Consider the following 72089-nt stretch of genomic DNA (forward strand, 5'->3'; position numbering starts at 1 on the left):
AATTTGTAAATCTAGTATTCAGATCTGAAATTCTAGAGTCTGAAACCGTCCTTACCGGCGTCGTAATTTTGTCGTGGTGTGTGTTTGGTCTGCGGTGGTGGTTCGGTGATGATCGTGATGTTCAATGTGTGGGATTGATACACGGATACAGTAGGTATACAAACTAGATACCGTGGTGGGCTGTGTATCTAGTATTGGTGTTTGTGTATCTAGATTGTTGTGTTTGTGTATCTGAGTAGTGGTGGCTGACACCGTGGTGGTGGTGGTGACAGTGATGGTGGTGGTGGTGGTAGGCTGGCAGTGGTGGTGGTGGTGGTGGCAGCGGTGTCGTTATCAGTGGCAGTGGCGGTGGTGGGGGCAACGGTGATGGTGGTGGCATTGGATACACAAAATACCACCCCAAATACACACCGTATTAATACGGGATACATGTGTATCCGGCAGTATAATCATGTGTATCTGGTATTAATACGATGTGTATCCGGAAGTATGAATGTGTGTATCCAGAAGTATTATAATGTGTATCTAGCATTAATGTCATGTGTATCCGCAAAAATTATAAAATGTATCCGCAAAAAATATAAAACGTATCCGAGAGTTAGTGTTAAAACTTGTAACAATTTACACAAAGTGTATCCGCTAATAACGCAGACATCAACTAGGGCTTCAATTTTCTGCTTAATTTCACCATTATGGCACGTAATTCATCAAACAAAACGAAATCCAAGCATGCTAGTAGGATTACTAAGGTGAAATCTGGTGGAAAAAGTAGTATTACTATTCAGGAATTGAGGAAGAAGGGGCCGTCTGAGACTGATGTTACTAGAACAGTTAGCACACAAGAAGTGCATGGAATCCCTGGACTGTCCTTTGAAGATGATGAAGAGGAACCAGTTGTTGAAAACAACATATGGATTACCAAACGGGGAAAGAAAACAGTAGTAGAGGAAGAGGATGATGAGAATGATATTAATCTAGTCCAGTTCACAAAGGAGGACACACATGATGAGATTGAGTATTGGAATAAAGCAGTCTACTGCTTTGTGCTGGGTGCTAATCCTCCTTGGGAGGTACTATATATTCGTCGAATTTGGCAAAAGCACAACATTGATAAAGTCTCTTTTATGCCAAATGGAATTTTCCTTGTCAGGTTTAAGGAAACAAAGGACAAGGATGACGTTCTCAAGGCTGGGCACTTTATGTTTGATAATAAACCACTGATAGTGAGGCCATGGAATGTGAATGTGGAACTTACAAAGGAAGATATTAAAAATGTCCCTGCATGGATAAGAATTCATGAACTGCCTCTGCGTTTCTGGGGTAAATGCCTGCCTATTATAGCTGGACTGGTAGGAAAGTATCGGAAGCGGTCGGGCTATCACGATAAGACCAGGGATCGATTTGCCAGGGTTATGGTAGAGTTAATCTGTTGGAAAAAGTTCCCTAACAAAGTGAAGTTCCTTGATGAAGAGGGAAGATGATAGCTCAAACATTGAATATGAATGGAAGCCTTCTTTATGCGATAAATGTAATGGCATTGGTCATGAGAGTCGAATCGCAGAAAGAATGCTCCCCCCACTGGAAAGAAACCACTGCATATTCAGAAAATTTGGAAACCTGTGAAACTTAAGACTGATCAGCAGCCTCAAAGACAAGAAAAGACTGGTAGCCCTACTCCTGTCACCCCGGTTATGGAGAAGGGAAGCACTAGTGCCACTGTGGTGATTAGCACTCCTGTTCCTATCGATGGACAATTTCTTATAAATGAAAATACCCCAGAAACTGGGAGTGCACAAATTGGTAACTTAACTCCTGAACCCCCTGATAATAATGCATAATCTAGGATTTTGGAATGTGCGAGGTTTGAATAATGTAAATAAGCAAAAGTTTATTAAATGGTTTATTCACAATAATAATGTAGGATTGTTTGGTTTCCTGGAAACCAAAATAAATAGTAAGAATGTTCATAATATTTCCTCATCTATGCTGGACGGATGGAGTGTTACTACCAATAGTAACTATCATAAGGGAGGAAGAGTTTGGCTTTTATGGAGACCTAGTTTATTTGATGTGCAAGTGCAAGCTTATGATGCACAATTCATCCATGCTAAGGTTACTTCCAGAATTACCCTGCAGTCCTTTCATTTGACTATGATTTATGCTTTTAATGATGTACAAGATAGGAAAGTCTTATGGCAGCATCTGAAGCAGATTCAGACTCAGTGTTTAGGCCCTTGGGCTTGGGCAGGGGATTTTAATACAGTGATTAATCCTGCTGAAAGATTGGGTGGACAGACCAAGCAAAGTGATATGGATGATTTTATTGATTGTATAGCAACCTGTGGCATGACTGATATACCTACAACTGGTGCTTACTATACCTGGACTAATAAGCAAGAGCCTCAGACAAGAGTGTATAGTAGACTTGATAGGTTCATGATAAATCAAGAGTGGGGGGACCAATTCCCTGATATGACTGCTCACTTTCATCCTGCTGGACTGTTTGACCACAGTCCATGTATTGTCAGTCATACTCAGATAGGAAGTATGAAGAGAGCCAGCTTCAATTCCCTGACATAGTGAAGCTATACAACAGGAAGGCAGTATCACCTAGGTGCCTCTTCAAAATTGACTTGCAGAAGGCTTATGACACTGTTGAGTGGGGGTTTGTGGAGCAATTATTTCAGAAAATGGGATTCCCTGAAAATTTTACTCATAGGGTCATGGCTTGTGTGCAATCTACATCTTTCTCCCTATGTCTAAATGGTAGTTCTTTTGGATACTTCAAAGGTAAGGGAGGACTCAGAAAAGGAGACCCTATATCTCCACTTATATTCACAATGTGCATGGAGTATCTCACTAGAATGATAAACTATGCTACTGCCATATGGCCTTTTCAATACCACCCACTTTGCAAAGGCATCAAGTTGAATCACTTAATGTTTGCAGATGATTTACTAATGTTTTGTAAGGGCAATACTCACTCTATTATGCTGATGATTAGAGCTTTCTCCTCATTCTCTAAGGCTTCTGGATTGGTCATGAATAATACTAAATCAGAAGTGTACTTCAATGGAGTTACACAAGAGCTTAAAAATGACATCCAGCAAGTCACTGGGTTTGTTGAGGGTAGCATGCCTTTCAGATATCTTGGAGTACCAATACAAGCTGGGAAACTCACCAAAAAAGAATGCAACATCCTGACTGAGAAGATGGTCAATAGAATTCGAAGCTTGGGTGCAAAAAAGTTATCCTATGCAGGGAGAATTGTGCTTATCAACTCAGTCTTGAATACTCTTTATTCATATTGGGCTGGTATATTCCTTATCCCTAAAGCTGTGATCAAACGAATTGAAGCTATATGTAGAAATTTCCTTTGGGATGGGAGCTCTGACTACCATAGGGTCCCCCTGATTGCTTGGGACACAGTTACTCTACCAAAGGAGAAGGGAGGCCTAGGGATCAAAAAGGCAGAAACTTGGAATATAGCTATTATAGCTAAATTAGTGGACTGGATTTATGGGAAGGCTGACAGGCTCTGGATTAGATGGATCAACCAAATTTATCTGAAAAATGGGGACTGGCATAACTATAAACCACCTGCCGATCTTTGCTTGGCTTGGAAACAAATTTGCAAAGTGAAAGAATTGATGAAGACGCATATATAGACAATCGATGGACGCCCGACATAATCGGATACACGATTAGGCGGGGATATGAATGGCTAAGACATACACGACCTAAGAAAGACTGGTCTCTGCTCGAGTTTGGAACAAATGGAATATAGCAAAACATGCTATTATTACCTGGCTCTATATGAATAAAGGTCTCAATGTCGAGAAAAGTTGCATAGAATTGGATCTTGTCGGGAGAAGACTTGCTTTGCATTTGTGAAGATCTTGATGAAACTGTGGAGCATCTGTTCTTTAATCAGTAACTACGATGAGCAATTTCTGCTGCGAGTGTATAGAAACCTGGCGCGGGTTCAAAATAGATGTCAACATGAATGCTACAGGGAGAATGGGAGTGAAATCTCAGGCTCATGCTATGATATGGGGCCGCTTCATTCTTACTACATCCATCGTGAGAGAGAGAACAATGCACGAATGAATGGAGTGTTGGTAAGGCCAGCTAGCCTTGCGGAGCGTATGATAAAGGAAGCTAAGCATAGAATCAAGAGCATGGTTGGAAGGAATATGCAGAGAGGAGAACGAGAATGGCTTACTAAATGGGGTTGTGTACACTCTATTGTTGGGCAGCAGTCTGGATAGGCTAAGTTTTCTTTGCATACTTGTTGTTTTGATTTGAGCTATTTGAGTATTAACGGCTTCTGTTAATACTTTTTATAGTTTTGTCGGTTGTAAATTTGACATTTTTTGTCCTTTGATATATATATTCTCACATTTCACCAAAAAAAAAAAAAATATAAAATGTATCCGGAAATAGTACAAAATGTATCTAAGAGTTAGTCTTAAACCTTCAAAAAAAAAATAGTGTTAAAAAAAGTGTAAAAGTGAATCTAGAATTGTAGTGTAGAAAAAATGTATCTAGATATGTTATAAGATGTATCTGAATGAGAGGTGTATATGGTAAGTAGATAAAGTGTATCTGAAAAAAAAAAAAAAAAAAAAAAAAAAAAAAAAAAAAAAAAAACTGCTTTATTAAGCTAGTTAAATGCACGTTAAATACGTTAGTTAAATCTGCACTGAACCCGCCTCAATATATATATATATATATATATATATATATATATATATATATATAGGATCAAGAGAGTCCACCCATCTTAAATGAGTCCTGCGTCCAAGTCTGGACCGTCAGATCTAAGTCATCAACGGCCAAGATTGAGTGCGTGCTTGTAAGGCTTTAAGCGTAATTTATCTACCAAAAATAGAATTTATTTATTTATTTATTCCATTCGTCACGTTCTCTCTGCTCCCCTCTTCTCTCAATCGTCTCTCAACCCTTCTCACAAATTGACTTCGAAATCCTACAACGATAGTCGGCAGCAGCAATAGATCGATCAAAACTACAACCTACATGAAGTTAAGTGTGAATTACTGAATTTAGGTACGAATTACTTAATTTGTTGTTGATTCCAGTTAAATGACGATAAAAATTAGGTCAAATTTGAAAGTGAACCGAGATCGAAATTAGGTCAAATAATATGCTTTGGTTTGCTTATTGCTGGATGTGATTGAGGCTTTTGAGCTTGATTGTTGTTGATTTGATGATTTTGTAATTTTTGTGAGAAAATAAGTGCTATTTTGCTGGAATTAAGCTAGAAATTTGGTTTAAATTGCATTCTAATCAGCGACACATATTTTCAATGTATAATTATCTAGAATATTTGATTTCAAGAGGATGACATGTGTGAAACCTTGTGAATTCATGTTTCGAGTACTCAATTATTGCTTTTTAGCTATGACTTAATAGTAAATGATGCAATTATTTACATTTGCATCAATTTTATTTGTGTTACAATAATTTTTTAATCGTTTCACAATTACAGTTTAATTGTGTTACATTATTAATGGTTTACCTGTGTTACTAAAATGGTTTAATCGTGTTACAATAACGGTTTAATTGTGTTATGATAATGGTTTCGCCATGTTGCGATTATGGTTTTCATTATGTTATAATAAGAGATTAGTTGTGTTACGATGTTGGTTTCTATGTCAATGTCATATGAAGATCAGGTTAGTTGCAGTCTGTTTTTGGTCAAGTAGATTAGGTTACATTTGTGTAATGATGAGGAGAATAACGGCCAGCTATACTGTTATCAATTAGAATGTTCATGCCTATATCATTGTTTTGGTGACTATTTTAGAGTAATCCGTGAATGTTGTTTTCTGGCATTGTTGCTTGTCTTTCTCGTGTTTCCACAACACGTCTTATTGAGAAAATATGCTTTTGTTTGTTATAAATGCAATTCTAGTTGAGTGATGAAAGTTGCTCATGACAGTCATATCATTAATGACTAGGACTCCAGCAGGCAACAGCAATGGCACATGCAGATTGTTAATTATGTGGAGTAATATTACTCATTTAATACTTTATCCCCTTCTTTTGACATGACTTTTCACTCCCCTTCCTTTGAGAGGTACTAAGGTATAATTAACGTTGCTTGTAAAAGTGCAGTAACGGTAAACCAACCTGGTTCTTGGTTTTATGTTGTTTGGTTTTGTGTTTAAGAGCATTACAATTACGTTTACGGTCATCTAGTAGCTCAAAAGGAAGAGCTTTGTGCCATTGCACAAGCACAAAATCTCATTGAAGACGGCACGTATCCGTCACTTTGGAGTGACGGATACCATTTCCTCTCACAAATGACCCAAATAGAGGAGATAGGGAAGCACATGGGGGTGCCCCCACCTTGTCCCCCCTATCCGTTTTGTGAGTGGCATTACCCGTCACTTGCTCTGACCCGTCTTCAGCAAGACTAACTGTTGCACAAGATGCGGGTTCGAGCCCCACATAGATGAATAATGCAGCATGTATTTTAAACTATAATGCTCCACGACTCAACTAATTAATCATACGACTCAAATCATGAGATAAGTGTCACACTCCTTGTTTTATGGAATAACACTAGTTATTATATATCGTCACACTAATTATTGTATAAAGTAACATTATTTACAATATACAGCAAGAGCTAAGGGTAAGGATCTTTCGTTCATCAAAACATAACCTTCTGAAGGAATCAAGCACTCTCAAAGGATCTGTCCTAATGACTGTCACGCTAAAAAAAACCACTAGAAGCAACACGGAGCTTAAACAACATTCTGCCAGACCACTTGTAGAAAAGCTGTGTTCAAAGCTTTATATCTCGAGTTCTACTCATCTAAATCCTATGATCCTTATATGCATGGAAAGCTCGAACACCTGGCTATGAGGGAGAGTTAGAATCAGATCGATGTAAGATTTATAGCTCGAGTTATAGCCACTGCTAACAAACCTTGCAAGAGAATGCTCTACAGCACAAATTTGACCTGAACTTACTCAAATCCTTATATCTCTCAATTCATGCCTTGTTCTTACTTGATTCCAATTATAGATGATAGCCAAATCATTTAGCTCTTCAATTTGGCTACTCGTGGGTCTCCTAATTCCACCCGATCCGAAATGTATGACATCTGCAATATGCCCTTAGTTGCTGAACTATTACAGAAAAGGTCATCAGTGACCTGCTATCACTAAAATGCTCATATCTCCCAAACCAGGCAAGATTTTGGGGTGATTCTTATTGTAGGTGAAAGCTAACTCATCTAGCTTTCATTTGGTAGCAGTGGGGCACCCCAACTCATTCGTAGTTAGGAGCTATCACGCCTGTAAGCCAGGTCAGATTTTGAATGCTGCTGTAAAATGGTCTGTTTCTCACTCATGTAAGGGCGACAAGGACATTTTCTGTATTACCACATGTTTTAAATGGCATGTTTATGGATGAATAGCATATTTAAATTCGAAAAATTGCTCTCAAAATTAAATCACAACTTTTTTACCTCTTCTGGTTGAGATGATAATGCGATAATGATACTTTGTTTAGAAGGGTTATTGAGTTATACAACAATTCAGTAATGTAAATTTCTTCGCAGTGGGCTCTATTAATAATACAGTGATTATTTTACCATTAGTTATTCTATATACGGATTACCACTTGTTATATAATTTTGTTGCAGTAAGATTAATTAATACACTATATGGAGTAACATTGGTACCTAATATAGTAACACTGGTTACACGTTACACTAGTTAGTCAATCACAAATTATAGTATATCTTATGCAATTAACTACTGTTACTCGGCATAGTAACATTAATTTTTCAACAGAATAACCCAAGCTATTCAATAAAGTAACACTAGTTATTCTATAGAGTAACACAAATTAAGCAGAAAAGTAACATTAGTTATTCAATCAAGTAATATTAGTTATTTATTTAACACAAGTTACACTATGAAGTAACACTAACTATTAAATATAGTAGCATTAGTTATTAAATCGCTACACACAAACATTGGTTATTCAATTGAGACGCAAGGTATGACAAAAAGTAGGCTATCTGACACTCGAACCCACGTCTTTGTACAAAATTGTACTTTGCTCTACCCCTGAGCTAATAGCCTTTGAGAAAAATCTTACACAGATCCTCAATATGAACATGTTCATTCCAAAAGAGCTGAGACAATCAATACACTTGAGACAATTATGCACAAAAAGCAAAAATAAACTCAGCAACCAATTATGAATAACTCGATTATCTGCACTCAACATTGCACAATCTAACCTATCAACGGCAAAAATTATGCCAGGTGAGACAAAAAATAAGTCTTTTGTAGCAGTAGATTTTCAATGCCAATAAAATTCAAGTAACGTATTACAATAAGAGTAAATCGTATTACAATGACACAGACGTAGATAAGATGAACCTGCTTGTGACTTCATTTGAAACTAAAAATTCGAAATTGAAGTTTCACACAGATTACATGTTACAACAACAACAATTAAATGTTAGAATAAAAACTCATGTGTTACCATAAAAACTCATATAGGAATTTTAATCAAACGTAAACAAATGAAACGGGACGGCAGGAGTATGTGTTACATTAAAATAATTTATATAAAACTTAACTAACCATAGAGAAACAGAGAATTACAATCGAAATAACACAAGTGTACCATTATTGTAACACGGTTATCCCAGTAATGTAACATAGTAACACTAACAAATTGTGTTAGGGCAAGGACACAAATAATGAAATTAGAAGAAACAAGCAACCTACAAAATTAGAATTGTATCAATAAAAGGACGGGCATGTGATATAGACACCGAAACAAATGGCCATACTTACGGAATAGATAATCACCAATTTCTTATATCAACGTAAGCTCAAGGCTTGTAAAGATAATCACCAATTTTTTATATTAACAAGAAAAAATATGACCACCATGCATTTATAGCATAGTCCCAGCCTTCAAATAAGTACTAATCACACACACTCTCTTCTTGTGAAGGTATCTAAGGAAGTAGAAATTTGAACAGTTTACTAATACAACAACAACAACATCAGAGCCTTAATCCCAAAATGATTTGGGGTCGGCTGACATGAATTATCCTTTTGAACCGTCCATGGGTGAACGCACACCTCAAAATGCGAATAAAAAAAGGGAAGATGAAAAACAAAAAGGAAGAACGAAAATGTAATGGAAAGTCAAGGTAAACTTAGGGGTTTTAAAATCGAATTCCGTCTTTCTTTTATAAAAACTTAAAATTTAAATCGAGAGAAAAGATTAAAACGATTTTTAAAAACCGAAATAGAGTTAAGGCTCCGGAATGAACCAGGTAAAATCTATAAGAAAGTGGTTGGTGAAAAAGTGTAATAAAGGAGAGAAAAATAAATAATTTAATTTTTAAATTAAATAAAAAACATTAAATCTGTCAAAAAAAACATCAAATACTAAAAATCCACATGTATCCTTTCCTCCATTGTGCCCTCTCTCGTCACCATACTCTCCTCAAGCCCCGAACTCTCATATCGTGCTTTCTATCACTCTCAACCATGTCTGCATCTCGGTCTTCCTCTCGCCTCTAGGGACCTTTTCATTTCTCCAAGTCTCCAAATTTTTCTAACCTCAAAAGTGCGTCCATAGTCTCCTTCTCACATGGCCAAACCATCTTAGTCTGTTTTCCATCATCTTGTCCTCTATTGGCGCCACTTTTACCTTTTCCCTAATCACCTCATTCCTTAACCGATCTTGCCTTGTATGTCCGCACATCCACCTCAACATGCGCATCTCCGCCGCACTCATCTTTTGAATGTGACAATGCTTCACAGCCCAACACTCGGAGCCGTAAAGTAGGGCAGACCTAATTGCCGTGCGATAAAATTTTCCCTTAAATCTTTGGGGCATATCTTTATCGCATAGAAACCCTGAAGCACTCTTCCATTTCAACCATCCCGCTTTAATTCTGTGAGCCACATCTCCGTCTAACTCCCCATCTTTTTGGCCCGAGTTTCCAACTAAGAGTAGTATATGTGCTTTTCCAACGAGCATGGAATAAAATTCTCTTTTGTTCAGCGAGTACCTCGTCCTTATAAAGAAGATATTTCGATAAGCGTATCAACTTACTCTTGTGTTCAATAAATCCAATCAAGCAAACAATGAAAGTTGTTCTATGTGTTACGATGGTAACAAGTAAGAGTTATGATAACAAGAATTTGTGTTAAATAATAAAAATGTATGTGTTACAATAACAGCTAGGATGTGTTATAAAAAGCTCGTCTTACTTGTGACGGTCATAAGCTTGTGACCTCTCACAACCTCTCCCAGTAGCCTTTTTGTCTCACATCACAAGCTTGTGACGGATTTTGTTCGTCACAAATGAGAATTTTTTGTGTTATATATTGGTAGATTTTTGTTACAATAACTTTTATGTGATACAACCTTGGTAAATAAGGGTTAGAATAATACTAGCTAGTATGTGTTACAATATTGGTACATATGTGTTATAATAACCGCAATTTTGTGTTATAATGGCACAATTTCAACACACACACACACACACACACACACACACACACATATATATATATACCTGTGCGAACCAAATTAAGTTACGAACTGTACGAACTCAATAATAGCCCTAGATTAATGTTGATCGATGGTCCCCATTTAAAGCCGCGTACTGCTTTGCTTCCTTCCACATTTACACAGTCACACTACCCCAAACCTCAAACCTCTCTTACTCTCTCTCACATATACCTCTATCACCACCACTGCCGGAGACCGGTGGCCACCACTGTCAGACGCCGTTTACCACCGCCGCAATACTCCGGTGACATCACCGGCGCATATCACACCACGATATTGCGTCTCATTTCGCACGCATAGCACGTCTCCTCTTTCAACCTTCGATCTCCGACCACCTACAACGCCGCCGTTACCTTTTCACACGGCGACATCCCACCATGATTGCTCTCTATCAAGCGAAGCCGTTTATTTCGTCGTTTTTGTACGACACACCACTTAAAATTTTTGAATTCATTTTTAAAATATCTGATTTACATATATCAACCAGTTGACGAGGTCGTGGTTTCGGTTGTCGGGGTTTAATGATGGTTATGGCCGTGGAGATAAGTGGTTATTGTTGGGGTTTAGCTCTTTTCGACCAGATCTGGTTTAATTTCGAATTAGAGTTAGGGGTGGACGAGATGAGATGCACATCAGAGCCATTAAAGTCAGAAATGGAGGATGATACGAGGTGGATCGCCTGAGTTTGGCCGAGAATGGTGGCGCGTGGAGGTCGTGTATTGGGGTGGAGAAGAAGAGTGAATGGAACTGAAACGGGATGGAGGAGGGTTGCCGGAGAAGTTGGGATTGGTGGTGACGGTGACGGAGGTGGCGGCGGTGGTGGTGGTGGGGGCAGTGGGGATGGTGGTAGGCGCCAGTGGTGGTGGTTGTGGTAATAGTGGATACACAATATACCATTTCGGATACGCACGATATTACAACCGAATACGCAAGGTAATGGTGGTGACGGTGGTGGCGGCGGTGGTGGGATGGTGGGGGTGGTAGGGCAATGCTGATGGAGGTGGGGCAGTGCTAATGGCGGTGGGCGTGGTGGCGGTGGCGGCGGTAGGTGGTGGGATGTGGTAGTATGGTAGAAGGGTGGATACACAAAATACCACCCTAGATACACACGGTATTAATACGAGATACATGTGTATCCGCCAGTATAAGCATGTGTATCTGGTATTAATATGATGCGTATCTGGAAGTATAAACTTGTGTATCCAGAAATATTAAAATGTGTATCTGACTTTAATGTAATGTGTATCCGCAAAAAATATAAAATGTATCCGTAAAAAAATTAGTTTAAAAAAGTGTAAAAGTGCATCTATAATTTTAGTGTTGAAAAATTTGTATTTACATATGTAATAAAATGTATCTAATAAGAAGTGTATGTAGTAAAGAAATGAAGTGTATCTGAAAAAAAAAAAAAAAAAAAAAAGAGAAGAAAAAAAAAAAGGTCAAAATAAGCTAGTTCGTACGTTAAGGCAGTTCGTACCTGAACCCGCCCATATATATATATATATAGTCAAGATCCGGTGAGAACGAACACTCGGTGAGAACGGTGAGAACGAACTAACTAACTTTTATTAAACTAAAAACACAGTACAGTTTTAGGAAAATAAAAAACACGCGCTCGTTTGAACTAACCAACATCCCCTTTCACAACTTCACCTTGTTTCACATACTGTCATCAGAATCGGAGCTCCGGCAAGCTATCACCAGCAGCACGCTCGTTTGACGGCCGCACACCACCAACATATATCCGACAGCCACACGACCATACAATCATACATGCACCTTCAACATACTGCCACCAGCATCACAAATAAAAACAAACGCATCACCCATCCTATGTCACTCATCCCTACCGAACACAATCGAACTTTCCGACCAACCATATATCTCCGGCAAAGGCTTGCTGCTGCATTTTATTACATCATTTGCGACCTCTTTCGCGTCTCCATCTTCACTCTGACCATAATCCTCATCGACGCATCACCATGTTCACCTGTAATTTGTTCCCATCTATTCAATGTATCTACATCAAGATTTGATGTACCTAACCACTATTTTAATGTATCTTAACATGGATACACAAAATTAGTTGTTAGGTACAACAAAATTGATCTGAGATACATCGATATATAAGCCAGATACACACTTATTTCGTTTAGCTCTAACAGTGATAAACTGATGATGGAGAAATTAGATGTTGATGGTTGGTCGGAGAAATCAAAGATGGTGATGGAAAAAGAAAAGAGAGGACTGATAGTGCGTTTGTTATTAATAATGGGAGAAGACTCATAACCATTTTCCAATTACACATTCCAGAATCCGTCAATCCCCAATTTCACTCATCCCCAATCTTCATCTGCTTCCGTCGTCGACAATGACTCTCCCATTTCCAATCAGCACCGCTGTCAACGGCGGTGATTTTGGATGCGGAATAAGGGCGAAAGGGATGCGAATTGAAGGAGGGGCGATAACGGTGGTCATATCGGTGCCAGCGTAGTGTCAACGGCGGTTAGTGACGGGGCTCGGTGTCGGCGATGGGTGTGGCGGTTGCGGATTTTGGTGGTAAACTGGTAATCGTAGATTAGGATGAATGGGATTTGGATTTGGGATTTGGGCTTTGGGTAGTGTGTTGTTAATAATGGGGTGGGCTGATAGTGCGCTTGTTATTAATAATGGGCTAGATAGTTCGTTCTCACCGAGTGTTCGTTCTCACCAGATCCTAAATATATATATATATATATATATATATATATATATATATATATATATATATATATATATATATATATATAAAAAGCATGCTTATAGATTGGGAAAATGAAAGGATTATACTTATTCCACTCGAGAGTATTCCAGATTTCTTTAATTTTGTATATGATTAGACATTCAACCATAATGTCACACAAAATTTGGAAATAATTTTGCATCTGAATAGACATTCAATAATAACACAACATTACTTGTTCCATTTAATAACACTACTAACACCAAACACGTACAGGCTATAGAGGACTTGAACCCGCATCTTTGTACAAGATTGCATATTACTCAACCATTGAAGTCGTCGATGTATTTCGTAACCAGGTTTATAACAATGTATCATGAATTTGTAACAATGTATGCCGAAGTTTGTAACAACAATGCAATTAATTAATCAAAATTGACAGAATCAACATTAAAATAGATGCAAACAGTATAAAAAAGCGGTGAATCATGTTTATAACAACTAAAAGTAATATTAAATCGAAGAAAAATCATCAATAAAATCACAAACCCTAGAATTTCAAGTTATAACTAATTATTACGCTAAAATGTTCTACAGACATATAAATGAGTGAAAATAGCACATTAATCATGTAGCAACACTATCAATTGAACATTTCAGCTCAAAATATTTAATCTCTCAAATAATAAACATTAAGCATCAAATTTTACCTCCTTTTGTAGCTTTCATTAGGTTCATAGTGATACTTGGCTAATTCTCTTGATATTATCGCCAATTTAACGGATCCTCGAAAAAACAAGGAGCAATTGCATAATTTTCTTGTGGAAGTTTGTAAATCTGGAGAAAATTTACGGAGGAGATAAGGAGAAGTGACTGATGTCAACTTCATCCGCACCCGATCAAAAACCGATCCATCCGATTTTAAAAGACGGATGAAAACCCGACTTAAATGGATGATGGATGGATGACGGATGGAACGGATGACGGATGACGGATGGATTGGATGAAGAAATTTCACCCGCCATCCATCCATCACCCGATTTAATTACTTTTTATTTAATTTTTTTAACATATAATACATTATTAAGATATAAAATATTCAAATTTTTCTACTCTCAAAATATATATTTTGTGAAACTACCCATTAGAAAGTTAAACTAAAATAATTATCTAACATTTTTTTTGTATAGAATAAAAAATCATCACTTTTTGTAACTTGAAATCTATAAATACACAACATCCATTTATCACCCGATCCACCCGTTTCATCCATGGATGATGGATGGATAGATGACGGATGATAGGTTTAACGGATGACGGACGGGTTAGATGAGATTTTAAAAAGACGGATGGATGACGGATGAGGCTCCACCCGACCCGAACCCGATCCATTGACATCCCTAGAAGTGAGAGAGAAGGGTTTCTTATTTTGAAGCGTTAGAGATTCTTTTTTTTTTGCCTTGTTTGTTGCAGCCACAAGTTTGTCGACGTGGCATAATTTGGGACGTTGATGAGCTTTAATCAGACGGTTCTTATTAGGACACAAGACTCATCTAAGAGGGTGGACTCACCGGATCCTTACCGTATATATATATATATATATATATATATATATATATATGTATATATATATATATATATATATATATATATATATATATATATATATATATATATATATATATATATATATATATAGGCCGGATCCGGTGAGGCCGTTAATTATGGCGAGGCGGACGGCCTCACCAAATTCCTTAAACTTGGGCGGACTGATTAATATGGACTGATTATCAATGTTCATTGGGCTGGATATTTGGGGTCATTCTTAACTTTTCATTTGGCCCAAATATTTTCTCTATCTAAAATAAACAATTAAGAGCACAAATACTTTACTCTCTCTCTAAAAAATATAACACACAACGATTTTCAAAATCTCGTTTCCAAAAATCCAATCAGCAACATCAATTGCAGCGATTTCCGGCAGAATTGTTCGTAGATTTCATCAGAACGACATACAGCAACACGATTTCAGCAATTTTCGAACAAGATTTTGATTAATTTGCAGGTAATTTCATAATTTTGATCAAAATTGAGCATATTGGGTGTTGGTCTTGAAAATGATGATTTAGGTCGAGTTTTCCGTTTTCTTGATCACTGGGGGATTATTAACTTCTCTGCTCCATTATCTACCCGTGATTTGTGGAGTGTTGATTCGTATTTGAGAGAGGAGACCACTGGTGAAGTTCATGTGCCATCAGCGTCGTTGAAGTCTATCGATGCTCTGATTGAATTTAACAAGCCGAAATGCAGGTTAAAGACTAGTGGAGTGCATGAAATTGGAGGAATACGCGAGATTGAATTTGACAAGCCGAAATAAGGTTTGAGATTCATCCGTGTCATTCAGTTATGATGAACTTGCGGACTTGGAAAGTAAAATACGCGAGAGATTATCATAAAACCGCTGTATTTATTGTTCTCATCCCATGTTAGTCGTGTATTATCAGTCTACGAAGGAGGTCAGTTGCACTTCTGCCTATTGTCAAATCAACATCTCCTTTTATGTTTGAGATTCTAGTTTATTTGAAAGTTTGATGGAGTGCATGAAATTGGAGGAATCAATTATTTTGATGCAAACCAGTGATTCAATTGTAAATGTTGTACGAGTTCGATTCCCATTTGTCTAGCATTTTCCTTTAGTTGATAAAACTACTCATCCTTCTATGTGTATATGGGCGTCTTTTCGTACAAGGTTGTCACCCCATTAGCGTCCCATTGGTGGATACGCTTTCTTAGTTAAAAAAAATCTGTGTTACTTTAACACTTCACATTCCAGTTCAAGCTGCTTGCAGTAGTGTTAGCCTAACATAGTAAAAAAACAGTTCCAGTTCATAGTAAGTAATTAAATGTATTGGTTGCCATTGACGTAATTGACTCTTTTGAAAATTTTAAGGACTATGGAGTGTAGTTTTGTCATGCCACCATCTTTGCGTGACGCGATCTCTTTTTAGTTGTGTTTATGTGTCCTTTTTTATCTTTTGCCTAATCTGCTATTTCGTGAATCACAGGCCTTTTTTTGTGAAACTTAGAGCTTGATTTGTGAAACATAAAGTTAATATTCTTAAACTTGGTCATAAGTTGTTAAAATCGCCTGTTTTGCTATTTCTCTTATCTTGTGAATCTTCGACCTTGTTTAGTGAATCTTAAAGCTTGATTTGTGAACACAGAAGATAATACTCTGAAACTTTATCATAATTGGTTGAGATCACGTACTTTGCTCTTTTCCTTATTTTGTGAATCATAGACCTTGTTTTGTGAAATTTAGAGCTTGTTATGTAACACAAAGCTAATATTCTTAAACTTGGTCATAAGTTGTTGAAATAACCTATTTTGCTATTTCTCTTATTTTGTGAATCTTAGACCTTATATTGTGAAACTTGGTCATAAGTGGTTGTTGAAATCACCCATATTCCTCTTTTCTTATTTTGTGAATCTTAGACCTTGTTTTGTAAATCTTAGAGCTTATATTGTGAAACTAAAAGGTAATATTGTGAAACGTGGTCATAAATGGTTGAAATCACCTATTTTGCTCTTGTTCTTATTTTGTGAATCCTAGACCTTGTTTTGTGAATCCTACACCTTGTTTTGTGAATCTCATAACTTATTCAGTGAATCTGAGAGCTTATTTTGTGAAACTTGGTCATCATAAGTGGTTAAAATCACCTTTTTTGCTCTTTTCCTTATTTGGTGAATCTCTGACCTTATTTTGTGAATCTCATACCTCATTTAGTGAATCTTAAAGCTTGTTTTGTGAAACTTGATCATCATAAGTGGTTAAAATCACCTATTTTGCTCTTTTCTTTATTAGGTGAATCTCAGACTTTGTTTTGTGAATCTCAGACCTTGTTCAGTGAATCTTAGAGCTTGTTTTGTGAAACTTGGTCATCATAAGTGTTTAAAATCGCGTGTTTTGCTCTTTTCCTTATTTGGTGAATCTCAAGCCTTATTTTGTGAATCTCATACCTTATTCAGTGAATCTTAAGGCTTGTTTTGTGAAACTTGATCATCATAAGTGGTTAAAATCACCTATTTTGCTCTTTTCTTTATTAGGTGAATCTCAGACTTTGTTTTGTGAATCTCAAACCTTGTTTAGTGAATCTTAGAGCTTGTTTTGTGAAACTTGGTCATCATAAGTGTTTAAAATCACGTTTTTTGCTTTTTCCTTAATTGGTGAATCTCAGACCTTATTTTGTGAATCTCATACCTTATTCAGTGAATCTTAAGACTTGTTTTGTGAAACTTGATCATCATAAGTGGTTAAAATCACCTATTTTGCTCTTTTCTTTATTAGGTGAATCTAAGACTTTGTTTTGTGAATCTCAGACCTTATTCAGTGAATCTTAGAGCTTGTTTTGTGAAACTTGGTCATCATAAGTGGTTAAAATCACGTTTTTTGCTCTTTTCCTTATTTGGTGAATCTCAAACCTTATTTTGTGAATTTCATACCTTATTCAGTGAGCATTAATTTAATTCACTTATCTCTACAATATAGTTTAAAGGCTAGATTAAAGCATTTAATTTAATTTCACATGGCATTAGCATTTAATTTATTTCCACATGATATTTTATACCCCATTAATTTCTATTCATTTTTATTGATTATTTAATTATTAATTATTAATTATTATTAGATTATTGGTTGTTTAATATAATTATTAAAAAAAATGAATGATTACTAAGTCATTACATATTGTGTGACATACAAATAAATAAAATCAAAAGACGTCATTAATATTCTTAAATTAAATGTATATATTAAAGATTTCATGAGCTAAAAAAAACAAAAAAAGATGTAACTTACCAATTCACACAAAAGTTTCATAATTTACAATTATATTTCACTTTTTATGTGAAACGCAAAGCTAATATTTTTAAACTTGGTCATAAGTTGTTGAAATAACCTATTTTGCTATTTCTCTTATTTTGTGAATCTTAGGTCTTGTTTTGTGAATTTCACAGCTTGTTTTGTGAATCTGAGAGCTTGTTTTGTGAAACTTGGTCATCATAAGTGGTTAAAAATCACCTTTTTTTGCTTTTTTTCTTATTTGGTGAATCTCAGACCTTATTTTGTGAATCTCATACCTCATTCAGTGAATCTTAAGGCTTGTTTTGTGAAACTTGATCATCATAAGTGGTTAAAATCACCTATTTTGCTCTTTTCTTTATTAGGTGAATCTCAGACTTTGTTTTGTGAGTCTCAGACCTTGTTCAGTGAATCTTAGAGCTTGTTTTGTGAAACTTGGTCATCATAAGTGGTTAAAATCACGTTTTTTGCTCTTTTCCTTATTTGGTGAATCTCAGCCCTTATTTTGTGAATCTCATACCTTATTCAGTGAATCTTAAGGCTTGTTTTGTGAAACTTGATCATCATAAGTGGTTAAAATCACCTATTTTGCTCTTTTCTCTATTAGGTGAATCTCAGACTTTGTTTTGTGAATCTCTGACCTTGTTATGTGAATCTTAGAGCTTGTTTTGTGAACATGGTCATCATAAGTGGTTAAAATCACGTTTTTTGCTCTTTTCCTTATTTGGTGAATCTCAAACCTTATATTGTGAATCTCATACTTTATTCAGTGAATCTTAAGGCTTGTTTTGTGAAACTTGATCATCATAAGTGGTTAAAATCACCTATTTTGCTCTTTTCTTAATTTGGTGAATCTCAGACTTTGTTTTGTGAATCTCAAACCTTGTTCAGTGAATCTTAGAGCTTGTTTTGTGAAACTTGGTCATCATAAGTGGTTAAAATCACGTTTTTTGCTCTTTTCCTTATTTGGTGAATCTCAAACCTTATTTTGTGAAACTTGATCATCATAAGTGGTTAAAATAAATGGGGGTATGATTTTCTTTCACATTCTTTCAAGATGGAATGAACTAAAGCAGCACATATTCAAAAAAACCGCAATTAATTTTGTCCTCAACATTAACGTGGAAAAAGATCAGAAGCTATATACACAACTATACTAGTACAGAGCAAAATACCAAAGTGACAACTATTTCTTTTTAGCGTAGCAGTTAACCAAAAAATGGAAAGTTCCATGGTAAGGACTAGAGCACACCTCGAGAATCAATTTCTTCAGTCGGTCCTCTAATGGCAGGGGGAGCAGAGATAAGAGAAAAACTCACATGATGAAAACTAGTGGAATGATTTAATTATTTTAAAACCAATTAGCTCAAATGGCAGAGCGTTGTGCAATGCACAAGGTGTGGGTTCGACTCCCATGTTGGTTATTGATCACTCTTTGTTACTTCAAAGCCTAATTGGTATTTCTCTAGTGGACTTTTGGGTTTTGGCCTTTTCTGTCATGTCCAATTGCACCCAATTTAGATAATTTCTTACATTGACTTTACAAAGGACTCAAAATCGTAATCCTTTGCTCCTTTAGTGGCTCTGCACGACGTTTTGGCTTATGCACGCCGTTTGTGCACATTTAAGTTTGAGCTTCTTCTACTCATCCTCAATTTTGCACATCTGAGTACAGATTTGGCTAACTCATCCTCAATGTTATTGTATTTAAGCTTAATACACTAAATTCTTAAATTAACTAGGCTATATGAGATTCGAACTCATACCTTTGTGCAAGATTTGCACATTGGTCTCCCATTTGAGCTAATAGCCGTTAAGATATACGAGTACATAACAAAGATTAAATAAGGGGAACCTTAAGCTAATAGCCTTTAGATATGCAACAATGAAAAGCCTAACCTGCGATTGATTGTCAATGTGATGAACAACCCTAGATAAATTACCATATGACTCCGTGATTGTAGAACGGGCATCAGGAACGAACTTCTGAAAGTCTCTCTCACAACCTGAAGTGAGATTCTTGTTACTTTCATAATAACAGGCATACATGAACTAAATTCGACGTGCAGAAATCCTGCATGCTTCACAAATTAAACCACATAGTTTAGTTTAGGCATCACTTCATCAACCATATAACAAGGATACAATTGATGAATACTTGGCCGAAATAACCCATTTGCAGTAAACACTTCACAAACACATTTTCAGAGGTGAAATTGTCAAATGAACATAGGATGTACCAGAAACATGGGTGTCAAAAGTCTCCACCATTCTCCGAGCATGATCAAATCATTAACCTTGGCGCCATACATCAAAGGCAGTGACCAAAGGTTATTGTCAGAATTCTTTATAGGGCTTGCTATCTCGAATAGAAACAACGCGATGTTCATTGAAATCAGTATACTTCTGCAGGTAAAAAAAAAACACAGGAAATTACTGGATTAATTTACAAGCATGCATTTGGAAATATATATCTGACGCACCCAAGATATGAACTTGTCATGACTCCAACCAACAACATGATTGAATTTAGTAAATAATTTGGCTAGAAACATCTCCCCCAAACCTGCAATAGATGAAACCAACAGCAAATTGATTGCGGAATAAACCCGAAGTAAACACTAATCAACGAAAGCGTTAAAACATTAGACGAAAATTTTGGTTTTCAGAAATCAAGCACCCAGAAGATAAACTGAAGACGAAAATCAGTGAAGAAAGAAAGGAATTTTAAAAATGATCGGACATACTTTGAATGTACCTACCAAAAAGACAGCAAAAACACCCGACTGCCCCAACTTGCTTGTAAATGACGCACTCGAGATAGTTGAACAAAACAGATTTGATTGGCATAGACCGTAAAACGATGATAGTTTAGGTCCTTCTCTTGCCCATTACTCCTAAAATAATGAAATAAGTTGTAAAACTGAGCAAACATTACAAAACCCTATCCTACAAAATTTAATCACCCAAAATCGATTTCTCTACATGATTGATCCTTCAACGATATTAAAACGCATTTATCCATGGTACTACTCTTTCTCAATGGTTGTTTCAACTTTCAACTTCTATTTCAAATTTCATTCTCTAACCTATAAAACATTCACTGCTACATCCCCCTCTTGCCATTTCAATAGCTAACTTAACAACAAGAATGTCAAAGTAATACGATTAAGCAGACTTAATCTTGGAACCAATCCTTCCAATAGAGCATAATTAATATGGGTTTGACATTATTAATTAATTTCTGCACAGTAAGCACTTGCTAGAAACTAACTTGATGTCCACCTTAACTTTGTGTGCTTTATACCAACAAACCTAGTTGAATTGAATTGTGTCAAATTATCAAATTAACGACTGCTCACAATATCAAGAATTCATCTAGCTTAATGACTTTTTTTTTTGCTATACTCCATTATAATCCAGAGATAGATAACATGGAAGCATTAAAAAGTACAATATCTTCCGTAGATATACATCTAAATTAGATTGTAAACGAAAGCATTGCGCATAAAAAACAGACTCAAAAGTATTTGACAGCAAGTCAACAAGGCCTTTTGTATGCAGCGGTAACAGCAGTAGCAAGGATAGCAACATAATGAAAACACATCATCATCCGTCACATCCGAAAACACATCCACATTAAAAGAATCACCGTGACGGAAATTCAAAATCGACCAAATCAAATACATAGTACCAACCGTAAGCGATAAAGGAAGGCCTTTTGTATGCCAGTGAAAAATAAAAACAGGAATGAGGCATTTCTAGTGCGCAATCAGATAGGTTCATGTGGGACATTTAGATTCATTTAGTTACGAGTCTTTCGAATATGCCAAATTAGGTTCAGACTTTGGGTCCAATCCAAGTTAGCCACATCTACTGTGCAGTCAAATATCAAATTCACATATTTCAGATCAATTCTTCAGGTTTAAGTTTGTTTTATCATGTCTATTTGTAATCTTTCCCTTGCATAATCTCTAATTAAGAAAGAAAAGTTTCTTTGTGTACATTCAACTGATCCTTGCTCAGCCAATCGGCAATAGTCTTTGAGACTTTAAGGTAAAATTGTACTGCGTATTATTTTGCACTATAGACAAACTATCATAAAGAGATTGGTCTAAAGTAGGAACAAAAGGTGTCTACTGTCTACTGCTTTCTAAGGTTTGAGCAAGAAAAAGGCTGAAATTGAAGCCCGGTGGTAAAAAATACTAAGTCGGGGTTTTCACCAACTCCCTTGAAGTTCGGGGAATTTTATTGCCACAGACACGCTAAGTACACATTCCAGAGCAAAGATAGCACAAGATTTTAATTGACTGCACAACAAAGCAACAACATCAGTTTGGCTGCTTTGGTGACTTACTACTTCAAAAGGCAATCTTATATATGTTTGTTTAAACTCCACTCCTATTAAGGTATGTGGAAATGACGGTAAAGACTTACTACGCCGTCGTTTAATGGTAAGAAGTTTTGTGATCGTAGGAGGTATGTTTATTTGTTGCCTGTGTTTGCGCTTGATCCTAGTTGTCATTGTGATAGGGAGAGTGTTATGGAGAGTTTAGAGTCTGGTGAGGAGTTGGTTAGGTGTTTCGAGTGTTCCGAACGAGGGAGGAAGGTTTCTGGGGTTATGGGGAATAAGAGGGATTTTAGGAACCAAAGCTCGGTTGAGGCGGGTGATGTATCAATGGTAGAGGTGAAGGAGGAACTAAGCACTGGTTGTATGGAGGATGATAATGCTGTTGGAGAAGTGGCGAAAACTGATGTGGCTGCTCAAGTATTAGCTCAGTCAGTCGCTTCGGGAAGCAGTCATGATGTGTCAATGGTGCTGGAGGTGAAGGAGGAAGAAATTAGTGATTGTGTAAAGAATGATAATGTTGTTGGAGAAGAGGTCAAAACTGAGGTGGATGGTCAAGTATTAGGTCAATCAGGCGTTTCGAGCAAGAGTCATGATGATGTATCAATGCTGCAGGTGAAGGAGGAAAAAATAGTGATTGTATGGAGAATGATAATGTTGTTGTAGAAGAGGTCAAAACTGAGGTGGGTGGTCAAGTATTAGGTCATTCAGGCGTTTCGTCCAACAGTGTTTAGGCAAATACACTCAACAATTCTCATAATATATGTCTCAAGGCCTCAACCAAAATCAGCAGCCAAATTAACATTTAAAGATGCAAAGACTTGGCAAGGGCTCATGTGTGAAGCTCCTAAGCTTTAAAACGACATAGTTATAGGCAATACCAACAAACTTGTATGATCAATATATCATTAACCCCAGCTCACTTTTAGAGTCAGAAATCCTATAAATTAGAATGCATAATTCCATATACATATATTCATGAATCAGAAAGGAAGTTAAAAAATCGCCTTGAGAATTTAAACATATCACCTTCTCCTACAAAATACCCCAAACATGGTGAATTGCTAAATTGCATACAGCATACATGATTTAGTTTTTCACCATTAGTATATTGCTTCAAAGCAAATACACCCCATGATTCGCAATCGGAATCCTAATAAATGTTTAATCATTTATTTCCTCAATCTAATTTTTCGAAACTAATTCTTCCATCAATCCCAACACACGCCAATTAAACAAAAGATAATCAATCAAATTCAAATACACTCAAAAATTGAAATCGATGTAGTAAATAGATAAGAAAGGGGAAGGATCTTACAAAAAAGCGGAGAAATCATCTTCAATTAATTGTATGCATTCCTATTGTGCACGCTTGAGCTCAATAAACGATTAAAACTTGCACAAAAACAAATTAATAAGTAATTAAACTAGTTGAGCTTGAATTTTACCAATTAATTAAGTCGATTGAAAGTTAGTGTGAAAAATACGGAATGAAAGGTCAGTGATAATGGCGAAGACGAGATTAATCGAAAAAGACGGAATGAACGAAGATTTCCTCTCAAATCGATCAAAACCTGCATAAAAAAGAAAGAAAATCAGTAATTGTACTAGTTGATAGAGAATTTAACAAAGTAAATAAGTTGATCGAAAATTTTTGTGAATAATGAGGAATAAAATCGGGATGAATCGAAATGAGTGATTGAAATTACCTAACTTCAGGATGTTAATGGAGGTCAAAAAGCTTAGTGATAATGGCGGAAGGAAGCTCGGCAAGAAAATGGCGTCGAAATCTGGGTGAATGGCGAAGACGGAGCTCAGAATAATGGCGAAAACGGAGCGTTGATGAAGACGAGATTAAGAGAGAGAAAGTGAGGGTGATTATTGATTTTGTTTGAGAGGAAAGGTGCGATTAGTTAGGAATTATTAGGGGACACGTGTTAATATCTTGTGCGTCTATAATTTTAAATCTAACGATTTAGAATGGGTACAGCTACCTCACCCTAAGAAGGGTGCCTCACATGATTCAATTTCTATATATATATATATATATAGAATTAGGATCACATGAGTCCATCCTATCTTTTTGAGTCCGTGAGTCCATAATATAATATCACACGTTATATTAAATAATATCACAACTTACAGTATCACACGTTATACTAAACAATATCACAGCTGGGAAAAAAAGTTTTTTGAAAAAAAAAATTGAAAAAAAAAATCGTGATATTGTTTTGTAATACAATATCACACGTTATGCTAAACAATATCACATGTTATACTAAACAATATCACAGCTTTCACGAAAAAAAATTGTTAAAAGAAATTTTCGAAAAAAAAAATTCGGAAAAAATATTTTGAAAAAAAAAATTTCGTGATATTGTTTTGTAATACAATATCACAAGTTATGCTAAACAATATCACACGTTATACTAAACAATATCACAGCTTACACGAAAAAAAATTGTTAAATAAAATTTTCGAAAAAAAAAATCGAAAAAAAAATTTAGAAAAAAAAAATCGAAAAAAATAATTTTCGAATAAAAACTTTTTATTTTGAAAAAAATAATTTCGTGATATTGTTTTGTATAGTGCGTGATATTGTTTTATGGACTCATGGACTCAAATATTTAGGTGGACTCACCGGATCCCACCTCTATATAGAAACTGCATCCGGTGAGTCTAGGTATCTTAGGTGAGTCCGTCCCGTGAATCTCAACCATTAGATCTGAAGGAAAAGTAGATCTATATACTCAACATATTCATATATGTTTTAATTTAATTTGTCATAAAATTAATGAATGATCTTATGCATGCAAACAATATAAAATATAGAGAAGAAATCATCATCTTACATTGGATGTTTCGGTTTTGTGGGCACAAGTGAGTTCACCTACTCACTTGTTCTTGAGCTTCCAAATATTGGATGAACAAGGTTCAAATTAGAACCTCTCCCAAAAGCATATACCCAAGATAACCCCTTAATAGATTAATATTATTAGATCTAGAATAATAATAATCTAACTAAAAATTGACCCAAAATAATTATTTTGTACTCTATAATTTCGGTATATAGAGGAAGGATTTTTGGAGTTTTTATCTCTCTAATTTCATAAGATGTAGAGAGCATTTTTTTATTTCTTAAACTAGAAAATATTATGCAAAAGTATGAATAAAAAGATAGAGAAAAACTTTCTCTTTTGCTCTTGGAAAACCGGTGGGAAGGAGAGGAGGGAGCCAATGCATGGTGAAGTTTTTCTATCCAAGAAAACATAGGCTTGCATGGATATGGCTAGGTGTAATTATATTGTTTTCCACTCAAAATACAACATAATTTAAACACCATTCTCCCTCCTTATTTTCGGTCCAAATGAGATAAAATGGATTCCATTTTATCTTTGTCAATTTGTCATATGTCACATGTCACATAAAATTGTTATGTATTTTTAACATATTAAAAATCAACGTATTAATAAAATACGTCATATACAAAATCGACCTAGTAATTCATAATTACTTGTACCAAAATTTTTACCAATTTATAAATCACAACATCTTGTATTTATAATAATTTATTCATTCAAATGCAATTGTTTCCTTAAACAATAATTTCATCTAAGTAATGAAACAATTCGATTACTGAGACCGTATCTTATTTAATAAAATTTCAATGAGACACGTAAATATTACTTCCAAAATCGTCCGTCAATTTTAAGTAATTTAATTAACCCGTATCGTCATACGTTCAATTAAATAATCAATTAAGAGTGTTACCCTTTAGGTATGACCTAAGGGGATCAACTGATCACCACCGTCGCACGACGGTAATGTCAAACTCTAGTCAGCCAATCATTACCGATATGTGTGGACCAGTTGACATTGTAAAATATTACATCCCACATGTATTCTTAAAATGAGATTTAATAATGATATTTAAATCATGTGATCGCACTATTGTTGAGGACACATTTCCCAACAATCTTCCACTTGTCCTCGACAAGTGTGCGTCACCAATTCTCTTGTCCTATTACTATCTCCCACTCAATGCAAGGTGTCTTTCGGGTTGTACTTGCAAGTGATCATATCGAGAGTGGTTTCCTCGATCTGGAGAACAACTGATTGACCGGATTCATCTATCATAGATACCTTCCGAGCGTGGCCACGCATTTCCAGTTCATTACTCCTTGAGTGGCCCTGAGATATTGTTTTAACCCTGACAAGGGGATGGACAATTCCTATCGCACTCATTCCCTTCGACTAGCCACATCCATTGATGTGACAATAATTGGCGCATATTTAGCCCCCGAATTAGCGTTGTTTCCATGCTTTTTAGTGCTTATTTGGGTCATTTCTTATCTTTAGTTCATTATTTTGCATATTCTTTGAGATTTTGATCCCTTGGTAGGAAAGGAGTAAGAATCTTGCATTTTCATGGCAAAACGAGACTAAATTGACCGAATTCAATGACCAAGCATCAAGGAGAGACAAGATTAGAAGGCCTTTGTACATATCATAGTAGAAGAGCAATGTTGAGGAAAGATCCTTGAGTCCCCAAGGAAATCCCCAAGGAATTTATGAAGAAAAGGGAAGAAAAGAAGAAGTTACTATCTTTGATCGACAATCCGAGCGGATTGTCGCAATCCGCCCGTCCAGCCCCGCACAATCCGAGCGTCCGTGCCTGAATCCGCTCGGATTCCCCTCAACAATCCGTCCGGATTCCTCGAATCCGCTCGGATTCCACCGGCCAAATCCGGCCGTCCCGACCTTATTCCGCCCGGATTTCTTCACAAAGACGGATTGTCTTCTTCAAGCTACGAAAAGAGAAGCCCTTCTCTCGAAAAATACCGGGTCCTCCTTGCTCAACTTAAAAAGTGTAATTACTAGTTTAGCCCTTAGTTAACCCTAATGCATCCTCCCTAATTTTCACTATAAATACCCCATTAGGCTAATTAGAGGAGCATGTTCTTCTTATCAATAATTAGTGTAGTTAATATCAATCAAATCTCTCTTCAATATTGTAATCAAGTATTAATCAAGTTTTAATCCAAGTTTTAGTTCTTTAATCTCTCTTTTGTTCATCCTTTATTTTGGGTAATTGGAGATTATTTGGGTTATTATTGGGAGATTGACAACCTCTCAATCTAGCATTCAAGTACTTCTATTATTCTTGCTTTATTATTGGAATCATTAGTAGGTATAATCTCTTAATCCCTTTTTAATTATTGTTAATTACTTTCATTTATTCATCATGTTTCATATTGTTAGTATGATTGACAACCTTGCTAGCATGATCAGCATGATAATGAGTGAGTAGTCTCTTAGCTAGGGTTAATGGGTGATTAGGGGAAACCAACATGGGGAATGATTCATGCTTAAATTAATATGCTTTCATGTTTTATTTGCTTGCTTGTTTTGATCTCAACTCATGCACATGTTATATTTGATGAAATGCTAAGCCTATGAATCCTTGCATTTACTATCATCTCCTATCCTTTCAATGAGACTTGTAAGACATAACCCAACTCGAGTCTCATTAGACCATGCATGTTGTTGAGTAGGGAAGATTAAGTCGACTTGTAGGTGTTGTACAATCTAATCGATTCGGCTCCGGGACCCAAACTTTCCTAGGATTGTAAGATATAACCCAACTCAATCCATCACAACAATAATTGCTTGCTTATAATTTGAGAACATGTTCGTATGATCATATCCCATGAATCCCCTGTGACCCCATGACACCCTAGTGCCTTTAATCAATTGTTTACACCCCTTTTTATTCATCTTGCTTGTTTATTTTCATTGTTATTCTAGTTTAGTAACCTTCTACATCAACCCAATTTGTGACACCCCTTAGACACCACTAGTTACAATAGAAATCTCATTTCAACTCCCGTCCCTTGGGATCCGACCTTTACTTGCCTCTTTACTAATTGTAGAGTTGCTTGTTAAGCTATAAATTGTGTTTTGATTCGACCGTGACCAACGACCACATCTTAATTTGTGAACACTTAGCGGAATCGCATCAAAAAATGGCGCCGTTGCCGGGGACGGTGTTTGTTTGACTTAGATTTCCTTTTTGTTATTAGTTGTGTCTTTCTTCACCTTGAGGAAGTAAAACTCCTCAAGGTTTGTTCTAATTGTTTTTGAGTTGTTTGATATTTTGCATGTCTAGAAGGTTACAAAGTGATTTGTTACCTTTTGACCGTGAAATCGAAAGAACCTTGACGAACAATAGGAGACTTGTTAGGAGGAATTTGAGAGGTGTTGGTGAAGTTGTTCAACCTACTAGTGAGTTTGTCAATCCTTTCGCAATAGAAGGAGAAGAAAACCCATTACACAATACCCCACAAAATCCACCTACAATGCCAAAATTTTCGTCACACTCCGTACCCACCGAGGAGAATCTACCAAATGGTACTCTTACACCGCAACATCTCACCGGAAATTTTATTGCCAAGTCCGCCTTCATCCAACTAGTTGAGAGGAGCCAATTTGGGGGGATGCCTAGTGAGGACCCTCATTCTCATATGGAAACCTTTTGCGATTATTGTGATGCTATCTCTCAAACGGACGTGACTCAAGACCAAATTAGATGGGTCTTATTTCCTTTTTCCTTAATCGGCACCGCAAAGCAATGGTTGAAGGGCCTTGATAAGGCCACCGTTGGAATAGATTCTTGGAAGAAGTTGGCTCTAGCTTTCTACAAAAAATTCTACCCACCGGAAAAGACCAACATGCTAAGAGCTCAAATTACGGGTTTTAAGCAAAGGGATGAAGAGTCTTTGTATGAAGCTTGGGAGCGGTTCAAGGGAATTTGTCGCTCATGTCCTCACCATGGACTTAGCGAATGGTTTTTGGTGCAACAATTTTGGAATGGTTTATATGAAGATTCTAGGAACATTCTCAATATGGGATCGAATGGGATGTTCACCGAGGTTGATGACAACCAAACTTGGAGCAAAATTGAAGAGATGGCAATCCACAATTCACAATATAGTAGGCCTCGCAAGGCTACTAGAGGAGGAAAGTATGAAGTGGACGCCGTTACTCAATTAGGTGCCCAACTAAGCTCCCATATCGATACAATCAACTTGAAGTTTGAACAAGCTATGGCTAGACTTGAGGAAAACTCAAAATCATCGAAGCATCATGTCAATGCCATGACGGCATCCTCATCAATCCCAAGTGGGATATGTGAGAATTGTGGAACTTTGGGTCATGACCCAAGTGAGTGTAGGGGAACAACCGAACAAGTGAATGCTTTCCAAGCATATAAAAGTGGTACCCCTTATTCAAATTTTTACAATGAAAATACCAAGTTCCATCCAAATCTCTCATACAAAAGCCAAAATGTTCAAAACCCTCAAACAACATACACTCCACCACCCATGAGAAACCAAAATCAAAGACCCTTTTACAATCAAAACCAAGGTTACCAAAATCAAAATCCATACAATCACCAAAATGACCAAGGTTTTGATGTCCAAAAAGCGGTCCTCCAAATGCAAAAGAATCAACAAGAATTTTTCACCCAAATGCAAAAAGATAGCCAAGCAAAGGAAACCACCATCAACAACATTCTAGCTCACACCAAGATGTTGGAAACACAATTGACTCAACTAGCATCTTCAAGCTCACAAAGACAAAAGGGGCAATTACCACCTCAAAGTAATCCCCCTAGACATGAAACGGTTAGTGCCATTCACTTGAGAAGTGGTACAAGGTATGAAGCACCAAAGAAGCAAGTTGAGGATGAAGTTGTGAAAGCTAGTGGAAAGGAAGAAATTGTGCAAAACTCCAAAGATGGAGAATCATCAAAAGAAGAAAGTTCAAAGAAAAATGAAGACAAGGCCAAAGAGAAGGAGCCCATTGTGATTAGACTTCCTTTTCCAAGTCGTCAAGCCAAGCCCAAATTTGATGATCAACTTGGAAAATTCATGGAAATTGTGAAGAATTTAGAAGTCTCAATTCCTTTCACGGAATTAATCAATCACGTTCCGGCCTATGCAAAGTACATGAAAGATATCCTCACAAAGAAGAAGTCGATCCGGAAACTTGAGACTATCGCCTTCACTAAGGTGAGTAGTGCAATACTTCAAGAGAGTTCACCTCCAAAGTTAAAGGATCCGGGAAGCTTCTCAATACCGTGTACCATTGGCGACACGACGATCAACAAAGCCTTATGTGATCTAGGGGCTAGTGTGAGTGTCATGCCGTACTCGGTGAGTAAAAGGTTGGGGATGGGAGAGCTTAAATGCACCAACATCACACTCCAAATGGCCGATAGATCGACGAAGACACCGTTAGGGATATGGGAAGATGGTCCCGTGCGAATTGGGAAGTTTTTCATCCCGGTGGACTTTGTCATTGTTGATATGGAGGAAGATTCCAACATTCCAATCATCCTAGGAAGACCTTTCCTACACACCGCCGGTGCGGTGATTGATGTGAAACATGGAGAGCTCACTCTAGAAGTGGGAGATGAAAGCATAACTTTTAATCTTGACAAGACTATGAGAGCTCCTCGTTTGCATGAGCCATGTTTCATGATTGATCATTATAGCCGAAAAGATGAAAGGAAGAAATCAGAACTCCAATGGAGGAAGAAAATTGAAGATGCTCCATTCAAAGAGCAAGTGAATAGTAACAAGGAGAGCTTGCAAAGCTCATCAAAATCAACCAAGGAAGAAGAGGATGGCCTCATTGGCCAAGAGAAGAAATTGGGAGAGTTGTCTCCATCTAAGCAAGAGATTTTCAATGATCAACTCAATGAAGTTTGTGGTCTTTGGGACGACGAATTTGAAGGGATTTTTAATCCCTACATTGGACATGCCATCGATCATGATCAACAACAAGGGCCACGGTCTATTGAGGACCTCTACCATGATAATGAACAAGCTTTTGATTACTTCTTCAAGGTGTTGAGCAACATCAACAACACCTTGAACATGCCCCCTTGACATCTCATCAAGAATGAGAGTTTGGTGGAGTCCTCCCTCAACCACCACTTGTAAATATTTCTAACTTCCTAACTTACATTTCAATTCTTGTATTGCATTTTTGTCATCTTTGGATTTTTAGTTACTTTGATCAAAATAATTGTCATGTAAGAGAGAAGTGAGGGAGGGACTAACAACTTCAAATTGATGTGTAGTGCTTTACCTTAGTGTGGGGATGGCAATTGCCTAGGCTATCCATGCCTTAGTAGTGCCCCCACAATGAAGAACACAAGACTTGAAGAAAGAATGGAAGAATGATAAAGGGAATGCGCTGTGCACGGGTGGAACTGAATCCGTGTACACAGAGGAAGAATCCGAGCGGATTCCCAAGAATCCGCCCGTCTTATGCAATCCGAGCGTCCTGCAGAAAAGACGCCCGTCTTGAACTGAGCTGAATTTTGAAATTTTCTTGACTGTTAAAGAATCCGAGCGGATTTCTGAAAATCCGCCCGTCCTGAAGAATCCGTCCGTCTTGTGAGAAAGACGCCCGTCTTTGCAAACAGGAAAACAAGCAAATTTCTGCGGACAAAATCCGTCCGTCCTTGAGCAAATCCGCCCGTCCCGTGTTCAGCAAATCCGAGCGGATTGTACGAAATCCGCCCGTCTTTAGGCGAGTTTTTGCAAGGGTAGAAGAAGCAGAATCCGCACGGATTGAGCCTAATCCGCACGGATTGCCCCTGCAGTTTTGAAATTTTCGGCCTCTTTATAACCCCTCCCATCTTCATTCATTCATTCATAAACACTACCCACAACATCAAAACCCTCATCCTCTCCATCATAAAAACAAAAACCCTCAACAACATTCACCAAAATCAAATCAAACCATCCTTCCAACAACAAATTAATCACTCCTTCTTCAACAAAAATCAAAACCAAGAACAAAATCTTCAAACCTTTGAGTCGATTTTTGTTTTCATAAAGACAAAGCCTTTCACCTTCAAATCGATTTGGGCATACTACAAATTGAAGATTTTTCACTCTTTTCTTGGTTATGCTCATCAATGGCAAGGACTAAGGGTGCAACAAAGGCAACAAAGGCACCAAAGGCTAAGGCACTCTCACAAAGGCAAAAGACTCTTCAAACAAAGAAAGCTTTGGCTATGGTGGTGGCAACACCAAACTTGGAAGTGCAACAACAACAACAACCTTCTATGGGACCATCAACATCTTCTACTCCGGTAATTAATCAACTTTTTCATTATCCGGAGGTAACTTTTATTTCCGATACCCATAGAAATACCTTTGTCAAGTTTGCTATGAAATCATTACAATCCACCAAATTCATATGTGAAGATACCTTGGAAAAATTGGGTGTTCTTGAACAAACAAAAGCCTTTTTCAAAGCCATGGGGTTGAAGAAATTGTTTGAAACAAAGGAATTGACATACCCCTCCCTTGTCTTGGAATTTTTAAGTTCTTTGAAAGTCACCAATGTTGAGAATAGAGAAAATCTCGAGTTTCGTCTAGCTAATGTTAGTAGACGCATTACCTTTACGGAATTAGGTGAAATTTTGGGTCTTAGTGATGAATCGAGTTATCTTAAGCATTATGGAAAGTATGACCCCGAGCCTCTTTGGGAGGCAATCTCCGGGAAGAAATTTGAGGATTTTCATGCATGTCGTGCTCTTTTGGTCCATCATCCGGGCATAAGAGTATGGCACAAGGTTGTGGGAAATACCATAATTGCTAGGAAAGACACCAATCATTTCACAAGACTCGATTTTATTCTCCTTGAATCGGCTTTGAATATCGGAAGAATTCATACCAAGCCTTACAATTCTTTGAGGCTATTGGTTGATAGATGGCTCAATGTTGATAGTGGGAAGAAGGGCACGACCGTTATTGTCAATGGCGGCCTAGTCACGGTCCTAGCTAAGAACTTTGATCCTAATTTCAATAAGGATAAGAAGTACAAAGCAAAGGAAGGTGGCCATCTTATTGATATGCATATTATGATTCACAAGTTCAAGTGGGTTGCCCATAACCCCCTTGACACTAAATATGGATGGTTAACTAGTGAAGCTAGATCGTTCACCTTGCCCTCGAAGATTTGTCGCCTAAGCGTCCACCGGACCAATTATCTACTTCCCCTTTCCGAAGAAGCCGAGTATATCATTCAACAACAAAAGGGTGATCTTGAAACCCCCTCCTCTTCCATTGTCATACCACCTTACCCCTTTGAGTATGAAGAGTTCAAGCCGGAAGGAATTGAAATTGGGAAAGACTATGTGACTCTTCTCATGCAAGCAATGCACAAGCAAGCCCATGAAGATCGGAAAAATGCGTATTTGGCTCAATATCCACCCCTCCTACATCTAGCTAGGCAAGGACTCCTTGATCCATCTTGTCCTTTGCCTAGTTGGGCGGATAGAGAAGTCTTATTTCCGGGTGCATCTAGGGACGTGGTGGGAGACAATGAGGTTGTTGGAAATGATGAAGAAGTTGATGATAATATTGAGGAAGAAGCAAGTGAAGAAGAAGAAAGGGATGGTGAAGATGATGAGGAAGAAAGTGAAGAAGCAAATGACAAGGAAAGTGGCAATGTGACCACTTCTCATGAGGGAAGTGGTGATGATGATAGCATGATGGAAGACTAGCAAGCCTTGGAGACTCCTACACTCCAATGGTTTGTCTATATCTCTTTGTATTTTATTTAATTTTGATCATTGTTGGAGTAGTCCTAGCAACATCAAAGAACTCACACCTCGGTACCATTGAGGTGTTCTTATTTTATTGTTCCCATTTGTAAAATCCAAAATGACAAATTAGTTTCATGCATAGCATAGTGTGTGCATGAACTATACCCATCCTTGGACATTAGCAATAGTGTCTCACTCGGTTTGGGGAAGTTAATGCATACGCAACGGGAGGTAATCTAAATTATCCTCTCCGTCATAACAAAAACCATGCATCATGTAGTGTAGCTTAGTGTAGATTGCATTTAGTATAGAAATCATGCATCATCTTTGCATAATTTCCATCATTTTGGCCATTGAGGACAATGCCCATATTAGTGTGGGGATGGGAATTCTAACATTTAACTCTTATTCAAAAAACCCATAAAAATTGAAAAATTGAAAACCCAAAAACAAGTTCATTTCCTTTGTATATATTGTCTTGTATATATTGTGTTTGTTTTATTCTTGTTCACATTGATTGACTACGCCACATCCGAGACATGAGGATATTGAAGACCGCATGGTATGATCTTTCCGATCTCTTTTTTCCTCTTTATGTTAATGACTATGTGGCTTTATTTTGATTGATGCGGTATAACAATGTGAATCTAGGACTTGCATTTAGATTATATGTCATATTAGTTGGTAGAATCACATGCATTAGGATGTTTATATGTTAGTTGCATCATGGCATGTAGTTGCATGTTAGAAAATTTTGTGAAACCGTCTACTTGGGAAGCTTGACAAGTGTATATAGGCCCTAGTAGATGCTTTTTCTTCTTAAGACTTTGCTTGTTAGAATGCTTGTAAAACACCCTAGGATGTGTCATGCTAGTATCCTTTGACCCATGGTTTAAGGCCGAGTCAAGAGTACCTTGTGGTGTGATAACTCCTTGGCTACCGTTTATTCCAAGGTGACCCTTGAAACCATGCACCCATACATCCATCATCCATGTTCTACCACATTTTTGTCATCAAAGGGAATGGGCACAAAAAGAAATCAATTTGAGTTCAATGAAATGAAAAATGAAAGAAAGTTTGCAAAAATGCATCAAAAAAAAAGAGGAGCAAAAATAGACTCCTAAAGCTTCAAATATAAGGCACCCTCGTTACTAATTGGGGTGACTTTGAAAATGTTCAAAAAGAAATGCAAAAAAAAAAACTGTCAAGTATTGAAATGCCAAAAATCAAAAAGAAATGGCAAAGAAAGTGTTCTCAAATGTCAAATGCCACAAGAAATTGGGGGGAAAAACAAAAACAAAAGCAAACTCCCAAAAGAGAAACTCAAATATCTATCGATCCCTTTATCCACCGTATCCATTTTTGTGCATGGTAGAGAGGGGACGACCCTTCTTCTTGTCTAGGCAAGAGGGGGAATTCCGCGATCCTCCAGTGTTTCTAACACCATAGGGAGTCTACTCTTGACAAAAGCATTTAACGATTGAGGACAAAGGTACCCTAGCTTGACACAACTTGGAGGTGATTTATTGGTATCCTCCTAGGCTTAGTAATTTGAACAAATTGCATCTATGAAGGATTGTGTACCCTTGAATTGATTCCCTTGTAGATAATTTCCGCCACTTAAATGAGGAAAGTGGCTATTCTTTTTGTAGATGCATCCATTATGTGTTTTTGTGTGCTTAATGTTTGGATGTGTCGCTATTTTGGCAAGACCCACCTTGCCTTGCAAGAAGGCATCCTACCTCATGGTTGTCTTGTTGTGAGTTGAAGGGGCGGAGTGAGACCCGCTAATTGTCTCATATCGGCTATATTATTAGGATAGGTTAGTATTGGTCCTAGTCTTTGTCACCTCTTTACTCGGGACGAGCAAAGGTTCGGTTTGGGGATATTTGATGTGACCATAATTGGCGCATATTTAGCCCCCGAATTAGCCTTGTTTCCATGCTTTTTAGTGCTTATTTGGGTCATTTCTTATCTTTAGTTCATTGTTTTGCATATTCTTTGAGATTTTGATCCCTTGGTAGGAAAGGAGTAAGAATCTTGCATTTTCATGGCAAAACGAGACTAAATTGATCGAATTCAATGACCAAGCATCAAGGAGAGACAAGATTAGAAGGCCTTTGTACATATCATAGTAGAAGAGCAATGTTGAGGAAAGATCCTTGAGTCCCCAAGGAAATCCCCAAGGAATTTATGAAGAAAAGGGAAGAAAAGAAGAAGTTACTATCTTTGATCGACAATCCGAGCGGATTGTCGCAATCCGCCCGTCCACCCCCGCACAATCCGAGCGTCCCCGTGCTCGAATCCGCTCGGATTCCCCTCAACAATCCGTCCGGATTCCTCGAATCCGCTCGGATTCCACCGGCCAAATCCGGCCGTCCCGACCTTATTCCGCCCGGATTTCTTCACAAAGACGGATTGTCTTCTTCAAGCTACGAAAAGAGAAGCCCTTCTCTCGAAAAATACCGGGTCCTCCTTGCTCAACTTAAAAGTGTAATTACTAGTTTAGCCCTTAGTTAACCCTAATGCATCCTCCCTAATTTTCACTATAAATACCCCATTAGGCTAATTAGAGGAGCATGTTCTTCTTATCAATAATTAGTGTAGTTAATATCAATCAAATCTCTCTTCAATATTGTAATCAAGTATTAATCAAGTTTTAATCCAAGTTTTAGTTCTTTAATCTCTCTTTGTTCATCCTTTATTTTGGGTAATTGGAGATTATTTGGGTTATTATTGGGAGATTGACAACCTCTCAATCTAGCATTCAAGTACTTCTATTATTCTTGCTTTATTATTGGAATCATTAGTAGGTATAATCTCTTAATCCCTTTTTAATTATTGTTAATTACTTTCATTTATTCATCATGTTTCATATTGTTAGTATGATTGACAACCTTGCTAGCATGATCAGCATGATAATGAGTGAGTAGTCTCTTAGCTAGGGTTAATGGGTGATTAGGGGAAACCAACATGGGGAATGATTCATGCTTAAATTAATATGCTTTCATGTTTTATTTGCTTGCTTGTTTTGATCTCAACTCATGCACATGTTATATTTGATGAAATGCTAAGCCTATGAATCCTTGCATTTACTATCATCTCCTATCCTTTCAATGAGACTTGTAAGACATAACCCAACTCGAGTCTCATTAGACCATGCATGTTGTTGAGTAGGGAAGATTAAGTCGACTTGTAGGTGTTGTACAATCTAATCGATTCGGCTCCGGGACCCAAACTTTCCTAGGATTGTAAGATATAACCCAACTCAATCCATCACAACAATAATTGCTTGCTTATAATTTGAGAACATGTTCGTATGATCATATCCCATGAATCCCCTGTGACCCCATGACACCCTAGTGCCTTTAATCAATTGTTTACACCCCTTTTTATTCATCTTGCTTGTTTATTTTCATTGTTATTCTAGTTTAGTAACCTTCTACATCAACCCAATTTGTGACACCCCTTAGACACCACTAGTTACAATAGAAATCTCATTTCAACTCCCGTCCCTTGGGATCCGACCTTTACTTGCCTCTTTACTAATTGTAGAGTTGCTTGTTAAGCTATAAATTGTGTTTTGATTCGACCGTGACCAACGACCACATCTTAATTTGTGAACACTTAGCGGAATCGCATCAGCCATCATAACCCAAAATATGCCCATTTGACCCCATTTACGAAGGTCGTAGTAACACAAATCAAAGTTAATCTGAAACTGTGCCATCTTAGGCGAACAGTCTTTAGTCAAAAGAATCGACTCATTAGAATACTATAGCAGCTCTCGCCATGACCAGGCTATATAAATTGCCAGAACTCTATAAGCGGTCATAAGGCCCGACAAAGTGTTCCTAACAGTCTGCCTACGTGATCGACTAGTCATCTCACATGACTCTATGGCACTTGAACTTGCCATCAATCGCATCACACTCTAGTCACTTCGAGACGTCACCTCATACAAGCGACTATGGGCTAATACTATGTTAATCCGGGTTCACTTTAACGGGGTTCAACGTTGTCTCTACAACCCGTTTGGATGTAACAAAGTATAATAAAAGAGTTTTAAAGTAAAACTCGAACGACAAATGCGATTATCACATATGAATAGTCAATGCCTGATTACTATTTCATGTTCTATAATCTAATTTGATCTTGTACGTAGTTGTTCATTTCAACTCAATTGAAATGACATGACTCATCATGTTTAGCCTTTGAGAAGGCTTTGGTTAGTAGGTTTTATCAATTTCTTGTACCTTACTCAACCTTACTACATACTCGTTTTCCTCTGTAATGTATACATTTGCATCACAAAACTTTCTGAGTACGTGTCGAGATCCAATCAAGACATAGGTCCTCTAGCCTAAGAATAGCTCCCACTGTTTTCACAGTGTGCGGGACTCATCCTCTTGCACATCTCATGATTGCAAGTGTACTCAATTTCCGTTATAAATATCTCTCATTTTTCTTTATTGCCTAGAACGATTCTAGAAAATCTACTTCTTAATTAACATAGCCACAATGGTATCTTAACCATCTTAATGTGTTTTGATTATGGTTTTGTCGGAAACCATGCGCAATCTCAATTGTCAATTGTCACTTGTGTAACACCCTTACACAAAATTGCATCATAAACACTTTGCTTTACTTCCTTAATGCTTCTATAAGCACTTAAGGGTAATCTTTATAGCTTACTTGGTAAAGATTACTTAAATTCGATTTTGAAAACAATTCATCATACTCAAGGTATATGAAGTGTTATACATCATTACTCATTTAATTGATCCTAAGCAAATGAAGCAAATGGAATTAATCAAATATGTTCAATTTAATTGAACTAGTCATGAATCTTATCAACATAAGACTTCTTATTGACGCTAATATCATGTAGATTTATCTTCATAAATCTGGATATTAAAGATGTATTATATTACTCCAAAAGTCTTAAATCATTCTTAATGATCAATATGTCATCCTCATATCGGACTAAATAAAATTTCCGTAACTCCCACTAAACTCCATGTATAAACACAACTTCTCGACTTATCGAGAAAAGTTTTATAACATGATCAAAACATTGATTCCAACTCATTGATGTCCTACTTAAGATTCTCTCTTAAGTTTCACATTATCTTAGGATTGCAAGAATCTACAAAAACTCAAGACATGTATTGAATACATTCCTTCTAATTGAAGAAGTGGGTTTTAGATTCACTCGCTATGTATTTCATAATATTGAAACACAATCCCTAAGAAGATCCAAATATACTTAAGCATTTCCACTGGTGCAAAACCCTTTGCAACCAATCAAACCTTGAAATTTGTCTTTATTAGTGCAAAACCCTTTGTCATTAATCAAGCCCTTTTGTTTCGGATTTTCATGGCTCTAAGCCTTGTATTGAGTTGTGACTTAAACACTCTTATGTAAGTCATATGTTCATTACTTTCTAGAAGTAATCAACTTGAATCAAACAATTTCTTTTGTAAGTTATAAGCTCTTTACTTTCTTTAAAAGTAGCATGAATTTATCATTTTTAACAAGTGACGAATTTAACCTCCTAGGTTTTGAAGAAACAATGTCTTACACAAAACGTCTCATGTAGCCAAGAAAGACCAGTTTCTTGCGACATAACATTCTCTGTGGTTCTTGAATAATATCTCCCACTCTGTCTTCTAGAAATAAACTTGTATTTTATGACACTTTCATGAGCCGCAAACCCGTCGTGCTCGTGATAATTGAAAAGGGAAAAATGAGCATTTGTTTCTTGTGAAAACTTACAACCATGGTACCCTTACCATTTCATATCTCATATGATTCGATTTAGTGGAAAAATAATTTAGACAAAAATGATAAAATCCCCAAAAGGATCAAGTAACTCAAAGTAACTTGATTGAAGTCCAAACCATATCGAATAGCGTTTGATTTCTTATCCAACCACACATTATTCCATAATGCGTGCTAAGAGAGATTAACTTGTGATATTATATCACATTTCCTTTGGCTTATATCGAAGTCTTCACTTTGATAATCCCATCACGACTAAATCGTGATTCCTTGAACTCTTTAAACTTCTTCAAAGATTTCTCTATTTACATTATTAAGTGAACACATTAGTGTTAACCTAAATTATTGGTAAAAGAAAATGATCAACCTATTTTGGATCAATGATTTACAACCTCGATCTCCTTTTCAACCAAAAGGCACGAGATATCTTGCTTTGAATACAAGATACGCATATACCATTAACAATCTAATGGTTTCAAGAGTACTTGATAACTCTTTGCGTTAATCATTCCAGAATTTAAGGTTTAATCTTGGGTTACCAATTTGAATCTTACATCATCTACATGATATATCATTCTAGTTTGGTTTAGAATATAATCACCTTGATAATGGGCTAGCCATACATCAAATCGTGGTGTATAGGGTCACTAAAGTGAAAACCTCTTTTGTATCTTAACAAGTTTATATTCTTATTTAGAGTTTATGCACTTAATAGTCATAATTAAGTACAACTTTAAATCCAAAAACTAGATTGAGTACACAATTACTCTATCTCTCGACATTATTGTTGCTAGTCGTCATATTCTAATCATCCTATGTATCAATACAATGATGAAAACCTCCATTGGTTTCTAATATTGACGAAGTGGTACTAGCAAAATTTATGTTTAATCAAATAAACATTTAAAGAAGAAGGTCCCATTAGATGTCCCACAACTAACTTGTTGATTCTTCAATAATTTGGGGTAGTTTCCTTTCTTGTGTCCAACATTTAAGACAATGGAAACTTTATTGGTCGGGATTGATAGGTTTAGCATCGTCATTTCTCAATAACTTTACTTTTAACATTACCTTGTATCAATTCCATTATTATCTTTACTTCTTGAACCTCGTCCTCATCTTAACGTTTTAAGAGAATGCTCCCACTCATTTCAATGAGTCTTTGCTTTGAGAAGCAAAATTGAATTCATGAAGATTACTCTTCATTTGTTCGTTTTAGTCTTAAAACTTTCATTGAAGTGTGTGGACAGCGGGGGCCACGGGGGCGCTTGGGAAACAAGCGTTTGCATTTGTATTGAGTCGCCACCAATTTTTATGGGAAATTGGAACCGTTCGAATACCTCGTGTCATGTCAAGACACAAAGTAGAGACATGAACACTAAGCAATCGTTACCCTTAGCATTCTATGTCTAGAATGACTCTCGTGGATGCCAATGAACACGGGTGCTCACGGAGATCTGGAGTAAGGGGTGAGGGTACGTATTAGGAAGCTCTTTTGATCGAACACCTAATCCCGCCCGCCTCGATAGCGGCCTCTACTAATGATTAGAGAAGTTTATTCGTACTTGATATATCGTCGATTGTATGCATGCAATGCAACATCCAAGTTTTAATCCTAGCATGTGAGAATTAATACTAAGTCGGTTGACAATTAATTAGCAAACAATTGGGTCGAAGTAGGATTTAATGCTCATTACACGTGAAAACATACAAATGATAAAAGAAATACAATAATTATAAATTACAATAATGAAAATTACAATAATTACATTGGATTAGGCGATTTATGTCGAAAATACCTTTAAAACGGATAATTTGAGAAAAAGAAATAAAGAATGAAATAAATTAACGAACAGGAATTAGCGTGATATTACGGATAATAGTCGGTTAATATGTAAACTAATTAAACTACGTCAAGGCAACAACAACAGTTCGAGGACGAACTCACCAGAACAAAGCGCAGAGAGCCGCGTCCTTTGAATAGCGCAGCAGACGCCGCTGCGTCTTCCTTGGCTCGATTAAATCCGTGTGGAAGCCGTAATTGCAAGCCGTTAATGTTAATTGGTGAATTTAAATGATCGATTAAATTATTTACTCGGATGGAAGTGATTAGCATGTTTATTTAACATATGAATGGGTCATAAAAACAGTAGAACATGAATAAGACGAATTTGAACGAATTAACATAAGATGGAATAATGACAGAAGTGAAAAATATATTAACAAACTAAACGAATTAATTGAATTGATTAAGTTAGATACGATGGTTTAATGACGAATATGCGATGAACAGATGTAAACTATATCAAAGACGAATTCCAGAAACCCAATATTGACGAATTGAATCTCTACAACCCGGAATTGAATTTAATGACGAAAACCCGCGAATATGAGATTATTTGGGATTTAAGTCGGATTTGTATAATTAAAACATATTAATGATGATGATTAATATAATATACATGTGAACTATATGCTATCATAACGAAGAATTAACAAACAAACGAAACAAAAGGATTTTGACGAATAACAGAGGACGAACGAAGAAGAAAGGAAGCAGGAACTGCGGCAGCCTCACGAAGAGGCGCAGCAGGAACTGCGCTCCTTCAAAGAGGCGCAGCAGTTGCTGCGTCCTTTCTCGACGGTTATCTACTGGAAATCCGTAAAAAAGAGGTTTTAAAGCATGGTTTTAGAAATCGGTTTTAATGGTATTTTCGACATAAACCTTACAATTGATTATAAAATACAATAAATAAATACAATAAATAAAAGAGAGATTTACACCCTCAGACTTACATGTTGACGAAACGAGAAGGACTAAGATATCGATTAGTGATGCTCGACGTGAATGCAAAGAAAGTGCCCTCGTAAGAGGAAAACGATTAGATTAATTAAGTTGATTGATGTGGAGTTGGTCAAATTGGTCGGTCATGCAAACGGAGAGGCTGGTACTCAGAAGGATCCGAGCTTACATGGTCGAAAGTTCAAGCACGTAGACGCCAAAAAGTAAGAACAAAGTCTAGAATGCAAAGGAAGAAGAGAAGGGCGGACACTCGCATGAGAAATATAAGGAGCGAAGGCTCCTATTTATACTAATCACGTGAAGGAACTAGGGTTTCAGAGAGTCTTTGGAAGTGAATCTCGGAAAGATATGAAAAAGATACGAGAAATATGCAGAAAAGGGCCTGGGAAGAGGCGCAGCAGCCACTGCGTCTCTAGGAAGAGGCGCAGCACCTGCTGCGTCTGTTCCCAAGTGGTTTCCTCCTGCAAAAGAAAGATCTCCGTGTTTGAGTTTTGGTAGGACGAAAATAATTCGGTTTTCCTTAATATCTTATGTGAATATTACGGGAAATTGCTTACTAAAAGATAAAAATTTATGAAATATGGAATAGAAATATCCGGAACATTCCAGAACATTCTGACTCGGGATTTAGCGGTTATCAGAAAATGGAGACGGTTTTAGGCCCGGACTCCGAATGTACTCTAATTACTGTCAAAACGACCGTATCGGGACGTAGATGACAACTAAGAGGTAGACATTAATATTTGAGCAATCACTTGACGATAATCTTACGAATTGTCACAAATCGTTCCGCGTACCAAACATGCGGCCCAATCATCACCGGGTGGTTTGCGGGAGGTGCAGAAATGAGGTATCTACAGAGCCCCCACTTTGACTGAGGCTTGGACAAGGCGAAAGTCAAAGTATAGCCATCAGGTCAATCGAAGATTACAACCTGACGACTATGGCGACGCGAGGCAGCTCAAGGGGTCTGAGCCAAGGACCTGTCGTCGGGAACATTTTAGAGTCTGTCGACTATCGGGGAGGGTCGTTTAAAGTCCATTAGACTACGTAAGGAGGCTCGCCAGCCATAAGAAGAGACCATACCTGAGACTTCTTTCTCGAGATGCTTCCGGAGGTGCGTAGGAGCTAAGGTTAAGCGTAGGAGCTAAGGGTAAGACCTAAAGGATACATAAGGATTGGCGCTAGGGTGTGGGACCCTAAAGGAAAGCATCGGCGGGAATGAGGCCTAAAGTAAGTTCAACTTAAGGGTAACTAAGGCTTGGGTATAGGAACTCTATTGGTTTGGGAATTTGAAGGCTTATGAACCTAAAAGGATTGGGATCCTATAGTTAAAAAATCCTAATTTCGGGTCTACGAACCTAAGAAAGAAGGCTTTGGTTTGGGAACTTCTGGAGAACGACACCTTTGTCGCACCCCGCGGGGAAACAAGAAATATTGCGAGTAGCAGTACACAGGCGGGAACTGCTGAGAGGAAAACTGCTTTGGGTAGCCTTTGGGAAATAATTGCGAGTAGCAGGACACAGGCGGGAACTGCTGAGAGGAAATCTGCTTAGGTAGATCGTCAATCCTTACGTCTTGAGAGAGACAGCACGTCCGCTTACTCTCGCTAGAGACACGATTGGGAATTTATTCTTCTTGTCATGAGAGGGAAAGTATATCCGCTTACTCTCACTAGAGACATAATGAAGGTGTGTCGAATTTTGTGAAGGAATGAATGCTCGTTGCGACAAGCAAAAGGTCTTGGACAGAATAAATAATATGCAACAGTCTGCTGCGGGCTTGGAAACGCGGGCCGGAACGAAAGAAAATCGTCAAACGGACCAAAAGAATGAAAATAGCATCGGGGAAGAGGCGCACCAAAGATGGGCCCACAAATAACGAATTCATAACGAATTTTTGAAAATCCGTATGGAGGGAACAAAAGGAAGAGGCGCAGCAAGAGCTGCGTCTCTTGGAAGAGGCGCAGCGCCTGCTGCGTCTATTCCCCAAATTGATTTTCCTGCGTAAAAACGCGAAAATCAGGGGGCTTTGTATTCATTTGCTCGAAACATAAATCACACATTTCTCTCTCAAATCTTCACCATTTCCGCCAAGGTTTGATTCAAAAGCTTGCATTAATCATGACTAACCGAGGTATGTGTCTCAATCTTGCATTAATCATCCACATTCGTCCGATTTTGAGCCGAAAAATCTAGGGTTTATGACCCATTCAATCGAAATTTTGGGGCTTTTCCCCCAAATGAATTTGCCTTGTCAAAATGACACTAGAAATGGATAGTATGTAATATTAGGAACATAACCATGTATTTGTTTCGAATTTTTATCAAGTTTTGAGCCTTCGAGTGAAATTTGAGACGGTTTTACAGCTGAACCGTAAATCGCTTCGAAAGTAGCCTTAGGAATGCCCATTTGCGGTGAAACTTGATATTTGGGATCCTTGAATGATGGGTAAAATTTCTACCTTCGTGGAATTTTGGTTCGTAACGGCTTTTTCAGGACACTTTTCTAGGGCATAATCGCCACTATAACGAAATGCTGCCGAAATTTCGACTCGAACCCGGAACTAGGCTTCGAATTAGGCTTGACTTGACCCAATTTATCACATGAGTGATCGGGTAGGTGGAAATATGGCCAAGGATGGCGAAAAAGGAGCGGTTTCAGGGCTTCCGAAGGCTCGAAAATCCCTTAACCAAGGCTTGTCGTCATGTGACGCGGCCTAAATTTGCTTTAATGTTGCAGGTGATGAGGCTTCTACTTCTGGGAGAGCTCCCATGGAGATTGACACTGCTACCATCGAGGAGGCTTTAGAGCAGGCCTTCACCGCTGCGGTGATGGCTGCTGGGGACGAGGCTCACGAGGAGGAGGCCGTCGAGGAGGAGGAGGCCCCGAGACGGGCCAACGTCGGACGAGGAGGTCGTCGGTGAGAGGAGCTCTGCGTGGGCTGAGACTTGGGAGAGCAGGCACCTGGTGTGGGCTGCAGAGGGTCACCTGTCCTACAGGACGGTGAAGAGTTTGGTAAATAGGAATTCACTACTCACTACTCATCCCCTTTCATTCTTTTGTCCAAATTTCTTTCAGATTTCATTCAAAACTAAAGATAGCTTTGTTTCAAATCACAATAGGAGGCCGGGAACATCAGGTTGTTCTCGGGTTACACGACAGCGATGGAGCACTACGAGCGGCTGTCGGCGGAGGAGAGGGCCATGATCGAGCGTGGAGCGTTCGGTCCTTTGGTGCAGATCTGGAGGGATATCGCGAAGAGGAAGTTGCGGGCTAACCTTAGCCTGGTCCGTGCTTTCTTGGACCGATTCTGGGATACGACTTCTACGTTTCACATGCCTTTCGGTGAGGTGGGAGTCACCTTGGAGGATTACGGCATGATTTCTGGTCTCCCGTACGGGACCGAGGAGGTGGTGTGGCCGGAGACTGCCATGAGGGCGGACTCGGCCGAGGCGAGGAGATTGATCGGCTGGAACTTGTCGCCGAAGGTCGTTCTGATCTTGGGTTTGATACCTAGTTCCTACATTCGAGACTACTTTGCGGGAAGACCCCGCCGTAGGTGACGATTGACGGGAGGGAGACGGCTCCTCCTCCTCCGTCTGTCTGGTGAGCGAGGGCCTCGTCGTGGCTCTTGTGGTTCCGTCTTCGATTTACCTCGGAGACAAGGGCGAGAGGCTGTCGACGAAGCTTCTTCCCTTCCTTTCTGACCTGAGTTCCCTAGGACGTTGGGACTGGGTCACTGCTGGTTTTGCGGTCCTCATCCGCTTCATGAGGGCCATGGTTCGTCCGGAGTTGATGGAGAAGGGGACTTCTCCTGGTGCTGTCGGACCTGGACTACTGTTGGAGGTATGAACCTTCCTTTAGACCAAAGTAAATTCCTTTTCTTTATCAAATCACGAAAGATCGTCATTGATTATTTTGCTTTGCAGGCGTGGGTGTACTCCTACATCCCGAGCCTCGCGCCCAAGAGGACGGAGCCGCTGGAGAGGGCCTATCCCGTGGTGAGGGATTGGGTGATGTGCCGGACGAAGAGCAAGCGTTCTTCTCACAACGTCTACCGGCGGGACGTGAACGCTCTTCAGCTGAGCAGCGTGAGTATCTCACTTATATTCGCTCGTGCTTCTTATATTTGCTTTTAATTGATCGTAGGAATGATCCTTTTTATCTTGTCTAAGTGGGTGCCCCGACCTTGGGCGGAGTACGCTGGAGCGCCTCCTTTTGTGGCTGAGGTCCTTCGACCTAGGAGCTCGGGCCGACTGCTGTTGAGGACGTCGATGGGTCCTGTATGGTACTTGGGCGAGCGCTTGGCTCGTCAGTGCTTGCGGGACGTGTTGACGGTTCCCGTTGATCCTCCCAGGACGATGTTTAGGGAGCCTTCTGAGGCTGAGAGGGAGGCGGACTTGGCTGGTGCCAGTGGCGACGCCCTTCTTCTTCCTGGCGAGGACTACTCGGCGTTCCTTTGCGGGAAGTTGGCATACTGGCCGGTAGTGGTGAGTATCTTTTATTTTTCCTTTTGATTTGATTTTTGAGAATCATGATGAAAGATCATCGATTGATGAGAACCATTTGTCTTTGTAGGAGGTCGAGGCGGCGGGCATCGAGCCCCCAGAGTACCCCGAGACCCTCGAGTACACTGACGCGACCGGGAGGACGACGATCTCCGAGCTGCGTGACTTTGACGTAGCTGTGACGGATGCTGGCCTGGACGACTGGCAGCATCTGATTCGGAGGGTGAGCCTCTAACTTGTATAACCTTTGTGTAAGAACACATTTGATTGAGTTTGTTCAAGTGTTGAGAATTTCTTTTTGAAAATGCAGGTTGCGCCGTCTCGGTTTGTGGCGTTGTGGAGGGTGGCCAACCGGCTGCGAGCTACTGCCTTCGAGGCACTTGTCGGCGGTCGAGGTCGTCAGGTATAAACCTTACGCCTATCCTTTTTTGATTTTTTTTTACTTTCTGATTTTGATTGAAACGATTGACATGAGCCAATTTACTGTTTACAGGGTGACCGCGAGCTGGAGCGAGAGTTGGCCCAGTCCCGGGAGGAGACGGCTCGCTTGTTGAGGGAGCTCGAGGTTCGGGATGCCGAGAATGCCGCTCTTGCGGCAAGAGTTGCAGAGTTGGAGGGCGCCCAGCAGTAGTTTCGTGTAGCTTTCGTCGTATTTTGCACATTTGTACATTGATTTTGAACATTTTTTGGACTTTGTTTGGGGCTCGAGCCCCCAGTTTGTTGTACATTTCCTTCGTTTGGTATATATACGATGGCCTGAGTGCCTTTGCTGCTGGATTGTGTTGCCTGTACCTGCAGGTTAATTTTGAACAGGTTTGGTAGATGACGGTTTACGCCGTCATGCTGCCGAAAATTACATAGAAAACATGCAAAGCATACATTTGTATATACATACGGCCTTAATTAGCGCAAAATGAGAGACTCGAAAGAATGCAAAAATGCAAAAAATTGCCGAAAATGACCGGACGGTAGGGAGGGTTACCCCCTAAAAAAAAGAAAAAAAGGAATTTATAAGTTAGAAATGTAGAAATGAAGTGAAGAAATAGAAATTAATATATACATGTTGAGATTCGCTAAAATAAACGAATTAAATGAAACTTATTTCCTAAAAATGAAAATGAAATTTATTTCCTAAAAATGAAAATGAAATTTATTTCCTAAAAAAGAAAATGAAAGCATGTGGTAAAAATGGCGAAAATGTCGATGTCGCCTCGAAATGCGTGTCCGCGAAATTTAGGAAACTTGAAACATGGTAATCTTCCCGTATTTACCAAAATAATAACCCGTAGGAATAGGAAATTATTCGTCATGGAATTAGGAAAGATCCAACGCGGAAAATCATGGGAATGAAGCTGAGGAAAAGGCGCAGCATGAGCTGCGTCCCTTTGAAGAGGCGCAGCTGGTGCTGCGCCTGTTCCCAAAGTGTTCTATTCTGACGGATTTTTGGAAACAGCAATTAGTATAAATAGAAACGTCGATGGAGCTTTTATTCACACAGATCTTCCGTCTCATCTTCGTCTAAATACATAAAATTCTCAAATAAATTCTTCATCATGAATACTTTGGAGATCCGCTTGAAAGAATGGACCAACGAGTTTTCAAATATGGAGAAGCATGATATGGGCTCTTATAATTTTGGATCGTTGTTGAGTTTGAAACTCATCAAGGTTGTGAAACCGTTCTTGGATGCTTGCCTTGACTATTGGGACCCGAACTACCACGTTTTTGTGTTCCCTGGAGGCGATATTTGCCCCTTTCCTGAAGAAATCGCTGCTATTGGTGGATGGGACCCCGAACATTTGCCTGCCATTCCTTCTACTTCTCAAGGGTACAAAAGCAAATTTAGAGATTTGCTCGGATTGACTAGACTTGAGGTGGACCGTCTAGTTACCTCAAAAGGTGTGAGAATGTTGTACTTCATAGATCGATTTATCAACAGGGCCGACCCCACCGTTTCTCACGTTGCTAGGCGGAGGGCCTTTGGCTTTTGCTTGTTGCATGTGTATGTCTTCCAAGGGCATGTTGATGAAGACTTGAGAGGTGATCCCCGTCTTTTGGGCCTTGTTGAGCAGATGGAGCTGCGTAGGAGCCCAGCTTGCTTATGCTTAGGAGAGATTATATTGGGTTTGGATAATAGGAAATCCAACCGTGATCTGCCGTTCTTGGGGAGTCCCGTCATTTTGCAGGTAAAAGACACCTTTTCTTCCCCTTTTTTTTTTGTTTTTTTTTGTTTTTGGTTTTTTTTTTTTTTTTTTTTTTTTTTTTTTTTTTTTTTTTTTTTTTTTTTTTTTTTTGGATGTATAATACCTGCTTTTGGTAGGTCTGGCTTATGGAGCGGCTCCGATTGATCGAGCCCCCAGTTCATGCGCTTTCCTATCATGCCCGCTCGATCGCGATGAGGACAAGGTTGTACATGGTGGACTTCACCCAGGTCTGTGATTATTGGAAGAACAAGCTGAAGAGTGATGATGGTCCCTTGATTAGGTGGGTCGTTCCGCGGTGGCACCTCAAGTCCGTCACTGGAGTGTCTTCTTTGGATCCCACTAGGTCGGTGCGCATTCCCGGATTGGAGTTTATGGTGTGCATCTTCCCGGAAAGGCTGATGAGACAAGTTGGGCTGAAACAGACGATCCCAAGGCTCGATACCGTCCCGCAGACTGCTGTGGCGCTTACTACAGAAAGCCGAAGGGAGTGGGCTATCAAATGGGCCCAAAGAAACATGTGGTTCTTGAATTTCTCCGCCAATGCTTTATGGGTGTCGGATTCTTATCTGAGGTGGAGAAAGGCTACAACTCCGGAAGAGCGCGAGAAGTTGAGGAAGCGCGAGCCCATCGACTACAAGGTGCGCGAGGGAGAGAAAGAGAAAGAGAAGCATCTGACAGAGGGAGAAGAAGAAGCCGGGTTTCAAGTTGTTCATCCTTCGAAGAAACCGAAGACTACTCCCGTCGCAGAGATGGTGATTGGCAAGAATGGAAAAGCTAGGCCTCGAGAAAGACCGTTGGTGATTAGGTCTGAAGTGGCGCAAGAGCGTCCGGCTCGAGGTCGTGACAAGAAATATGACAAGAATGACAAGGGCAAGGGGAAGATGGAGGAATAGCCCGAATCTCTTTATTATTATTTGATTATTATTATTATTGTTGTTGTAATAAAAAGGAGGGATTTTTAGAATCCTAGCCTATTCTATTTTTATTATGTAGCGTATTATTATTAGAAGATGAATGAAATAAAAAGGTTAAGTGGTTATGAAACCGTTGTGATTTTCTATTTATTATTCTTGTCGAATTTCAAATACGATGCAAACGTCCTTCTATTTACATTTTAGATATAATGGGTTGAATCCCGTGAAAGATTGCCTACGTATTCACTTAAGAAGCGAAATCAAACCCTTGCGCGTAGTTCGAGTAAATGTAAAAGAATAATTGTTCTAAGCAAGAGCTTGTAATGAACTTAGAAAAGAAGCATGAGCTTTTGCTTACTCTGAAGGTGCGAATTTAGTTTATTTGATGATATGAGGATGACGAATTTGTCAAAGTGCAAGAGAACAGTGACATTAGCTTATTTCAGCTTGGCCAGGGGCCGTTTATTTAATGCCACAAGAGCGACACGTTGTGGTACGCGAGGCGCGTTTTCATTTCTATTCTAGGCATAGTATCGTTTCAGTTGGTCAAGGTTTGTTGGGTTTGAAAACTCATTCCCATCTAGGTCTGTGATTCTAACCGCACCCCCTGGGAGTATGGATTTGACTAGAAATGGTCCGGCCCAATTAGGTTTGAATTTTCCCCGTGGGTCGACAGGTAAAAGAGCTCTAACCGATTTAAGCACTAAGTCTCCTTCTTTGATGTTTCTTGGCCTAACCCTTTTGTTGAAAGCTCGTTTGATACGAGCTTGATATGTTTGGACATTATGTAAGGCGCGTAGCCTACGTTCATCCAGGAGGATGAGCTCTTCATATCTATCCCTCTTCCAGTCGGCTTCCGGGATTTGACTTTCTAGTAAAATACGCAAGGATGGTATTTCTAGCTCGACTGGTTGTACAGCTTCCATGCCGTAGGTCAAATAGAAAGAAGTAGCCCCAGTGGGCATCCTGACAGATGTACGATACCCCCATAAAGCAAAGGGTATCTTGCTTGGCCAATCTCTATAGTTGTCAATCATTTTCTTGAGGATTGTGACAACATTCTTGTTTGCCGCCTCTACCGCACCGTTAGTCTGTGGTCTATAGGGCGAAGAGTGGTGATGCTTAATCTTGTATTTGGCTAGCAATTGCTCGGTTTCAGCTTGGAAATGTGACCCGTTATCGCTAATGATCTCGTGTGGGCAACCATACCGACAGATGATGTTGTTTTGTATGAATTTTGCCACATTTTTAGCCGTAAGACCAGTGTAGGAAGCCGCTTCTACCCATTTGGTGAAATAGTCGATTGCTACTAGAATGAAACAGTGACCTCCTGTTCCGGCTGGGGTTATCTTCCCGATTATGTCAATTCCCCATGCAGAAAATGGCCAAGGGGATGTCATTGTATAGAGCAATGAAGGAGGGACATGTTGCACATTCCCGAAGATTTGGCAGTTGTGGCAATGTCTTACGTATTTGATGCAATCGGATTCCATTGTGGTCCAATAATATCCCAAACGTGTGATTTTCTTTGCCATCATGGGCTCACTCATGTGAGGACCGCATTCTCCGTCGTGGACTTCTTCCATCACCTTTCGTGCCTGTGAATGATCGAAGCAACGTAGGACTACACCAAGAGGTGTTCTTTTGTATAATTCTCCCTGCATGAGAATGTATTGGGAAGCTAGTAGGCGTATAGCGCGTTATCCCCTCTTGTCCATATCTAGTGGATATGTACCATTAAGCTTAAAATTCAGGATTGCTTGGAACCAGGGTTCCTGCGCGATTTCCTCTTCATCGGTGATTTGGTGGACATAAGCCGGCTCTGACCGTCGTTCGATGCACAAAGGCATTTCCACCATGTGATCTGGCATATTAATCAATGATGCAAGTTTCGCAAGAGCGTCTGCAAATTGATTTTCCTCCCGAGGTAGGTGTAGGTAGGTTACGTGATCAAAGAATTGAGCGACTTGGTCTATTCTAGCCTGATAAGGTGTGAGGCTTTCGCTTCGGATTTTCCAAGATCCTGTAACTTGGTTAATGATTAGTGATGAATCCCCATGTACTCGGAGGTTTTTAATGCCCAAACACACTGCCGCTTGTAGTCCAATGAGACAAGCTTCGTATTCTGCAGCATTGTTTGTCACCTCGAAGTCGAGTTTGACAGCAATTGGTGTATGCTCGCCTTCAGGAGAAATGAGCAATACTCCTATTCCGAATCCTCTTAAGTTTGATGCTCCATCAAAGTATAGGTCCCAGGAGTCTACATCAGTTTGGAGTATATCCTCGTCTGGAAATGACCAAGTATCTATTGTTTGTGCGTCATCGATAGGATTTTCTCGCGAAGAATTCGGCGACGGCGCGACCTTTTATAACTTTCAAAGGGCACGTATTTGAGGTCGACTTCGAGAGCATCAAGCTCCATCTTGCTAGACGTCCGTTGAGGACGGGTTTCTCGAAGAGGTATTTGACTGGATCCATTTTGGAGTATATTTTGACGGAGTAGCTAAGCATGTAATGGCGTAGCTTCTTCGTTGCCCACACAAGAGCGAGGCATGTCTTTTCGAGTTGCGAGTATTTGCACTCGTATTCCAAGAACTTCTTACTAAGATAGTAGATAGCTCTTTCTTCACTTCCTACGATTTGAGCCAAAGATGGCACCCATGGCCGTTTCGGTTACTGTGAGATATAAACCAAGAGGTTGATCTCGTTGTGGTGGCATGAGCACTGGTGGTTTAGCCAATATCTCCTTGATTCGATCGAATGCCTTTTGACAATCATCATCCCACATAGTGTGGCCTGTTTTCTTGAGTTTCTTGAAGATAGGCTCACAAATCATCGTAAGTTTCGATATGAATCGACTTATATATTGCACCTTTCCTAGGAATCCTCTGACTTCTTTTTCTGTTTGAGGTTGTGGCATTTCGATCAGAGCTTTGATTTTGGAAGGATCTATTTCTATACCTCTTTGACTAACGACGTATCCCAAGAGTTTGCCAGATGTTACCCCGAATGTGCATTTCTGAGGATTGAGTCTCATGTTGTACTTTCGTAGCCTTGCGAAGAACTTGCGAAGGTTCGCAATATGCCCTTCTCTTTCCTTGGATTTGACAATCATGTCGTTTACGTATACCTCAACTTCTTTGTGCATCATGTCATGTAAGAGTGTAGTTGCGGTGCGTTGATATGTAGCTCCGGCGTTGATCAATCCGAACGGCATTACCGTATAGCAGTAGGTTCCCCATTGGGTGACGAATGCGGTTTTATGCATATCCTCCATGGCCATCTTGATTTGGTTATAACCCGCATACCCATCCATGAAGGATAGTAATGCGTGGTCCGTAGTATTGTCTACCAATATGTCGATGTGAGGTAGAGGGAAGTCATCTTTTGGACTTGCTTTGTTTAAGTCCCTAAAGTCAACACAAACGCGGATTCTCCCATCCTTCTTGGGTACGGGTACTATGTTAGCTACCCAGTCAGAATACTCGGAAACTTTGATGAACCCGGCTTTGAATTGTTTGTCAACTTCTTCCTTAATCTTTAGAGCCCATTATGTTTTCATTCGTCGAAGCTTCTGTTTCACAGGTTTGAAACCTGGCTTAATCGGAATCCTATGTTCAGCGATATCCCTGTCGATCCCTGGCATATCTTTGTAGGACCAAGCGAAAACGTCTTTGAATTCATTTAGGTGGTCTATGAAATCGGCCCTTTCGGTAGAGCTCAAGGTAGTCCCTATCCTAAGTTCTTGGGGTTCTAGTTCGGTTCCTACGTTGATGGGTTCGGTGTCCTCTATTACTGGTCCCCCTTCCCCTTCCTGTAGTATTTCTTTGGCTACGTAGGGAGGTATTTCGATTGAGTCTGGGTCTCGGTCATCCTCAGTATCATCGTAAACAGAATTGCACTCAAGATAACACAAAGAGTAAGCAGAACCTGATTCATTCATATTAAAATTTGAGTAAAGTTGAAACAAAGAAGCCAACTGATCCATGGTCAGTGGCGGCAAAGGGACAGTGGTTGGGGCATTTCCCGAACTACTGTGACTACTCGAGACTAAGCTAGGAGAAACGAAGGGAGTGGGGATGACGACAGGAGTAGACTCTCTAATGACTTCTCTAGACTCCGACTCTGACTCCGACTCCGACTCGAACTCATCATCTTCTCGGTTCTCCTTTGAACATCTCTCCTTCTCCAAAGGGTGAGCTTGAAGAGTCTTCCTTGATTGTTGGTCCATTTGATAGATTTTCTCCATCCTTTCTCTGCTTTCGTTTCGCGTCGGTTTCGTGATCAACGCGGTGGGGTTGAAGCGATCGTCTTGAAGTATCATGGTAATGATCTCATCCTGCGCGGCCCTAACGAATCGATCTTCTCCAAACAATAGGCTAACAGCTTGTTCGTCTAAGCAAGGTGCTTGACGGGTTTTGACGGTAGGAACCGTTTCTGGAGGGATGAAGTAGCAATCGTGAAAGATCTCGATTCCGGCTAACTTCCTCTCGAGATAATGCCAAGGTTCGGGAAATCCGTGAAAGAGTTCTAGACTTCCTTCTTGAACAAAGTACCCATTTAAAGTAGGGAGATAGGGCCTCATTTGGACTCCCACGTGCTTGCGGTTTTGGACTTGGGTGAGCATTTCGAGAACCTCCTCTTTTGTGGGTTTGTACCCTAGTCCAAGTGGTATCCTTGTTGAGTTGCCTTCCTTGTATGGTGCGAAGGTATTCTTCCGAAGAGGGTTCAAAGGCTTTCCAGGGAAGTATCCCTGGGTTTTAAGTATGTGGTTGACCACCAAGTTGGAGTAGGATTATAGTATAAGGGTGCCAACTCACTTTCTATGACACTTACACTTTGGAAGCCCCCAAGTTCGTATATAGGATCTGCAAGGACTTGATTGTTTGATTGTTTTTCGATTATTGCCTTAATGGGTGACGAAGTGATCGTCACTACTTTGCCATTTAGTGGGATCTTGATCTTTTGATGAAGGGTGGATGTTACCGCTTTGGAAGCGTGAATCCATGGCCTTCCCAGAAGTATGTTGAAAGAAGCCTCGATGTCCACTATTTGGAAGTTAACCTTTCGTTCAATTGGCCCTGTGGCTATGGTTAAGTTAGCAAGTCCTACTACTTTTCGTCGTGTACCGTCATATGCACGCACACCTTGATTGGTAGGGGTCCAATTCGACTCTGTCATGCCTAGCTTGTATGCCGTTTTGAGGGGTATGACGTTGACCGCGGAGCCATCATCCACCAAGGTCATTGGCACATTCTTCTTTAGACAAATGACAGTGATTTATAGAGCAAGGTTGTGACTAGCGCCAAAAGGTGGCAAATCTTCGTCCGAGAAAGTAATAGGATTACTTAGCTTCGGTGATTCTTGGAAGACCAAGTTGACTACATCTTCAGGAGTGGAGTTATGTGCTACATTTAGTTTGGCCAGAGCTTGCAGTAAAGCTTGGTGATGCGGGAATGAGCTTGCTATTAATTGCCAGACTGAAAGATCAGCCTTTGTTTTCTGTAATTGCTTGAGAAAGTGATCAGTGGGGTCATCATCGTTGTCACTTGGTGTGACAACGTTGGTTGGACCGTTTTGAGTAGTGTTTTGATATGGGCGACCCGAACGAGTTAGGTGGTCCACATCTTGGTCTTCACCATTTTGGACTATTTCCTTGACTAGGGAGTTTTCAATGAGATATTTGTCCTCATCATCATCGGCCCAAACCCCATTGATTGCAGCTAGTTCCCTCATTCTCATGATATCATCTTCTAGTCGTATGATTTGATCGACTAGTTTATCAACCACGGTGATTATTTCTTGCATAGTGGCATTTTGAGAGAAGATTAGTGGCACGTGTTCTTTGGGTATTGCGTTAGGATTGCGTAGTGTTGTTACCATGTTTTCTAGTTCCCAAACTTGTCTATCCACACTCCTTGCCCATGTGATGAATTCGGAAATGGTAGGGGAGATAGTAGAGTAGAGCCCTTCATTCTCGATTGCATGAATTTCATTTTCGATGGGAGAAATGAGGTGTGAGTAATCTAAGGTAGATTCATCACTTGTGATCACTAGAACTCCAAGAGGATTCTGAGTGTTGTTGGGCTTACCTCCCGGTGGTATTGGGAGTCGACCATCTTCAATCATGTCTTGAAGCACATTTTTCAACTTGTAGCATTTTTCTGTGTCATGCCCCTTGCCCCTATGGTATTCACAGTACGAATTCTCGTCCCAAAACTTGGACTTCCTTTCGGGTTTGGGAGTAGGTCCAATGGGTTGGAGTTTACCTTGCTTCATTAACCTTTTTAGGGCGTTGGAGTAAGTGTCCCCAAGGTTTGTGAATTTCCTTGGTGGGGTAGTTTTCTTGGATGGCTCGAGAAGGTTAACTTCATCGGTCTTGCTAGTAGAGCCGTATGAACGACTTATGGACCCTTGATATCCTCGACCTACCGTTTTGGACAAGAGTCCTTTACGGATGTCATCTTCAATCCTTGTCCCTAGTACGGTCAAGTCCTTGAAAGTCTTGATGTTTTGGTATCTCAAATGATTGGCATAGATGGGCTTGAGATTATCCACAAACTTCTCCACAAGAGTAGCCTCGTCCGGGCGTTCTACTAGTTGAGTGCTAGTCTTCCTCCACCTACTTAGGAAGTCGGTGAATCCTTCTTTGTCATTTTGGGTAAGAACCTCTAGAGTACGCATGTTGACTTGGATCTCGGCATTATCCGCATATTGCTTGGAGAACTCGATTGCGGCATCTTCCCAAGTAGCGACCTTCTTGTGATCTAAAGAGTAGAACCATTGCCTTGGGATGGTATCAAGAGATGAAGGAAAGATCCTTAAGAACATCTCGGGTTTGATGCCTTTGATAGACATGTAATCCTTGAAGGCACGGATGTGGTTGAAAGGGTTCTCGTGTCCCTTGAACTTAGGGATATCCGTCATACTAAAGTTAGTTGGCAATTTTGAATTGACGGCCTCATACTTGCGATTGTTCTCCCTATAAATGTCATCCCCCTTAAGGTACATCAATTGCTCCTCTAAGTATTGGAGTCTTTTCTCGCCTACAAATATCCCCATGAGAGGATTTTCATCCTTGGATTCGTTGTCAGAGTCACGTAGTACTTCACTTTCATGAGGAGGCAACCTTCCCTCTACGGCATAGATACGGCCCTCGATGAGCTCAAGGCGGTCATAGGTTTGTTCTTGAGTAGCTTGCATTTGGGCTAGCGCGGCTAGGATTCGATCATGACCATTTTGAAGTTGGTTGAAGTTTGTTTCATCACTTGATCCGGGCATCTTGGAAACTGGATAAGAGATCGGCGATGAATCAAAACACGATCGACCATTCTAACACGCTTGCTAAAAGTGGAAAAGTTTTGACTCGTGAAGTGGGTGTGTGCCACTTGTGTTGAGTGAGTTTTGAAGAAAGACAAGGTCTTTGAAAATGTGTGTCCTAGTCAACTATGGTGTAGTTGTAGGAGTGGACTCGAAGTGAGGTTTTGAAATGAGCTTGTGGCCCGAATTTTGACACGACAAACGGACAGAGTTTTGACCGGATTTTGCGCTAATTAAAAGCCTATTTCGAAATTTTGCTTGAAAATGGGTTTTGATTTTTTTGAAAAATCGTCATGGTTTTGTTTAGAAATGGTGATCATGTAAGGTATACACATTTATACAAGCATTATAACGGGTTGCTGAGTGCATTTAGAAAAGGTTTTGGTTTAAAGGGTGGGTTGCCATACCGAACCATCAAACCCGAAGTCTGTGGAGAGGCTCGTGCCAAACAAGAGTAAGGCCGATTCCTAGTCCATTCCCTCAAGTAGTGAAGGCCCTTGATACAAACAAGAGTAAGCATCATGGTATGGATGACGTCAATCGCTATCCATCCTTAGGCCCAAATAAGGATTAGGACCGTTTCGACGGGACGATTGGTCGAATGGGTTGGGTTGGGCCTAGGAAGGCCGAATAAAACGGTCTAGGAAGACCGAGTTATGAAAACCGACAATTGTCTCGTACAAACTATTCCCTAACCTTGTTCAAGTTTCACCCTTGGCTACACGTAAGTGTATTATCCCCAGCGGAGTCGCCAAACTGTGGACAGTGGGGGCCACGGGGGCGCTTGGAAAACAAGCGTTTGCATTTGTATGGAGTCGCCACCAATTTTTATGGGAAATTGGAACCGTTCGAATACCTCGTGTCATGTCAAAACACAAAGTAGAGACATGAACACTAAGCAATCGTTACCCTTAGCATTCTATGTCTAGAATGACTCTCGTGGATGCCAATGAACACGGGTGCTCACGGAGATCTGGAGTAAGGGGTGAGGGTACGTATTAGGAAGCTCTTTTGATCGAACACCTAATCCCGCCCGCCTCGATAGCGGCCTCTACTAATGATTAGGGAAGTTTATTCGTACTTGATATATCGTCGATTGTATGCATGCATGCAATGCAACATCCAAGTTTTAATCCTAGCATGTGAGAATTAATACTAAGTCGGTTGACAATTAATTAGCAAACAATTGGGTCGAAGTAGGATTTAATGCTCATTACACATGAAAACATACAAATGATAAAAGAAATACAATAATTATAAATTACAATAATGAAAATTACAATAATTACATTGGATTAGGCGATTTATGTCGAAAATACCTTTAAAACGGATAATTTGAGAAAAAGAAATAAAGAATGAAATAAATTAACGAACAGGAATTAGCGTGATATTACGCATAATAGTCGGTTAATATGTAAACTAATTAAACTACGTCAAGGCAACAACGGAGTTCGGGACGAAACTCACCAGAAAGCAAAGAGAGTCGCGTCCTTTGAATAGGCGCAGCAGACGCGCGTTCGCTCCTTGGCCTCGGCCGGGCCGTGAAGCCGTAATTGCAAGCCGTTAATGTTAATTGGTGAATTTAAATGATCGATTAAATTATTTACTCGGATGGAAGTGATTAGCATGTTTATTTAACATATGAATGGGTCATAAAAACAGTAAAACATGAATAAGACGAATTTGAACGAATTAACATAAGATGGAATAATGACAGAAGTGAAAAATATATTAACAAACTAAACGAATTAATTGAATTGATTAAGTTAGATACGATGGTTTAATGACGAATATGCGATGAACAGCTGTAAACTATATCAAAGACGAATTCCAGAAACCCAATATTGACGAATTGAATCTCTACAACCCGGAATTGAATTTAATGACGAAAACCCGCGAATATGAGATTATTTGGGATTTAAGTCGGATTTGTATAATTAAAACATATTAATGATGATGATTAATATAATATACATGTGAACTATATGCTATCATAACGAAGAATTAACAAACAAACGAAACAAAAGGATTTTGACGAATAACAGAGGACGAACGAAGAAGAAAGGAAGCAGGAATTGCGGCAGCCTCACGAAGAGGCGCAGCAGGAACTGCGCTCCTTCAAAGAGGCGCAGCAGTTGCTGCGTCCTTTCTCGACGGTTATCTACTGGAAATCCGTAAAAAAGAGGTTTTAAAGCATGGTTTTAGAAATCGGTTTTAATGGTATTTTCGACATAAACCTTACAATTGATTATAAAATACAATAAATAAATACAATAAATAAAAGAGAGATTTACACCCTCAGACTTACATGTTGACGAAACGAGAAGGACTAAGATATCGATTAGTGATGCTCGACGCGAATGCAAAGAAAGTGCCCTCGTAAGAGGAAAACGATTAGATTAATTAAGTTGATTGATGTGGAGTTGGTCAAATTGGTCGGTCATGCAAACGGAGAGGCTGGTACTCAGAAGGATCCGAGCTTACGTGGTCGAAAGTTCAAGCACGTAGACGCCAAAAAGTAAGAACAAAGTCTAGAATGCAAAGGGAGAAGAGAAGGGAGGACACTCGCGTGAGAAATATGAGGAGCGAAGGCTCCTATTTATACTAATCACGTGAAGGAACTAGGGTTTCGGAGAGTCTTTGGAAGTGAATCTCGGAAAGATATGAAAAAGATACGAGAAATATGCAGAAAAGGGCCTGGGATGAGGCGCAGCAGCCACTGCGTCTCTTGGAAGAGGCGCAGCACCTGCTGCGTCTGTTCCCAAGTGGTTTCCTCCTGCAGAAGAAAGATCTCCGTGTTTGAGTTTTGGTAGGACGGAAATAATTCGGTTTTCCTTAATATCTTATGTGAATATTATGGGAAATTGCTTACTAAAAGATAAAAATTTATGAAATATGGAATAGAAATATCCGGAACATTCCAGAACATTCTGACTCGGGATTTAGCGGTTATCAGAAAATGGAGACGGTTTTAGGCCCGGACTCCGAATGTACTCTAATTACTGTCAAAACGACCGTATCGGGACGTAGATGACAACTAAGAGGTAGACATTAATATTTGAGCAATCACTTGACGATAATCTTACGAATTGTCACAAATCGTTCCGCGTACCAAACATGCTGCCCAATCATCACCGGGTGGTTTGCGGGAGGTGCAGAAATGAGGTATCTACAAAGTGGTTGCATTATTTTGGTCAATTTTGATTTCCAACAAATCTAGTTACCAAAACAATTTATCGCTTCAAGGTACTTAATTCAATTAAGTATATGAATAACAATCCATTGTAAGTAGATGTGTTAGTCAAGAATCAAAAACCTGTTTGATAATGAATAACCTTTATCTATACTCTTTAAAAGAGATCCTTAGCAATGGTTCATTTGAGGTTTTAGAAGCAAATTCATATTTGTCTTTAGTTACGATGTTTTAATGGAGGTTTTGAAAAAAAATCGAAATGATATCGTATATGAATTGTGGTAAAGAAATAGAACAATATAATAACGGAATAGTGGAAAACTTAACATTTATCGTTTTATTAATACTTGTAAATAACAAGTAAAGCATTTACATAGTGACCTCTACCCAACTATGATAAATGATTCCGAGATCCAAATTCATATTAACTTGGGCACGGGATAGCCGATGGAACCCTTATCAATATAACTCGGTGGACTAACTCTTTAATCGATTCTACTTTTAGAACTCTCGGTCGATAAAATTACTCTAATATTTATCTATAGCCCGGAACACATGCGACTACGGTCACGAATACTTCCGTTGAGCTCAATCCAAATTTCGAATAAATGTGTCCATGATCCAAACCTACATTAACTTGGGCACGGGATAGCCGATGAAACCCTCATCAACATGAATTCGGTGGATAGACATTTTATCACCCACTTCCCCTACGTAACAAGGTTTGTACCCCGGGATGGTCGAGTGCACTCCCTCATGAAATAGGTTTTCATGGTTTCTACTTTTTGGTAAGGCTATGTCTCAATTAATTGTTTTAGCGAGAGGTCATGTCAATTTATTATCTATCACATTTTAAGTGAACTAAAGCAGTGAACTACGATAATTGTAATTAACACGGTCGATAAACTCGATTAAAATGACAATGCATGTTTTAGTTATGGCGATTTAGCGATGCATGCGACATATAAATAAAATGCAAAGCATAAAAATTAAATCCTAGTATGACCTTCCTAAAATATAAAATCTAATTAACTATTACATATTCGGAAATCAACTCCATTGGTCCCTTGAACTTCGTTTGTGGCACGCATCTCGAGGTAACACCGTCTTTATGTATCGCCATCTTGAAGAAATCCGTCTTTGGGAACTCCGAAATGAATAAAATTACATAATAAATTACATAATTTCCTATTATACATTTGTAACTATAATAAAATAAATCTATTAAATTACAAGACGGTGATACGAGATCACAATAAAATTACAACCGAATCGATATTCCCATACATTTCGGAAAATACCAATTAAAATCTAAGGCCATACTAAGTAAAAATTACATAAATTAAAATTATGACAATCATAAAGAAAATGCAGCATTATAATATGTATGAACATGCCCAATTTTATGCTAAATCGCCTTTAATTAGCCAATATCGTATATTACTCGGTTTTTACGGATTTGCGTGATTTCAACATTTTATAATCACAAAAATTACCTAAATTCATATTTATGCATAAGTTAATTACCCTAACCTCTTAGGACTCAAAATTTAGTCTTCACTAATTATTTGACCATAATTAACTCATATTTCTAAAATTGTTCATTAATGGACCAAAAATTACAAAATAAGCTATAAACATCAAATAAATCACAAATTTCAAATAAATTCAAAATTTGAAATTTAAACTCATGAACATTCTGGAAAAATACCATGACACTCATAATATTCAAAAACTTAGGTTAAAAATTTCGAAATTTTTCCGGAAAAACAATGTTGCGGTTTATCGGTTTTAACTAAAATAATCATAAAAACATGTGAAAAATTATATACATCAATTTTTCAATTTTAGATCTGAAAAAGATAATAAAATGCAACATATAATGTTTTTCCTTAGTCATAGATTATGTTTTATTAATTTTCCATTAATAATGTCACTATTTATGCTATTTTTATTCAAAAATCCATAAATCATGCAAAAAGACTTCACTATAGCCTATTATTTTACACACATCTCGTAAAATTGCATGTGACAACATACTAAATTTCTATGACCAGATTCGAAATTTATCTCATATTAACCAATTTTTCACTTAAATCCGATTTTTATCATGAAAAATCCATTTTTCGAGCATAAGAACTCATAAAATTATGAAAATTTCCAGATCATCTAAAAATAATATATGTGAAAACATATCCAAAAACCACTGGAAAATTCGAAGTTTAGCTAATTTTCGTCCAAAAATGACATTTTTATCATAAAAATCACATTTTAATGCCGATATTATATAAAATGAACAATAAAATCCATAAATTAACCAAAATATCCTAAATACATTTTAGGATCAGAAACTTTAACATGCAAAAATTAATTTTGTGATATATCATAATAACACAAATTATACAAGTTTTATATGTTAATCTTTATAACTCGGAAAAACTTTTAACCGATTTGCATGCAAACAACCAAGGCTCTTGATACCGATTGAAGGAAAAGTAGATCTATATACTCAACATATTCATATATGTTTTAATTTAATTTGTCATAAAATTAATGAATGATCTTATGCATGCAAACAATATAAAATATTGAGAAGAAATCATCATCTTACATTGGATGTTTCGGTTTTGTGGGCACAAGTGAGTTCACCTACTCACTTGTTCTTGAGCTTCCAAATATTGGATGAACAAGGTTCAAATTAGAACCTCTCCCAAAAGCATATACCCAAGATAACCCCTTAATAGATTAATATTATTAAATCTAGAATAATAATAATCTAACTAAAAATTGACCCAAAATAATTATTTTGTACTCTATAATTTCGGTATATAGAGGAAGGATTTTTGGAGTTTTTATCTCTCTAATTTCATAAGATGTAGAGAGCATTTTTTTATTTCTTACACTAGAAAATATTATGCAAAAGTACGAATAAAAAGATAGAGAAAAACTCTCTCTTTTGCTCTTGGAAAACCGGTGGGAAGGAGAGGAGGGAGCCAATGCATGGTGAAGTTTTTCTATCCAAGAAAACATAGGCTTGCATGGCTATGGCTAGGTGTAATTATATTGTTTTCCACTCAAAATACAACATAATTTAAACACCATTCTCCCTCCTTATTTTCGGTCCAAATGAGATAAAATGGATTCCATTTTATCTTTGTCAATTTGTCAATTTGTCATATGTCACATGTCACATGTCACATAAAATTGTTATGTATTTTTAACATATTAAAAATCAACGTATTAATAAAATACGTCATATACAAAATCGATCTAGTAATTCATAATTACTTGTACCAAAAATTTTACCAATTTATAAATCACAACATCTTGTATTTACAATAATTTATTCATTCAAATGCAATTGTTTCCTTAAACAATAATTTCATCTAAGTAATGAAACAATTCGATTACTTAGACCGTATCTTATTTAATCAAATTTTTATGAGACACGTAAATATTACTTCCAAAATCGTCCGTCAATTTTAAGTAATTTAATTAACCCGTATCATCATACGATCAATTAAATAATCAATTAAGAGTGTTACCCTTTAGGTATGACCTCAGGGGATCAACTGATCACCACCGTCGCACGACAGTAATGTCAAACTCTAGTCAGCCAATCATTACCGATATGTGTGGACCAGTTGACATTGTAAAATATTACATCCCACATGTATTCTTAAAATGAGATTTAATAATGATATTTAAATCATGTGATCGCACTATTGTTGAGGACACATTTCCCAACAAGATCTAACACAAATCAACGGCTGAGATTAATCCTCACAAAATCATAACCTACCTATATAAACTTAAATACTCGCCCCCTCCTCATAATTCACAATCAGTTTCTCTCTCTAAACCAGATCTCTTCTATCTCACCTTTTTCCTCTTTTTACGATTTCACATAATTTCATCAGCAAATCAACAATCGCGAATCAAACAATGCAAATTCAATCTAACATCCACAATCGATTTTGCTAGAAACCTTCAATGATATTACACGAATTGCTTGCGCATTTAATGAACACGCTCAATTGAATCAATTGAATTCAATTAATTATATGTAATCAGATATGTAATCCATTGCTCCTTTACTTTTGAGATTTTTTTTATCGTTTAACGATTTTATGTTTCTTAGTCCTGCGATGTTAATATCTTCAATTGATTTCAGATCTTGCAATTTGTAGTCGCATCTTCCAGTTTATTAGTCGTGTGATGTTAATTAATTGCATTATTATGCGATTCCTTTGCGATCTTTTTTTGCGCTGTAATTTTGTCTCTTATTTGCATTAAGCAGTACAAATCACATGGACTTGTTTGTTATTATCTACTGTGTATTATATGCGTTCTTAGTGTTTGTCAAAAAATTAGGGTTATGATATTGTGAAATTCATACCTGGACTTTATTTCATGAAAATTGGGGTAATTAATTTGTGACGATTGAATTAGCGTTCGCAAAATACTCGACACATAGCGTTACTGTAACGACTTTACTGTAACAATGTTACTGTAACACTATTACAGTAATAGGGAAACTGTAATAGTGTTACAATATTGAGGTTTAACAGTAATGTTCATGTTATAATTGTGAGAATATATTACTCGTATGTTATTTGAATGATTAATTGTGTCATAGAGACCGTTTAATTTGGTGATCTTATTATTGTTGATAACCGAGCATTCTTCTACTTCAAATTGTGAGTATATTTTGTTTTCCTTTCATAGACTTTATTTTGCTATGAATAATTTTGATTTGATTTTTTGAGTTGCTTATTAGCAAGTTATATTTCTATATGCTGGTCACATGAAGCTTCTTAGAAAGTTGCCCCCCAGGAAGCTACTCAAGGAAGATGTTCTTTCATGACGCTACCCATCCACGAATCTACTCAGGTGTGCCTTTTTGGCTATTTGAGGACATCAACCTGTGTATCATCCATGCTATGTGTTTCACCGTTATGTCTGACAAAGCTTTCCATGGTGAAATCAACGGATAACAAAGCAAGCCTCCTAATGTAGCTACAGGTGTCAATATGAACATGAATTTTGAAGGCCAACTTTTATTATAACTTGAAAGTTGATCTCTCGATTTGTAGTCTCAACTTTTAAACCTTACTTCAAGTACTTTTCAGCTAAATAAACAATTAAAGAAGTGTAACATTCTAGCTTTATTGTGGAAGAAATAAAGACACAATGATTCTGGTGTGTCAAACATGTAATATTTTTTTGTAATTATTAAAGGCTATTAGCTCAAATGGGAGAGCAATGTTGCAAATTTGCACGTAGGTATGGGTTCGAATCCCATATAGCCTTGTTAATGTAAAAATCGAATGACCAGAATTTGTTGACACAAGAAATACAGAAGCATTGATGATAAGCAATGGCCAATTAAGGACGAACAGATCATCTTGAGACTCGAGTGTGCCACTGCGACATATATAAGCATGTATCACAACACTGCAGCAATTGAGATTCAAAGGCAAGCAGTGTATAACAACTATTAGGGCATGTCGTTGTTATAGTAGGATTACAACTTTGACTCTTTTGTAACCTTAAAATCATGTATTATCTGAATTTGTATTATCTGAATACTGAATTTGTATTATCTGAATTTAATGCAAACTAAAAAAAGTCATCAATCATGTTCTTTAACGTAACACTAGTATATAATAACCAACATGGGAGTCGAACCCACATCTTGTGCATTGCAAAATGCTCTACCATTTGAGCTAATTGGCTTTCAAAAAAAGAGAAAATCATGAATATTCATGGTACTAGTATCCTTATCTTCTTTTGTGACACTAAATAACAACTCATATACACAAATCTAATACTTATCCATACCTTGCAGTATACCAATAAACTGAGTATCAAAAAAAGAACCGGAGTCATGTAATGACTCCATTCACAATAGTTAGCACCCTTACAAGACCAAAACATTTTCGCAAAAGAGAAACTCTTCATGATCTAAGATGCAAAGAAGGATTAGACCGTCAAATATCATATTATTGATTTATTGGGAATCGGGTAATATATGTTACAGTAACACTCAATATGTGTTACAGTAACACTCAACATATGTTACAGTAATAGTAACCAAATATGTATTACAATAACATATGTTACAGTAACACTCAATATATGTTACGATAACACTCAATATATGTTACAATGACAATAACCAAATACTCCGTATGTATTACAATAGTAGGTAATTTGTGTTAATACAAGCAAATATTTGTTACAATAACACAATAACAAATAATTATGTGTTACAACAAGAAAAATATGTGTCGAAATTACAACATTCATCTAAGCTGCGATAAAAGTGTAACAATAACAAAAAATCGGAGTTACAATAACAATGAATCTGCGTAACAATAACAACAAATTTGTGCTAAAATAACAGCTTATAATGTGTTACAATAACAAATAAATTATGCAAGTGCTTCAATAACGATAACATTGAAACTAATTCAAAGCTCAAAGCTCAAAATCAAGAAAAACACTTAGTGCTTGATAGACGAGATAAGGAAATGAAATTGAAACCAATTCAAAGCTCAAAATCAAGCAAGATTAAATTTTAGCAACAATGCACAAAAACTCAGAAATTGAAGTACCACAAATAATCAATAACTACGATATTCATTATACTAATAAATATGTGTTAGTCATTGAATTAGCACCAAAGGTACTTCGTATCATCTAAGTAGATTAATTTAGTACTATAAAACTACAACACTGATTATTACCTAAATAAGTTTGAAATCCGACCAAAAGTAAAAATTCCGTTGATTTGTGCTTATAATCTAACCAATACATCATTTTTCCTAAATTATTTAAGCATTTTGTTTGATTTTCGAGTCTATTGATAAGATTTACTAGAAATTTGAGAAAGGAATTAGCAAGAACATACCTAATTTGAGCGAAAAATCGGATGGCTTGTAATCATTGAATCAGAATTGGAGAAGATGAAGAATCGCGATGGTGATTTTTCTCAGCAATCTTCTTCGTTATTTTGTTTAGTTGATTTGGGGATTATTTTTAGGGATTGGAGACAGAGAAAGAAAGAAAAGTACGATTTGAGGATTTTTGTACACAACTATTCAGCATGACGTGGCGCAATCTGGTGTGTCGATTAACATTAGATCTGACGGTGTATAATGATAAGACGGACTCATTTAAAACCCCAGACTCACCGGATCCCGCCTATATATATATATATATATATATATATATATATATATATATATATATATATATATATATATACTAGTTTCACACCCGTGCAAAGAAGCACGGGCATGTATAAACAATATATATAGGCAAGTTTTAAATTTTTATAATACAATCTTATTTTAGTCTAACTCGTATAAATGATTTATATTGCCTGGAAAATATGTAATAAAAAGCCAATTTCGATTAATTCATTGAAATGTAATGGACAAACACAAAAGAACGTTACGATAATAAGTATATTTAAACAATTCACAATTTTACCTAAACAAAAAAAAATATAAATTTTTATACTACTTTTTCACGTTGTTAAACATTATTAGCATGCAAAAACTCGATCAGATCCTCTGTCCCATTTCGTGTCTCATCTTGTGTCCCATTTCTCCTAATGACACATTAGCAATTCGAGACATAATATTACCATTTTTATTATTTTAAGTGTGATGCGTCAAAATTTTTATTATGTTTACCACTTTCCGCTCTTGTCAACAAACTTCAAATTTATTACCATGTTTCATATACTTAATCCACAGATTATTGTTTAAGTTAAAGATATCCGTCTTAAACAATAAAATGGGTTTTAGACATATGGATGAGAATAAAATCAGAATGTTTAAGAAATGAAAGACTTGTCTCATCTCCCAATATGAAATAGTATATGAACCGTTTTACACTTAACGATAGATATGATCATTGAATGAAAACTACTATATATAATCAGAGCATCCATAGGCTACCGTATCTCCACATCTACACCTGTCAAACGGGTGCAATTCTAATTTTTAAGGGATAAACTTTGACCTGCTTTTATAAAGTTAAAAAATGGAAATAAGGTAAAATAAAAGGCATGAATTATGAATTAAGCAAAACAACACTCTACTCAGAATTATCACTTACCACTTTCCTAAGATACTTGTACCTTTTTAATTCCCAGTAATTAGTTCATGTAGATGATAATTAATAAAAAGGTTAATGAGTAAATAAATAGAGATTTTGCTTAAGGGAATTGGTTTCAAATGATGGAACTGGGAATTGGCCGACGACCTCAGTCGTGGTTCAATCTAAGTTCCATCAGGCTCAAGGATTTTCAAAGCACGTGCAACGGCTTCCATGGTACTCATGCACCCTCTAAACGGTTCTTTCTTCGGAATGAGGTCTAAATCCTATATGCTCCCTCCACTAACCTCGTAATTGCAATTAAAATGTATGGCCGTTGCAAACTTTGATATAAATGAAAGACTTGCAGTCATCATTTCCTTGGCATGTTTCCCAGTACATCAAAGACAATCATCACATGCCTCACTGTGAGTCAGCCACTGATGATTTCTACTGATTGATAATTTGATACCTACTGAAGGCATAGATTTTAAACCTGCATTGACAGCAAAAGGCAAGAATTTAATAGAAATTATTCACTGACCAGGAGGGAAAGGAGCACCATATCTATCAAATAACTGCTCTGACTCCAAAAAATGAACTTGATAAGATTGATTCACGGCAAAAGTTTATTACTCCCTCCGTAGTAATCATTTGTTTGCCTTTGATTAAAATACCCCGCATAAAGACTAAAGAAGGTAAACAAATAACTGAGATGGAGGGAGTAAATTGCTCAAAATCTGAAATAATGGAATCTCTATTAATATTCATTCTTGTTAGTTATCCAAATTTTTACAATATCGTGCTCGAAAATTTGCAGTCTTGAGTAATTTGAATGAGTAAGTTAGAAAAGGTCAATCAAAAGCACTTCAAATTTGCATAGTTATCATTAGATTGATAATCTCTACTTGAAATTTGCATAGTAATTTGAATGAGTAAGTTAAAACACTACTTGCCCATTAAGATTGGGACAATATCAGTAGATTGAGTTTTAGTGTCAAAGTCCATACAAATGTACTCATACCCATCAACAACATTGAAAGTAAAGGTGAATTAAAGACCTACTTGCCCATTAAATCAAGCTAAACCCATGCCAAGATGAATGATTTCACATGATAAAATTGAATTAAAACACAACCTTTATGTGGAATTGATCACGCACAAATCAAACAAATCATACCCGACATAATTCAATCGAACACTGCACATAAATAAAGTAACAAACATCCGAATAAAACATTAAATACTAATGAGCCATATGCAAATTTAAATTCATATAAGTACATAATTAAGATAGTGCAGAAGCTCCAAATTCATAAAGTTTTTGAATTGGATTATTGGTGATACAACTGTTAAGCGGAGAAAATGTAAGTTCTGAAACAATTGCATTTCAAACTTTGGGAAAATCATAAAATAACAGTTTAGGTCATGATGAAAATGATAACTTCATTCAATTAACAATCAATATTACAAATATAGTATTGGGCAATGAGTAATTGCACGCGAAATGGTATAACAAAGGGACACCATAATAATATGAAAAAAAGACGGGAGAATGAAGAACGTCTTACATGAGGATGTTCAGAGGGTTAATAGATCGATGTTCTGTACAATAAGATCAACTGCAGTGGTAAAAGTATGAAATCTCAGCCTGAAAATTGAAAAGACAAAAAAATCAATCACACATGCAAGGCGATGAGGATATAATTAGAACAAAAGTGATTGCAAATGCCTAAATGTATAGAAAATGCATATTCAAATGTAATCATATACTCTTATTAAAGATAGTAATCAATTGCACCAATTTAGGCTCAAATGAAACTGAAAGACTAAATTAGTTGAATATTCTAACCAAGTAAATTCAATTTTCAATTTTTCATTCAATTAAGTAGGTAGGTAGATTTATTGTCTTTTTTGAGAAATTTGTAGCAGACAATAAAAATTAAAGTTTTGAAGATTGGGAGAGTTGAGACAGAGAAGTTTTACCTCAAAGATTAGAAATTGGATCTGAAGATTAGGAGCGGTGACTCGGTGAGTAAACCAGATGAAAGGCTGCAAATGAAGACGGGTTGAAGGAATAAAGAGCAACTTATGCGATTTAGGGTTTACTTGAGCGGGAAAACATGATGTCAAGATGATGTCAGCTGGTTCTTGTTTTATAGTTTTATATATAGATATATAGATTATATAGATATAGATATATATATAGAGGCGGGATCTCGTGAGTTTGGTTCTTATGGTGAGTTGTGAATTTGGAAAATCTCAGCCATTGAATGAGAAAAAACAGATGGCTCAGATTGAATTAATAATTCAACAGCCAAAACACGGACAGCTGTACAACCCTCCTTCGCTGAAAACACAAGTCCACCGAAAAAAATCTCTTTTCAACGTTCTCTCTTTCAATTCTCAATAAACCCAAACAAAAAAAACCTAATTTTTTTTATCGACGAATCCAATCGACTTTCCCTATCAATAACCGAGAACAAATTTGGAAGTAATACATCAATGTTTCAAAATTATCTTTCTCCATCCTGCTACTACCGTCCTATCATTGTTTTTTTTAATTAGGTTTGAGGTTAGTTTGCCAGTTGAATGATTTATTCAGTTGGGTTTGGTTTTCATTAATTTGTTGATTTGAGGTTGAATTTATGGTGATGATGATGAGTAATCTTCTTCGAATAATGCTCATCACGTGTTTGATAAAATGTTCCTTTTAGTTTGATCCATCTGATAACTATCTAAATCCTTTATTGTTCTCATTTTGCCCCCTTTACCTCTCAGAAATGACATCATATAGTCAATCATAAACTAATGAGTTATTAAAAAGAAAAATGTGAAGACCATTCATAAACCGTTTTCTATCATGTTGTGAAAATATTAATAAGCTTCATGTACAGTTGAGTATTTTTACTTTAACCCGTCATTCTGTTGGTTCATGTTCTCTGAATGTTGCAGTGTAACTTTACTGTTAGTCTATGGTAGGTACAGACAGTTCAGTCGGTTTTTTTGCAAGTGTCGTTCATGCTTTGTAATTACTCCGTATATGTCAACTAGTTCACTGGTTTTTTGGACTGACTAAGTGACTAG

The 72089-nt window shown here is 37.9% G+C and overlaps 1 long non-coding RNA gene and 1 other non-coding gene across 2 annotated transcripts; one reads left to right on the top strand and one right to left on the bottom strand.

Moving 5' to 3' along the window:
* Nucleotides 1-4844: 4844 nt before the first annotated feature.
* Nucleotides 4845-7633, top strand: LOC141642793 (uncharacterized). Its single transcript, XR_012543439.1, has 2 exons — nucleotides 4845-5070; nucleotides 6653-7633. It is a non-coding gene; the product is annotated as an uncharacterized LOC141642793 (long non-coding RNA).
* A 21623-nt stretch (nucleotides 7634-29256) lies between these two features.
* LOC141644445 (small nucleolar RNA R71) lies at nucleotides 29257-29363 on the bottom strand. The gene has a single exon (XR_012544063.1). It is a non-coding gene; the product is annotated as a small nucleolar RNA R71 (small nucleolar RNA).
* Between the last annotated feature and the right edge of the window lie 42726 nt (nucleotides 29364-72089).

This window comes from Silene latifolia, chromosome 2 (assembly GCF_048544455.1).
Source record: "Silene latifolia isolate original U9 population chromosome 2, ASM4854445v1, whole genome shotgun sequence".
NCBI classification, from domain to species: domain Eukaryota; kingdom Viridiplantae; phylum Streptophyta; class Magnoliopsida; order Caryophyllales; family Caryophyllaceae; genus Silene; species Silene latifolia.